This window comes from Canis lupus, chromosome 31 (assembly GCF_003254725.2).
Source record: "Canis lupus dingo isolate Sandy chromosome 31, ASM325472v2, whole genome shotgun sequence".
NCBI classification, from domain to species: Eukaryota; Metazoa; Chordata; class Mammalia; order Carnivora; family Canidae; genus Canis; species Canis lupus.
In genome coordinates this window covers 15,716,377-15,788,465 of record NC_064273.1, presented here as the reverse complement: position 1 = coordinate 15,788,465, position 72,089 = coordinate 15,716,377, and the positions used below count along the sequence as shown (strand labels likewise).

Sequence of the window (72,089 nt, the reverse complement as noted above, 5' to 3'; positions counted from 1 at the left end):
TGTACATATATAAATATATATATATGCACATATATACAACACAAGATGGGATATCAATTATGTTTGAACTTTCTTGAAACTAATTTAAGTATAAAATACTTTTTTTCCCTTAGTATAAACTAATTAACATCTTATGAACATTTTTTTTAAATCTGTTTTAAAAACATTGCTTTGTGTTAAATAATGATCATTGAGGGGTGTAAATGTTATTTGGACATAAGAAACAGCACTTATAACCTTGCAGTTGGAAAACTTAGGTTCTTTATAGAACTATTAGATCAAGTTTATAAATTGCATTATTCAATAGATATTTGCTATTATTTTTTCTTATATGATCTAAGTATTAAAAAGGTTTTTTGAGCTCTTTCTTTAATTCTACTAGCTGTTTTCAATGCATTTATATGCTATTGTGATTCATACAAATATATTTATAAATGCAAAATCTATGTGTCTACTGCATTTTATTAATACATGATGCATCTATCATTTTTATTGGTTTATATACTTGAATGTAACCTTGTCAGTATTTTTACTCCACCTGACTTTATGTGCTTTTCTTGTTGTTGCTGTTTTGGTTTTCTTGTTGTTGTTGTTTGTTTGTTTTTTAATTTTAGAGAGAGAGAATGTGCAAGTGGGGGGAAGGTGCAGAGGGGGTGAGAGAGGGAAAATCTCAAGCAGACTCCTCTGAGTGCAGAGCCTGACTTGATCTGACAACCCTGAGATCATGATCAGAGCCAAAACTGAGTTGGATGATTGACTGAGCCACCCAGAAGCCCCTAAATGTGCTTCTAATTTCTTTGATGATTCCTTTCCATCCAACTTTTTAAAAATCAGTTCATTTTGAGGGTGTTTTTTTCTGAGTATGACTTACCTAGGTGTTGGATCTTAATCCAACATGACAGTTTTTGTCTTCTGATGGATCTATTGCTTCCTTCCTCCTATCTTTTTTCTTTCTTTATCATATTTTTCTTTCATAGTTTAGTTTCATTTTATGCTACAAAACTTTATTTACATAATTTTCCTCAATTCTTCAAAGTTTATTCCAATGTGAAATAACATTAAATACATTAGATTCACAGTAAGGTATAAAGCATTGAAAACCAGTTCTAGAATTTAATATTTGTGAAATATATCGTTTCCTATTTTTTAAAGCTTTTTTTATGGAGATTACCTATTGAAACTTAACATTTCAGAGGGAAGTTGACCTCAAGTCTAATTTCTGAAGAGAATCAAGAGTATGATAGTCCAATAATTCTATAGGTGTTATTTGATAGACTATGAGTGAGTACACACCATTTATTTATTTTTTTCAAAAGGTTTGGATGATGAAGGCAAATCATGACTTTTACCACTACTATACTAACATAAATTTCTAACAGCTTTCAAAGTGGAGCTAGGATTATTGGGACCAACAAATTGGTCCAGAATATATTATATTTCTTTAGTTGTTCCCTTATCTATCTCATTAGCTGGTAAATTTGAAATTGAGCATACACTATACAAGGAGTTTAAAAATGGATAAACTATGTTTGGAGTGCCTTATTAAATCATATTTCAACATTTCTTTAAGAAAATTGACTAACATATCAAGAAATTTGACTTTATAATAAGAACGAATTGTGGCATGTGGGTGAGAAATTTAATTGTTTATGCTAATACACATATATCATAAATATTTATGTTACAAATGCTATTTGTATTTATGTTGTAAATTATATGTATATACATTTTACCATAGGTTATTAATAGAGAATGCATCCTAAAAGGCAAACATAATTTGGGGGCTTACCTTTGATTTTGATTCCATTTTTTCTTGAGAAAGATATGTTTTCTATTACCTCTGGTATCCTATAATTAACTGTGCCAACTTTAGAATCTTTAATGATACTTGTATCTAATTGCTTGCATATGTTTTGCAATAAAAAATAATCAGTTCACTTTAGCATTCAATCACTTATCTGAAAGTGGATAGGTTTCAGATCACTATAAACAATGCCATGTTGATGATTTGTGTGAAGTAACCCAACATATATTTTTAGTAACTCTAGCATTCTGATGATTACTGGATTTTTTTTTTTTAAGACAACTTTTAAGATCACAATTTCCACACTCTGTTACCATACAGACATACTGGTCTCTGATTTTATAATCTTAAAGCCAGGTGATATTATCACTGTATTGTTCTAATTTATTCAAATAAGCTACAGCATATCCATAACTCTTACTTATGTGCTCATCTGCTTCTTGTAGATACACATATTTTATGGCATGTATCTATTTCTTTTCACTAAATACCAAAATACCTTACTGGAATCATCACGTCTTACCTGCTTTAATGTGGAATTATTTTTCTTTTAACTGAAATGTATTTATTTATTTAAGAGGATGTTGAAGCCATCATAAATAAAGCTTATCAATTTTATAATTCTGCTTTTTGATTTTAGTTTAGGTATTGATATACTTGATTTTCTTCAAGTGTGTTATTTCTTATTTGAGTCTGGAGCTTCCTTTATCTGTCCTTTCTCAGTTCCTAAACATTCCATTTTCAACTTGTTGTTAATTTAGACTTCTTTTACTATATTTCTTTCTCATAAAACTAGTGTTTACATTACTCTTTCTTTATCGGTTGATTTTACCTTTATTTGTTAAAAGATAACAGTTGTTTCACTGAGAGGCAATGTACCACCCCATGCTCTAATTCTCTCCCACACATTTTCCCTAGAAGATGATACATTTACAGTGCAGGTCTAACCCAACTTACAATGGAGTTATATCTCAATAAACCCCCTGTGATTTGAAAATATAATAAATCGAAAATGCATGTAGTACACTAACCTATCAAACGTCATAGCCTAGCCCAGTCTAGCTTAAATATGGTCAGAATGCTTACATAGCACAAAACCTGTTTTGTATAGGCTATTTTGTAATAGTGATTTATTTAAAATAAAGTACATAATAAAGAGTGCCTTGTGAAATTTATTGAACATTATACTGAAAGTGAAAAACAGAATGGTTGTGATTACAGAGTGAATGCCAGCATATTGATTGTTGACCCTTGTGATCTCATGGCTGTTTGCAGGCTGCACATTAGTGCAACTGCCCAGTGTCAGAGGAGTAGTTTATGTCACTTGTTGCTAGTCCAGGAAGAGATCTAAATTCAAATTTCAAAGTATGATTCTACTGAATGCATATCAGTTTTGCATGATCAAAAAACTGAAAAATCACAAGCCAACCCATTATAAACCAAGAACCATCTGTACTTTAAAGCTCTTCTTTTTTGCTCTTTCACACAATAAGACCTATGGAAAAACTCAAACTTCTCTTCTCTCATGCTTCATGTTCATCTTGGATTTTGGTTGAAATAATGTAATTCTTATTAGAACCATCCTTTCATGAATCTAAGTTGTTACTAAATACCAGAAAGTATCCATTTACCCATTAAGAGATAAATTTATATTTATTTACATATAATTATAGTATATATAATTTAAAAGTAAAATATAAGTAAATGTAAATAATATATATAATTCTATATTTTACATATTTATTTATACAGACACAAGATATATGTGCCTACATCTATCATTTATTTGTATCAGTGTTCATACACAATACTATTCTATTATTCCATCTTCTCTTCATTTATATAATTTGAGGACTCAATTTTGGTTATTTTCTATTTGATGCAGTCTTTTTATTTTCAAATATTTTCTTTAGGTATGATACTTGAAGAATACACTTGAATTCTTGCATGTATTCAAACACCTTTCTGCATGTGAGAAACAAATAGCATCTTGAGGAAATTTAGAATTTCTGGGCTGAAATCCTTTCCTTTCTGTAATTTGTAAGTGGTATTCTGTGTTTAATGATGATAATGCAAAGATGTCAGTCAGATTTTTTTTCCTCTTCTAGTAACTTATCTTTACATATGGAGAATTGTAAAGCTGTGGTTTTATCATTAGAGATCATGCATTTTATCTGGGTAGGTGCTGTTTCTCAACAGTATAGCCTGGAACTCAGTGAGCTCTCTTAATATAAAGACACAGTTCTTCATTCAGCTCAGAGAATTTTCTTCTATCAATTGTTTTGTTATTCCTGATCTTCCATCTGTCCCTTTTCCTCCCTTTGAGACTCCTATTCCTTCCCTGCTCATTTTCCTGAACCTGTTATAGCACTAATTTCAGTCTCAATTTCTTCTCATTTAATCCAGTTTCTGAATGTGTCTTCCTAAGTGGTTAAAACAAATAAGGTGTCCATCTGTCTCTTCCACCAGTTCTTTTTCTCTTGCCATGTGTTTCAAATTTTCCATTTTATCCTTCCCCTTGCCCCCTGAGGCCTATCAGATAAGTTGCAATTCTACTCTGCCAATGAGTGAGATTTAGATTTTTATGTTTGAATATCTTCTACATGCAGAATCCTCAAGTCTCAGAGGAAGTGAGATTCCTTGTCTGGGGATCTGGGAGTTAAAAACAGATTGTTATCACTCTACGGAGATACATGGAAAAGTCCTTTCCGCCCTCTGGTTCTCTGGTATCAGTTTACTTCAGCCCTGCCCAGTAATGAAGAATTAGTTCATCTATTGAAAGAGAAAGAATCTGGATGGGTCAGGAGATGCCCAGTCATGTGTAAATTTCTTAGGAAATTTGAGAATTAACCACCCTACATAGTGAGGAGTTACAAAATATTTATAGAATTTTTTTCATGACAGCAACGTGGTCACTTTTTTTTTAAGATAGTTAACTCTCTCAGATATGGTATAAATTAATTCAAGGGGAATAAGCCTGGAAGCAATGAAGATTTGGGAGATTATTGCATTTGCTTAAGAAAGAGATCATAATATTGAAATTTTGTCATTTTAGTAGGAATAAAGTCAGGTTTTAGGTAACTTGATTTTACGTGCTTCAATTTTGGCATGTGGTAAAGATTACCAGTTGATTCCCAGTTGACAGGTGGATAATCACATGTAAGGCTAGAAAGAGATAGCTGGGTTGGAAATATAGATTCCAAATCATACAATCATACATACATATAGGTGGAGCCATGAAAATGGAGAACATTTCTGAGGAAAAGTTTGCAGAGTGAAGTTGTAGAGATCTGTGCTAAGAATAATGGTGGTAAGCAAACATAAAGGGTGGACAAAGAAAATTATTATCGTGAAGAAAATAGTTTTTAAGAATATATAGAAATATCTAATAATGCTGGAACTTGATTATGATATCCCTAATTTCCAATTCCCTCTTCTGCTGAGCATACAGTGGACTGTACTCCTTGTTCCCAATGAACCAAGGACAGTCAACAAACTTGGTTTGATCAGTGAAATGTGAATAATAAAGACATTTACTTCCAAGTTAAAGCCAGTAACTGTCCAACTTACCTCATCCCTCAACTTTGGTATGCTATTTACAGAAGTATTTCTTGAGATAAAGCCTCAAAAGCTTGCGATATTGTCTATTATGTATAGCCAATGAGTATTATTGTTTCAAGGGAATTTTTAATACTATAGCAAATCTTAGCTCATTAAGGAACTGTCAGTATTTATTAGAAAATTCATCATGATTCTGGCAGGACAGTTTTGGAAACTAGTAAGAGAAGTCAAACTTGAGTGCATCTAGGAGCTTAATAGGTATGATACAGTCAACATAATATGTGTAATTTGCTATTTTATGAACTTTGGAAGGGCAAGAGAGAAACTGGAAGGTATATCTAGGGAACTATAAGGACAGGATCCAGTTTGGCATGGATGAATGAATTGAAGAAATTCAGGCAATGTAGACACTGAGGGAAGGGAACCAGTTAAAATAGGAAAAACAAAACAAAACACACACACACAAGGGAGCATTCAATGAAGCCTATTTTCTACAAGAGCCAGGAGATGATGGGGAAAAACAAAAACAAAAAAACAAAGAGGGAGAACGACTTAGGATGTTAAAGTGCACAGAAAGGTTTTAAACAGAAAGATAGTCTAGACAAGGAGCTATAGGAGATAGAAAGAAAGGAATTAAGGAAAGATGGAAAGATGCCACATTTAGTTACAGTAAACAAACAAAACAACACATAGGTGCTATGCCTCTGTGTTATGTGAGATATTGAGTGGTTGGTTGGTATGAAATTATGTTTTCAGAGGATACAGTATAAATTTTGGAGATGGGGCAATAAGAAAAAAGATAGGAGAATACAGCTTAAGATCAGTTAGAGAATAATTAGAGGAAAACTGGCAGAAATGGATTCTTTCATTTACAAATTGATGATAGACATAAGGAACTTTTCACATCTTTTACTTTTGTCTAAAACTACTCAGTATCCTAAGTAATAGCTGCTCTGGTGTTAGTGAATCTGCCATATGTTTTAAACATTATTATTTGACCAAAACATGTTGACTATGTGAGTTTTCTGAAGCCTTATAGTACCGTAATTATTCAACTGTAGAATAAACTAAAGCAATAACTCTATTAAACAAATGCATGTGCAGTATCTTAGGTTAATTTTCTTTGCCTAGTATCATAGTTTATACCTTAACAAATTGCATTCTCTCTATTGGTATGTATCAAATAACCACAACCTAAGGGGCTTAAAACAATCCAAATATATTATCTCACAGTTTTTATTGGTCAGGAGCCTGGCATGATCTGGCTAAGTGAGTTCTTTGCTCTTGTTCTGAAACAGAAGTGTTGGGTGGGGCTGCTAACTCATCTGAAGCTTAAAGTCCTCTTCCAAGCTCATTCTTATAAATAAATAATCAGTTTCTTTGGATCATTGGACTGATGTTCCGATTTTCTTACTGGCTGTTGGTTAGAGACCATTCTCAGCATTGAGAGGCTGCCTGCTGTTTCCTAAATCCTCTCTATAATATGGTAGTTGCTCCTTTAAAGCTTTGACTCTCATTTCTCTCACTCTTTCAGACCCAAATTTAAAAAGCTCATGTAAAGGGTGCCTGGGTGGCTCAGTTGGTTAGGTGTCTGCCTTTGACTCAGGTCATGATCCCAGGGTCCTGAGATTGAGCCCTGCATTGGGCTCCGTGCTTAGTGGAGTGTCTGCTTCTTCCTCTTCCTCCCCCAACTGTGCTCTCTATCCCAAATAAATAAATAAAATCTTTAATAAACAAAAAAATAAATAAAAATTTCATGTAAGTAGGTCCACTCATATAATTTCCCATTTGATCCACTCAAGGTAACTGACTGATAACCTTAATTATATTTACATCTGTAAAATCTCCTTTGTCATCTAACATAACAAATCATGAGAGTGATATTCCATCAAATTCACAGGTTCTGAACATACTAAAGATGAGGGGAAAACAGAGGCTTGCAAACCAAATAATGGCAATCTTGGGAGCCATCTTGGAGTTGTAATTATGTGAAAAATACTGATATCAATCAATATACTTAATGTATGAATTATTGAATATAGTTCAAAAATATTAAAATATGGTATCTCTAGCCCACCTTGTTGTATTATCTAATACTATCATCTCTCTGGTAACTTTTCTTTCATGTTTTCTCCAACAATGAATCCAATGCATACTGTAGCTTGAAATCCATAAAAATCATTTTGAAAACTGATTTGGAAGAAATAGCATGAGAGCACAAAGACATGCATGGGAGAACATATTTTTTACATAAATGAAATTAATGATTCTGTGTGCGCCTATAAGAGACCTGAAGACTATTTTTTAATCTCTTGTAGCCGTGGGGCTGATACAAAGAAAAAGCAGAAAAAATTTTGATTTTGCAAATAAAAGATTACAATGCAAATGAAATATACAGAAGAACTCTCTACAGCTCTTAAGTAGAGTGAGAAGGATGATTAGGAAAATGTATAATCCTAAAAATTAGAATGGCAGAATGTATATGGATTATTATAGATATTATAATTTATACCACCACTTCCAATCCTCTTTAATTATGCTTTTAAAAGAAAAAAAAACAACTCTTATTCCAACTGAACTTGTTAGTGTTCCTTTGGTTGAAGACCCTTTAATAACCTCATTTGATACAGATGCCTTTCAAAGGTATGCTGATTATACCTAAGATTCACAAGTACCATCTCTCATGTCTTCTCAACCTAGAATTAAATGACCAGCATGCCCTCAGAATAATTAAGATGAATTATGACCTGAGAGATTGAGAAAAATCTGGCAAATCATTTGTGTGTGTTTTTTTAAAACAAAACCTGGGAGTTCACTTAAGAAAGAATTAAAAGAATTATGTATGTGTTATTTTAGGAAGCAAAAATGGTAACATTAGATGAAGTAAAGTTATTTATATGAATCATAGCTTGAGCAGCAATAAGTGTCTCTAAAAAGTTACTTGGTGGATAACTAAAATCTAGACCCAGTATTGGCTTATATTAAATGAGGTTGAGATATTGAAACTCAATTGGTATATAATGCAGGGGGAAATGATAGTGCTTAGAGAGAAAGGCTATCTAAAGAGGATTCCTCATGGGTTATTCACTCATCCAAATTAATCATATTCCCAAGAGGGGCCCTTTAATTGCTTTCCCTTCTCCTTCAATCCTCTTTTATTTTCTCTGACTCTGAGCTATATGCATGGTATGTATGTTCAACACCATGACAAAGGGCCCTTGTTTCTGTAGAATGCAAGGCCAGAAGCAACAAGAAAAGGTATGATTTTCATTCTGTTCTGTGGTTCCAGCCTTCTTGTTGTGTTCTCTTCCTGCCTATAGACTTCAGCCTCTAGCATTAGAAGCAGAAACACTCTTGAAAAAAAATAGTCAACTGTCTCATACTTACATAAACCATTTCCTATAATAAATACACCACTGATGCTGCTCCTCTGATTGAACCCTGACTAAAACAAAGGGAAATATAGTGGATTTTTCTTTAATATATAAAATAGAAAGATAAATTCTGACAAATCTAAGGGGAAGACACCTGAGGTGAGCCATCAAGTTGGAGAATCCAATGGGCTCTAACCTAATTTCCAGACTAAATATAACCAATATGCAGACTCTAGAGCTCCTGGAATAAAGCAGAAACTACAATCCTTTAAAGATGGATCCTGGCAACAAAAAATGAAAATATGCAATGGAATTAGTCTTTCCAGTTTTCCCAAGAGGGACCTGTGAACACTTTCAGGGTAACTTGCTTTGGACAAAGAGAAATATCCAGACCTTTTTAGTATTTCTCAGTGCAGAGCTCTGAACTGACATGAATTTTTGATCATCCAAAAAGCCACTGCACTCTTCTACTCAGAGTGCTTATGAAGGTCAGTTGAGAAATAAAACATTGGCCTGAATCCATTTCTTAGTGGGCTTGGTAAATCTTCAAAAATACTCTGTAGTTATCTCTCCAAATTCCAATGCATAGTTGAGATATCTGTACTCCAGAGGTGACCGAATCCCCACATTTGTTACCTGGCCCATGGGGTAAAGGCTTCTATGGTACAAAGGAAAAGTCAAGATCTCTGATCTCATTATATCTATAAAGGAAAAAAAAAAGTACATCACCTGTGATGCAATCTCAAAGAATTATGCCACTACCAAAGGCTTTAGAAAGACAAGAAGTCTACTATATCCCCATTTAAGAAGCCACTTTTGTGAAGAAATGTCAGTGTTGGAGAATGAAAGGAAATTATTGTAAGTGCAATTAGGAATTACTTCCAAAAGTAGCTGTGATTTTAGATGTGCTCTACAGATTGGCACAAATAGCATGAAGGTTGGTTTAAAGCTATTACTATGGCAAATACTTGCACTTATGTATCAATTAGGAAGGACCCCCAGAGAATTTACTTTGACATGGCATGGAAGGCAGCACATTTTCACAGTATTAACTTAGAAATATCTAAGCTTTCTTGTGTCGTTACATAGTACACAGGAACCTTGATTGTTTCACCATCTGAACATAGTACCCTCTGAATATAGTACCAGTCTACCATACTGATAACATTTTAGGACTTGGATATAGTGGTCAAGATCTAGCAAATAACCTCTGGGAATATTTGTAAGTGGTATGTGCCTAATGGTGGGAGATAAGTCCTATGAAAATTCAGAAAAGATAAATATTCATGAAACCAATAAGAAGGATTTCTCTTAAAGTAGGGCCTGTCTAGCTGAGTGACCAATCTCCAAATGCAAAGACAAATCCCAAATTCCTAATAGGATATCATTTTCCAAGAGGACCACTCTGATACCTGTTAAATTATGTTCAATCTCTTTCATCACATTAGGGAGGAGGATAGAGACAATAACTCATCTTCCTTAAAATGGCACTCTGGTTCTAAATATTTTTGCCTGTCCCAAATTCATTCAGCACCACCCACAATCGGACTTACTGAATACGTCACTCAAAATCATGGAATTCATACAACAGTGTTTCTGAACAAGGAAATCATTTTACATCCAAAGAAACAAGAGAATCGGCTTACTATCATAATATTCATTGCTCTTGATATTGATTCCCATTTCTAGAAGCAGCTGGACTAACACAAATTGAGATGACCTACCAAAAACTTAGTTAAAATGTTAGTTGGATAATAACTTGCTATGCTAACATGACTACTGTATCAGTGGAAAAGGGTTGCCCCCAAGAAGAACCCAGAGTTTAAAAGGTTACAATAAATATTTTAAATTTAATTAGTTTTACATAGAATGCTATTTAAAAAAAGGCATCCAGGGGATCCCTGGGTGGCGCGGCGGTTTGGCGCCTGCCTTTGGCCCAGGGTGCGATCCTGGAGACCCGGGATCGAATCCCACGTCGGGCTCCCGGTGCATGGAGCCTGCTTCTCCCTCTGCCTATGTCTCTGCCTCTCTCACTCTCTGTGTGTGCCTATCATAAATAAATAAAATTAAAAAAATAAAATAAATAAATAAATAAATAAATAAATAAATAAATAAACAAATAAAGGCATCCGGGAAAAAAAAAAAAAAGCATCTGAGAAACTTGTGAATATTAGGTGATTATGTATAGTTATTAGTGACTATCAGCATAACTGTGATTTCACCTATCAATTACTTTATTTCTTATGTGAACATGTTTTACATTTTTACATGTTGACCTTTTAACCATTAAATCACTTTAATGTGTTTCATATATATATATATATATATATATATATATATATATAAAGTGTTTCTGTTTTTATATATATAAACTTTTTGCTTATAATGGTCAAAGTTAGTAAAATTATTAATGGTTTGGGACAAATTTCATGTTTTGCAAAAGTTTTGAATAATTTTGAATTTACTAAACTTTAAAAGAACTTGATGATTGAAAAATGATTAATATACAGTAAGATCCATGGTTCTAGTGAGTAATGAAAAATGAACTCTTCTTTCATTTACGGTTGATTAAGGTCTCAAAGTAATCCTCTATTTTTGGCATGCAGGTGAAAATCAGAGTTGAATAATTATGATGGCAAAAGAAACAGCAGCTAAACATTCCAAAGTGAGCATTACAAACCTAATAAAATATCAAGCTTTGGAAGTTAATGCTGGTACAGGATTTTTACATTATTAGGAAAAACTACTAAATAAAATTACAGAATATAAAAAAAATGTATTCATAATGATTCTGGACAAAGGATAACTATAAGACAACCAAAAGCACCTGCTCTGAACATTATAAATCATACATTATTGGATTTTAATCATGACTGCCTTTGACAAGACTAAGTAAATGCTGATAAGTTCTCAAAAACAGATCAACCTTAACAATGTGGGTGAGACAATCATACATTTCATTTATCTTCTGCTCATAGATTAATCTCAATGGAATTGATATTTTTTGAAAATTGGCTCTCTGCCAAAATGTTTGTCATTCACTGGAATTTTGTTGTCACATCTAGAATACTAAGTATAGTATAAAAGTATAAAGTAAAAGTATAGTATTAACATATATAGATATAATTTCTTCCTTCCTAAAATTTAGATACTTCTAAAGAGACCTGCTATATTGAGAATTACAGTCTTTTAAAGAGAAATAATCCTGCTATCTGCTTGGTGAAAATTTTATGTGAACAATTTCCACATTTAAGAAATGAATACATATATAGAGGTGGTCACCGAGGTCATCAGACTAGCAGTTGGTTGTTTCACTTAAGAAAGTGAGTTTTGGGGTCAGTAAGGTAGTGATTTGCTAATTTCTTTATTTGAAGTGTTCTTTCTGGTGTTCTTCAAATTGCGATAGAAACAGAAATTCAAAGTTACTATGGCTGGAATTTGAATGGGAGCTCTGTAGCCTTCTGTAGTAAGTCCAATTCCCAACAGGTTCTTGACCACACGTAAGAAACTCCAAGGGCTTGACAGAGTAGCATGAGGAGCTTAAAGAATTTTTTAGTGCTAAGCAGTAAGCAGTCCTGTCTCTTGCTCCAAAGAGAGGTGCTTTATCCCCCAAGGCTCTAAACAAACCTGCTTCTGCTTTACTGGTCAAAGGGAGAGTCACTTCTTTATCATCCAGGCTGTTTGCTGTACAGACTTCCTTGAAAAGATAGATTAGAACAAAAGCAGTTGTGCCTTGGCTTACAAGACATTCACAAACACAAGAGACCCATGAACAATTGCCTCCCAGTGACAACATCACCATTTTTTTTAAATGTTCTGAAGATATTATCAGAGAAAAGCAAAATTATAAGAGTAACTTAAAAAAAAAAAAAACACCACAACTAAATATCAACTGATGATAGCAAACCATTATATTGTAACACTATAGTGGAAACATTCAGAAGTGAGCCCAAGAGAAACATATTCTACATACACATGTGAACACATTTAATAAATTAAAAATCAAAATGTGTAATGTCTCTATTATATGTTGCTATTACAGTCTTTACTTCTCTTATCATTTCGTGCAGCACTTACCATTGTGATAGTGTCACCAACTAGACCCCACGGCCTCGCCTTTACTCTCCACCTGCTTATACTCACCGAACTTTATCCCACATTTTTCCTTAAGCCCTCCTTTCCAGCTCATCTCCTGCCTCAGGCAAAAGACCCAAGAGGCATAGCATCCCATGATGGAAACCGACACTACCCCTCATGTAATAAAAACTGCCAGGACAGAGATCCAACTGGCCCAGACCACCCAGGCCAGTTTGAATTTAACTCCCAACTCATACCTGTGCAGATGGGCCATGGAGTGACCCATGAGTGACTGACAGCTACCTTTACCTCATTATAATAATAAGATCTCCATGCAAGGAGGAGCACAAGCCTCACTTATATAATATATATATATATTTATATAATGTATATGTATAGGCATGTTTCCCTAAAGTGCTTGTGTCACCTTATGCCACCTTTACATACAATGACAATCTTCCCTAATCTAAATATTCATCCTAATCCTAAATAAAAGAAATCCATTCACCATTCCTCTGGGAATCATGGCTTTGGAAGTTATTTCTCATAATATCCTCATTTGTTGCGAATAAAGTTTCCTTTGTGGGACAACTCCATCAGGTATAGTTTCTGTCTGTGACTCACCAAGGCACAAACTCACCTTAGTTTGGTTACAATAAGGCTCATAATTGTCTCTTTCCATCAGAATGGGAAGCTTCATGAGATGAAGCAGCATGTTGATGTTCATGATGATTGGATCCCAAGCACTGTGCACAGTGCCTGATGAGGGTTCAATTAATATCAATGTAAAACATAAATATGTCACATGCAGTAGTTTATAAAACAATTATGATATTTGTAGAGTTCTAAAATTACTGAATTGACATTTCTAAGAGATGTCTGGGACTATAAAAATTTTAAGTACCTGAGTCTATAAAATATTAAGTTCTTTGAGAACTACTCAGTCAGCTGCCCACAGTGCAGACCACAATACAGGACCTGACACACAGTAGTTACTCAATGACACTTTTATAGGCCCCAATTAGCTGTATGCAACCTCTTGAGGAAACTGAAAACAAAAAAACCCCACAAAATTTGGATTGCAATGTGTTACAGAATCAGAGAGCTAGTTAGTGGCTAAATCATAGATTCCACATTTCACACTTTGATTTATAGAGCCATTATATCTTTTCTTTTTTTAACTTCAAGGCAGTTGTGCCTTCTCAGTCAACATTATTCTGAGTGTTATAATAAATGTTAATAGGACTCTCATGCTAACCTTTCCACAGTTTGCTTGAAATATTTTTAAAAGTAATTTTGAAGTAAAATATGTGTAATACAAAATAAGAATAATGAAACAGTAATTAAAATAAAACCTACTAAAAGATAAAATAGTATCTTTACACAAAAGAGAGAAAACTTCAGAAGGATCATGTAGGAAGAATTCCAACATCACAGATGATGGTCAAGCATGACAAGACTACAAAAATAATAATTAGGTACACAAGGTTGGCTTGACTCTATGATCCGGTTACTTCAAGAAAAGGAGACAATGAGACTTAATGGATTGTAGCCAGATAATTTATTACTCAAAGCTCAACCAACATCAGGGGCCTCAGCATAGTTGTACTTACTCCTTAGCCCCCGATTCCCAGGGAAATCAACAGGCCCAGATGGATGCTATGTACATAGTTCATGCAGGATGAGGAATGCAGGACCAAGATTTCAGTACTTTTTGATCACACAGCAAATATTGTAGCAAGCAACAAATAAACCCAGGGAAGGAGCAATTACAAGTCCCACTGTGGTCACTTTGAACTACTTTGCTGCCTTTCTGACTACGGAAACCGCTCAGCATCAGGAGATAAACCTTGCCCTGTGACACACTCTGGGAGACAATGCCAGGGATGCTCAGAGATCCTGGAGGACTGTCTCTCTCAACAAGGGATTTAACTATCACCCCTTTAAACAATGCAATGTTAACACTAAATATATTTCTATAACTGTTTGCCACAAAAGATTCATCTTCTGAATTATTTTAAAAGTAAGGCTTTGCTTTATTATAACAATCATCCTGATATTCTCAATTCACTTTGACAACTTAATCTCTTTATTTCACAATCCAGTAATGTTTTATTGGGTAAAATCATACAGCAATAAGCCATTGTAATCAATAGCCCCAATATTAGAAATATTAAGAAACATTAACATATATTTTTCAATACCTGCCTTTGCATTCCAGTCAATACTTGTATATATATAACAGAATCAAATATTTTATATATATTACTAAGTATATCCTCGCAATCTGAGGCAAGGATCACATTACTAAGCCAGCAAGTCTCAGCATCATTTTTTGTAGCAAATATTACAGAGCATCATAATGGCTGTAGATAATTTTCTTTTATAATTTTGGGGAATTCTCTCTAGCTTTGACTTTCAAGGTTAAGTAAAATATGTAAAAATCTGCAAATATATTTTTAAATGGAGTTCATAATTGATTTAGGCTAACATTAAAATCACCTAATTGTTAGCTTTATAACTGATTCTTAATTGCTCATATAAGTACCTTAATTGCTAATCATCATAATGATACCACATTATTAACAAATTACATATTATTACATTTTAAATTTCTCATAATACCATGATCTGTGTCTCATTTTACTTTTTATACAACACTTGTAGGATACGTAGGACTTTGTCATACCATTTTGGAAATGGTGGAGACTAGCATAGATCATAGTTTTGCCTATCATGTTGGCAGTTAATTGAAGACTTAATGGATATGAATCTAACAAAACAAATCAGCTGATTCAAACCTGGTGTTTATATGCTTCTGCCATTTCCAATAGACCTTATTCACCAGAGCCTAGGAAACATGCTAGTACTGAGTTAGCAGTGCAGTTCTCACTGGCAGGGAAATATGCAATAGTTAATTATTTTTTTAAGAGCTGGAAAATTTTAGGATTCAGGAAAATAAACCTTCAGGCTGAATGAAGGTTGTCATGTTCCATAGAGGGCTTATTACATTTAAGAAAATACCATCCTGGGGCACCTGGATAGTTCAGTCAGTTGGGCATTCAACTCTTAGTTTTGGCTCTGTATGATCTCAGGGTCATGGGATCAAACCTTTGTGAGGTTCTCCACTTAGCCAGTAGTCTGCTGGAGATTCTCTCTCTCCTCATCTCCCTCTACCTCTGCTCCCCAGCGCCCTATGCTTGCTCTCTCTCTCTCTCTCAAATAAATAAATAAATAAATAAATAAATAAATAAATAAAATCTTTAAAAACCCAAAACCAAAACAAAGCAAAACAAATAAAAAAATACCCTTCTTCCAAATAGCTAGAGACCAGGGGCCTATGGGGCTGTTAGGTACTATGAAGCAGATGATCTAAGCCCTCAACACAAGACCTGTTATTTTTAAACTTGCAAAACCAACACAGATTTATTTACTTCATAATGCTGACAGAAATTTGGCTCATTTCAGGAATTTGATTAAGCACCTGATTCAATTCTAATCAGAAATATATCCAATATAAAAATATTTAACTCAGATATTGTCTTAATTGTTGAAAAGACAAAGGAAAATACCTAGTTCTGATCTCCAGAACCTTATAGTATGGGGCAAAAATAGCAAGTAACTGGAAAACATTAAAATTGTCTATTATGTGGGCAAATTATCTTTCTTATATAAACTCACCGGTTTTGGGGATCCCTGGGTGGCGCAGCAGTTTGGCGCCTGCCTTTGGCCCAGGGCGCGATCCTGGAGACCCGGGATCGAATCCCACATCGGGCTCCCGGTGCATGGAGCCTGCTTCTTCCTCTGCCTGTGTCTCTGCGCCTCTCTCTCTCTCTCTGTGACTATCATAAATAAATAAAAAAAAAAAATTAAAAAAAAAATAAATAAAATAAAATAAACTCACCGGTTTTGCCCACTTTAATTACTTGTAGAATGTCACCAAATTTTTATTTCTTTATTTCCAAACAATTTTTCAAGTTTTAAGATTAATGGTATTTTTCTAAAAGAATATGGACTTTTTACCGTGAAAGCATCAACTAGGAAAAATTATATGCTGTCAGAAAAACAAAAGTTGTTGCAACTAAGTTTACTCTATTTTATAAATTGACGGAACAACAAGACATTCTAAAGAAATTTACTGATTGACAACTTGACTTCAACTTTTGCTTGCCCTCTCTCTCTGTTAGGACAACCTTGACATCCTGGTCAGAATACTATTATTTTCCCAGTTGACTTTGTTTCATTTATGATTGAGTCAGTCATAAGAGATTGAATAAATAGCAATGCTAAAATTAAATTAGTAAACTGCATGTTGGAGAAATCAGAATATAAGAGACTTCTGTGTAAGAAGTAAGCCATTGTAAAAGATTTATCCATTGATAGGATATTTCAGCTTCCAATATCATTAATAACAGAAAACGTATCCTAATTTATTAATTAGTGAGACAGATTTTATTATCTGTAGCCAAATAAGCCAAATAAATATACTTTTATTCTTGGAATAATCTCATTTATTACAAAAAATGAAATATGGTGATGGGGCTCAAAGCAGGCTCCCCCAAATATGCCACTTTGGCATATTGATTGTCTTGAACTGGAGTTACTTAAGAAACACCCAGTGGAAAAAGGACACTCTGAATTTCCTTTGTATCCCTGAAAGCAGGATATAAATCTCCCATGTGAAAGGTATGCTCTCTGTACCAGGAGATAAAGAGAGATCATTATCACCAGAGACAGAATTCAAGGCTAAAAAGACTATGTAAACAAACCCTGTTACTTTCTCACTAACCTATTACTCTAAGCCCAAACTTCTTGGTTTTGCTAATTCTTCACACATTTATTGTTTCTTTGTCTAAAAGATATAAAAGCTTCCTTCTTGGTCACTTGTTTGTGTCTCATATTTCTATGAGCTACCATACATATGAAATTAAAATTTATGGGTTATTTCTCCTGTTCTTGCCTTGTGTCGATTAAATTATTAGATCAACCAAAGAAACTCGAAGGGAAGAGAGGAAAAGTTTTCCTCCCCTAAACTGGTGAAAATAAGCAATTTGATTGGTATCATTGTTTCTCCAGGAACATCATTGATATTAATAAAAGCTTTTAAAGCTGTAGTGAATTCAGGTTAATATTTTTGCTTCTACCACTAGTAAGATGTAATTATTCTCTGAATCTGACCTTTGGTTTATTGCAGTCTAAAATGTAGTTCTCAATGAAATTAAAAGTAAAAGAAATCTATAATGTACTTTTTAATTCAACACCACATAATCATTAGATTCTATCAAATAGTAAAATGAATCCAAATCATTCATTTTACAGTATTTTATTACAACATTATAGATTTCTAGAGAAGCTATTATATTAAAACAAAATCTAACTTTGACTTTTTATATATGCTTTTATTGTCCATAAAATTTTCAATTATTTTTATAGGGCTCTATTAATACAGTTCAAATTATTTTCTGGCTGTAAATGTTCAGATAATTTTGACTAAAAAGTCAACTTATTTAAAGCTCTGTCAAAACTTGAAATAATCAAATCTCACAAAATCACAAAAATAAAATAGAAAATTTATAGGGAAGTTTAAACGATGATATCTGGAAGTGTTAAGAATCAGAACTCATAGATACTAGTGTTTTTTGAAAATGGTAATCATTAACTATCTTTTTACACGAGAAGTTATATTTACCATATGATTCTCACTTCTCTTTTGACCTTCAAGCAAATCAAAAATTGAATGTACATATTCTATAAACATTGATGATAATTCATGAAAATAATTGTTTACTTAATATCCTATACCCAGGTTAGCATTTCATAAGAATCAGCATAACAAATTTGGCACATACATAGGCACACATAAAGGGATGATAATTCTAACCCACTATAACTTAAATATTTAAGACAATTACACACTTGACTTTTTAATTGATGCCACCATAGCTCCTTATGGTAGGGGAATGATCACTGAGCCAGGAATAAAAAGGCTTGAACTCCCATCTATGCTGTATTATTTACTGACATGTGACTGTGAGATAAATTCTTAATAGGATTGATACAAAATAAAAGCTCACTGAGTATCTGTTGATTCAAAATGCGACCTGACTGATGGAGATAAATACAACAGAAATAGAAGTATTAGTGTATTAGTTTTCTATACTGCATAGCAAATTACCTCAAATTCTGTAACTTAAAGTAGCATACTTTTTTTCCTCACAGTTTTGAAAGGTAGAAGTTGGGGCACAGCATCACTAGGTTCTCTGTTTCAGAGTCTCTCTCCTCAGTTTGAAACTCATGTGTTGATTGAGGCTGTGGTCTCATCAGAGGCTGAACTAGAGAAGAATCTACTTGCGAAGTCCTCACACTGTTGGCAGAACTAATACCTTTGTGGCTGGCATGATGTCCCTCTTTTCCTACTGACTGTTGGCCAGGGGCTCTCAGCTCACAGAGATCACCCACAGGTCTCTCACATGGCTCTCTCCATACGAACTCTCACAAGAGAAGCTTACTTCTTCAAAACCAGTAACACAGATTTTGTTTTTGAGACTCTTGCCTCAGAGATGGCCCATTTTTTTCTTTTAAGGTCCTTCCCCTCATGAAACCACTTAGATAATCTTCTGATTAATTCAAACTCGACTTATTTGAGACTTTAATTTTATCTGCAAAAATATTTTTATTTTTGCCATATCTTATTTGCTAGAACCAAGTCACATTCAATAGAGAGGATTTTTACAGGGTGCAAACACAAGGAGGGGGCAATTATTTTTTTATTTTTATTTTTATTTTTTTTTTAGATTTTTATTTATTTATTCATAGAGACAAAGAGAAGGAGAGGCAGAGACACAGGCAGAGGAAGAAGCAGGCATCATGCAGAGAGCCTGATGTGGGACTCGATCCAGGGTCTCCAGGATCACGCCCCGGGCTGCAGGCGGCGCCAAACCACTGCGCCACTGGCGCTGCCCAGGAGGGGGCAATTATTGAGATCCACTTCAAGACCATATGCCCAAGTTGGAATTGTGATGACCAAGTCCAGAAGACATCCAACTCATCATTGTTTACATATGAAAAAAATGAAGAAGAAATTCAATGAGGTCACAGGGTCCTAAAATAGAATGTAGAAAGTGCTGGGATAAAAGTAAGTCAAAATGGTTAAGACAACAATAGCAAGAATGGTGTTCATTAGTGTTCTCTAAACTTCATGAGATAGCTGCTAACATCCACCATCTATCACTTATTATAGAATATAAAATGGGAAATAGGAAGAGATGGAGGCTGCTCTAAGCAAATTCATATTGGTAAACCCTGCTTGGAATTTTTCTTTGAATCTCTTTCTTTCTTTTCCTAAGATGTTGGGCTCAGCTGGACCATAATGGCTTTTAGCATTCTTCTACAAGTGACATTTTCACCCCTATGGAATCAATTCAGGACAAATGAAAAAAAATTTTTTTTTGCATCAACCCATCCCCCAACTCTAAGTGAAAATAACACTATGAAGGCCCGCAAAGGAAAAAGTTCTTATAAATTAGATTTCCAACATTATTCAATTTATTTTTAGAAAGTCAACATAGTCTGGTGTTTTTCCTTACTACAATATAAAGATCTGAGAACACTGGAAAAGTAGCAAAGAGCTTTCAACTTTTTTAACCTGAAATGTGATCTCATGCCGTATTTCCAAAACAGTGGGTTAACACATTTGAACCAAAGGTTGTTTACGACTCATCTTCCAGAGGGACAAGATAACCCAGTGGTCAGCAGCTAATTTTGCCTTTCCAGAGTTAGGGCCTATAGCAGGGCTGTATCTGTACTTGAAATCCTAACCTCTAAGATATAAGAGTAGGAAAGAAAATGATCTAATTGTATAATTCCCTTTATCTGCAATAATTTCTGTGATATTAATAAAAAATTATCAGGAAGTCAGATGAAAATTCATTATCTGTTTGAATCGTTAATTATAACAATGATCAATTAAATGAAAAGTCATTCCATTAAAATTTGTCTATTAAAGATTCAGCACCTGTTATGTACTAACAATATTCTAAATTTTGGGGAGAAATGGATAGAGTAGCCTACCCTAAATATTTAGCAATCAGGGATTGTTAGGCATATTATGGAATCTCCATATTATTAAATGTTGATCATTGCTATGATCTTTCTAAAGAATATCTAATAAGATTCCAAATAGGGATGCCTGGGTGATTCAGCAGTTGAGTGTCTGCCTTTGGCTCAAGGCATGATCCTGGAGTCCCTGGATTGAGTCCCATGTCAGGCTCCCTGCATGGAGCCTGCCTGTGTCTCCCTCTCCTGCCTGTGTCTCTTCCTCTCTCTTCGTGTGTCTCTCACGAATAAATAAATAAAATCTTTTTAAAAATGATTCTAAATAAATAAAATTTTAAAAGAATTAAAAATTCACAGAAGCATGGAAAAATTGTAGTATATTTACCTAATAGAATGTTATATAACAGTGGAAATGAGTGACCTAGAATGACATGTATCAACATAGATCAATCTCAAGTATAATGTTAAATAAAAAAAAAAAAAAACCTGACAGAGGAATACTTACAGCATAATCACATAACACTATGTGGTAAAAGTACAGAGCAATATATGGAAACAATAAATACCAAATTCTGTCTAGTGTTTAACTATGTGGGAGAAAGAATGAAAAATAGTCTAGATAAGAACAAAAGGGGCTTCAATCATTCATGTGATGTTTTATTTCTTAAGCCTCAATCATTTGGGGCATGGTAATATTTTTCTTGAAACATGCTTGCATTCTGAATATTCTGCAACTATTTCAAAAAATAAACAGAAGTAAAACTAACAATAGAAAAAAAAAGCCAACATGTAATATATAATTCCATTTGTTGAATGTATGGTTTTCTATTTTTTTCATTTTTTGAATTTTGTGTTTCTCTCTTTCGATTCAATGTTCATGTATTAGTGTTAAAATTAGAAAAAAAAATCTGTCACTCAAAATAGTTTATATAAGTCACTGTTCTACTTTTAAAGTTTATTCACTTATTACTGTATATTATTTTCTAGATTTTTATTTATTTTGTGAGTTATTTCTATGAGTGATTTATGTTTACATGGTAAATGTAAGTTTTGAGACTCAAATTAATATGAATTGAAAACATATTTTATATTTCTACAATTTGAAAATACTCTCACAATTTGTATCATCTAAAATTCTATAGCTTAGGTTTATTTTTTTAAAGTATTATGGAGACAATATACTAACTTCTATCCTCTGAAGATAGGACTCTCTCCAACAGATACACAATACGTTATTTTGAACAGGGATTATATATCTGTGTGCAACATATCTAACCCCTCATATTTCCTTCTTTATCAAGAGATGTAATGCTAGAACTTGAAACTATAAATTATGCTTTTAGAATAATTTCTAAAATATGTCCTCATCTGGAATAATACTAAATTTTGTACACACTTATTTTTGACAGTGTCAAAACTAATTCAAAGTTCAGGTAGATTAAGTTTAGGTAGGTAGAGATTCAGAAATTTGTATTAAATCCTCATTGAAAGAAAGAGTGTTACTTGATTTTGTCTTTTCTTCTTACTGAACTTGATGAACAAGCGGGCTTCTGAAACTGACTCAGTTCTTCAAAGCTCTGAGAACAGAATGATTGAACGATTGTGGTTGCTTCAACCAACTTTAGTACTACTGCCAGACATGGCACCAAAGTTGGGCCTTAGATGCCCAAGAAGCACCTGAGATTTGCACTTGATCATGTGGACAAAATCCAATCTTTTTTTTTTTTCTTTTAAAGATTATTTATTCAGAGAGAGACAGAGAGAGTATGGTGGGGGGGGGGAAGTACTGAGAGAGAGGGAGAGAGAGTCTTAAGCAGACTCCTCATTGAAAGTGGAGCCTAACCTGGGGCTTGATCCCATAACTCTGAGATCATGTCCTGAGCCCAAACCAAAAGTTGGATGCTTAACCAACTGAGCCACCTAGGCGACCCTCAGTTTTCTTGCTTCTGGTCGAGTTGAGTCATTTCAGTGATAGATCTCACTAGAAGGAGACCATGGTATTTTTCTTACTTTTTGAAGGGATTCTAATCTTCAAATCTCTGCTTCTCATAAATTCTAAAAAATTACAAAAGCCTCCAAAAGCCAAATGTAATCCATGTAGATTTTTGAATTGTATTGTTATGTCAATAATATATTTCTATTTCTGCCTTTAGTGATACCAGCCCAAGTAATATCATTGGAAGTAGCTACCAGTAATTGAATATTTAATATGTATCAAGGATTTATATATATTATATTATTATAATAATTCTAATTCAACATTATTGATCATACTTTCTAGATGAAGAAATTGAAGTTCAATTTTATATAAAACATAGCCAATTCCATAAGTGAATATCCATTTTATCACAAATCTTCACTATTTACATTAAGATACAACATCTTCTATAAAAACCAAAATAACAGATATGGCCCCTACAGTGCTGTTTCTTTCTCATTTTTTTCCTTTTGACATTTTAGAGAGAGATAGAATGAATAGTGTAAGGCAAAAATAAGTCTAAAGAAGAGCAGAGAAAATAAAAATGATAAAAAATATTGAAAAGAACGTTAAAGAAATATCAGTGTTTTGGAGAGTACTTTTTAGAGGCCACAGATGTATGAAAATATATGTAATATATAATATCTATGCACATAATTTTTAAGAAATAGTCAACTGCATTCCTCAATTCCTTAGTAAATAATCCCCCAATTATTCTAAATTTGAGTATCACTATAAGCCTGAAATATGCCACATTTCTTAAAAGTATAATGGAGATTATATTCTGATAGCTGGCATTCCTAAGCAAAATCTTTGCTATAATTTTTATTTTCTGAACTATTTTCCATGCTTCTCCACAAAGAATTGAGAAATCATGAATTATATCCAGTTCCTACATGTTGACTAGCTTTAACTAAAAAACTCATGTGTGTCAGATTTCAAATAACAGAACTAGCAAAGTACATATCATTACTGTGTATAAAAGTCTTTTAAGATAAAACTATAAAAATACTCAGTAATTAAATCTCAACTATCACAGGATCCTTTCTACACAGGATTGGAATTAATCCTTTGGAGATGTATTTCTTATTTGAAACACATGAAATATTATTGGATACATTAGTACTTTTACCTGACTCTAGGAGAGACATGCCTGTGTCAATTAAATAAACCATTTAGTCGCTATTGCTTTTTTTTCTCTCATTTAAGCAACACACACAACTGATTATATAATTACTAGAATTGTAAGAGTGACGAATATTTAACCTGTATAAACCATTAGTCAATGGGACACCTGGGTGGCTCAGTGGTTGAGGGTCTGTCTTTGTCTCGGAGTGTGATCCCAGAGTCCTGGGATAGAGTACCACATCGGGCTTCCTGTATGTAGCCTGCTTCTCCTTCTGCCTATGTCTCTGCCCCTCTCTCTCTCCCTCTGTGTGTGTCTTCATGAATAAATAAATAAAATCTTTAAAAAAATTAGTCCATAAGCATTACCCATAAACCATTAAATCACAAGTGAAAGAATTTTAAATTTAACTGCTGGTTAACTAATAACCTTTACAAAGACATGAAATTGACCAAAGCAAAGTCACTAACCAAAAATAGCATTCAACATCATCTTTATACATGACAAGTGACTTAAAACCTAGAATGAAGTTCAAAAGTATTAAATTCCTCAATTTTTTTTTACCTTACAAGAATAGTGTTTGATGATGGGACACCTGGGTGGCTCAGTAGTTGAACATCAGCCTTTGACTCCTGGCATGATCCCAGTGTCCTGGGATGGAGTCTCTCATTGGGCTCCCATGGGGAGCCTGCTTTTCCCAGTGCCTATGTTTCTGCCTCTCTTATGAGTAAAAAAATAAAGATCTAAAAAAAAAAAAAAAAATGGTGTTTGATGATTTCTTTCTTTTTTCTTTTTCTTTTTCTTTCTTTTTTTTTTTTTTTTTTGATGATTTCATATACCACACAATTTCCTAATCTAATACGACTGGTATTTTCATTGTAAGAGAGAGGCAGAAGGGATGCACATGCAGAGACAAAAGATCATGCAAGGACACAGCAAGGAAGTGATCATATATAAGCCAAGAGAGTCCTCAAGAAAAACTAACCATACCAACACCTTGATCTAGGACTTCTAACCTCCAAAACTGTGAGTAATAAATTTCTTTTGCTTAAGCCACCCAGTCTGTGATATTTTGTTATGGCAGCTCTAGAAAATCAATACATTCACTTTTGTTTGTATTCCAGTGATGAACATGGCTATACCTAATTACAGTGAAGGCTGGGATACATATTCTCTGACTGAGCACCTACGGTTATCAAAATATGGACATTGTACTGCATTTCTATTTTATATGGTATATGAATCACCAGCTCTACAAAATAATGCCCATTTTTTACTCAAAGCAATTGTTCTATTTTGTACTCTGGTAAGTGTGTGAGAGAATCCACTGATTGTATCAACTGCAACATTTGAAATTTTCTGATATTTTATTTGTCAATTGAATGGGTATTGAAACATCTTATTGTAGGCTTTATTTTGACTTCCCTCAGGATCACTGAGTTTTGGTTTCTCTTTATATATATTAGACATATGTATTGACTATTCTGTGAAGAATATACTCATGTTTACTAATGCATATTCAATTAATGTTGTTTTTCTCATTGAATTGATAAAGTCTTTATAAAATTTATATTAATCCTCTAAGTTGGGGATCCTGGGGTGGCTCAGCAGTTTAGCATCTGCCTTCTGTCCAAGGCATGATCCTGGAGTCCCGGGATTGAGTCCTATCAGGCTCCCTGCATTGGGGCCTGCTTCTCCCTCTCTCTCTGCCTGTGTCTCTGCCCCTCTCTCTCTGTGTCACTCATGAATAAATAAATAAAACCTTTAAAAGAATCCTCTAAGTTATTGTAACACAAATAATTTCTGCTAATTTTCACTTTCATAAGGTGTCTTTGATAAACAGATGTCTTTTATTTTTAATATACTTTATCACTTTCATTTTTTGTAGTTATGTTGTACTGTAAGTTCAATTTTCAAAAAATATTTATCCATTTTTTTCAGTTCTATATTTGTAAATTGGTCATTAAATTCATAATCTGTCAGTGGGTTGAAAAGAGAATGAGTGAAAACTCATGTGAGTAGTATAAGACAGACACTTCACAAAGGAAGGGCCCTAAAACTAGGCCCTAAAACCAAATGCCTCGTGAGATCTTAATGTACAGAAAAGAGTCCCAAGCAATGCTCACCATGCTTTTATCCTTTCTTAACTGAAGGTCCTTGAGCTATTGGAAATATCAATTAGGTTTGAAAGTGTGTCAAAGGGGGGCACCGAGATCCCTGGGTGGCGCAGCGGTTTGGCGCCTGCCTTTGGCCCAGGGCATGATCCTGGAGACCCCGGATTGAATCCCACATCGGGCTCCCGGTGCATGGAGCCTGCTTCTCCCTCTGCCTGTGTCTCTGCCTTTCTCTCTCTCTCTCTCTGTGTGACTATCATAAAGAAAAAAAAAAAAAAAAGAAAAAAAATCTTAAAAAAAAAAACAAAAACAAAAACAAAGGGGGGCACCTGGGTAGCTCAGTTAGGTAAGCGCCTGAGAAAAATTCATGATCTTGGGATCCTGGCATCACTGCCCCTGCTGGGCTCCCGGTTCAGCGGGGAGTTTGCTTTTCCCTCTCCCTCTGCCCCTCCCCTGTGCTTGTGCTTCTTTCTCTCTGTCTCAAATAAATAAATAAAATCTTAAAAAAAAAATAGGTGTCAAAAAGAATCCACTTGCCCTGCAGTTTTAAAAAAAAGAACCTGTAGAAGGCCATTTACGCTACCTATGATTATGAAGTGTCACAAAATATAAGTAAATCTATCACATAAAAGAGCAGTAACAATAACAAAACAAACAGCTAAAAAAGGGATACAGAAACTTCCTTAGAAGCACTGAGTTATTAAAAAATTCAATTCAGTTACATCAGTAAAATGAAAACAGTAAACAGATACCTAAAAGATAGGATATTATATAGAGGTAAATGACAGAATTAAATAAATAAACTAAATGCAGAACAATATTGGATTTATTAAATAAATTAGAAACTGAGGGAAGCAAAATAAATACAGTTGAAAACTAAATTGCTGTTATGGGAAAAAGGCTTCAGAAGTTGTAGTGAACATAGAAGAAAAGTCAAAGACATTAAATCAATACAAAGAAACTTATTTATATAAAGACACAGATGATGTAACATAAAATAATTGGTATCCCTTAAGTAAACAATACAAATAATATTCATAAGGGATACAATAGGAAAAAAATAAATTATATAGGAAATAAATTCACAGAAAAATTAGATGGAATAATACAAATAAAAAGCTATCAGAGTATACTATTTGGAAGAAAAGATGACACCAAAAGTAAAAATTGAGATTCATGGTGAATACACCAATACCTCTGAATTTCAAAGGTAATTTCTCATTCCATGAGTAGTAAGAAAAGTTACCTGTAAGAGTAAAATCACTTGCCTTATATTTTTCCACAGAAATGCTATTCATCAGAGGATAAGTAAAGCAGCCATTGTCAAGTCCTGAAGGAAAGTTAAGTATGATCTAAGAATGAGACTCATCTTAATAGTCATAAAAGAATTAAAGCAGCTGGCTGATTCTATGGTATAAAAGACTCAGGAAATAGAAAATGAGTACTTCTGAAGACATAACATTGGTAATTAAATTAAACAATGTAAAAGATAACATGACAACAAGGATGATCTCAGTGATTTATTGGTGATGACCATTGAATACATTTAGTCAGAACCAAGAATAAACCCTGGAGGGAATGTCACTGGAAAGCCAACAAAAACAGTGTAGGCAACAAAATTCTCAGTTGAGAAGATGTTGAAGAAATATAGTAAAATGGGATGCCTGGGTAACTCGGTTAAATGTCCAATTCAAACACACACATATATATAAATTAATATATAAAAAGAGCTGTATATTTAAATGTTCTTTCTAAATAGTATAATCATCAACCTTGATTTTAAGTTTTGTTTTTTCTGTTTTTCTAAAGTCACTAAATAATACTTTTAGTTGAAACAGTTTAAATATAATGTAAAGGTTATGGTAAAAATATCAAATAAAATATAAATAAAATCTTAAATAAAAGTTAATTAAATCATAGAACATTAATCATTTTTTCCTGACTTAAAGGACCATAGAAATGCTGTACGGCTGTATATTTTATGATACAACATATGAATATTCTAGGCTGATAGAAACACTTTTGCCATGGTATTAATCGTTACATAATGAAAGTCAAGGGCATTGCATTGTGCTGGTACTAGCAATAGAAATGTCTCATTAATGTGTACCAGTGCTCCACACAAAAAACATCTCTTTGTCTGGTAAAGCTTCTTGGGGGCTGTTTGAAGCCTCAGTGGACAGGAACTACATTTGTTATTCAATCATAGTTCTGTAGTATTAAAGTAAGATCTGGTCTCTTAATACCTTCATTGTCTTTGATAAGCTAATGTACACAGGAAATTGTTCACTTTAGGGAAAGGATTAACTAATTTGAGCCACAAAATTCAATTTAATAAGGCAAAGGTCCTTTGTAAACCTTATTCTGATCATCTGATTGAAAAAACCTGAGTCAGGTACCAACTAATCAAGACTAATCAAGAAACAGTTTTTATTATTATTACTTTTTAAAATAATAAATAGTTTTGGTGAGATATGCTATACATTATTTTCTTTTTGCATTTAACTACAGATATTCAAAGTTGCTTACCTAAGCTTTTGTTTATTCATGACACTAATGGATATGACACTCCATTTCTCTTGAATATTTATACTTCCTTTTGATTTTTTAAACCAAGCCAAAAAAATCTACAAATAAAGCAAAAGATGTTCCATAATTGTTACCACCTAAAAATGTCTTGTAAGCTCATATATACCAAGAATAATTTAATTTCCTTTCATTTTCAAAATCTCTCCCTTCTGCTAGTATCACAATATTCAAGGCAGTTGTGTGCCAACTTTTCCCCAGAACACCTGGTCAATCCTTTACTGCCAGATGGATCTGCTGATGTAGAACAAAACAGGGAATGGTTGTAATAAATATGTCTGTGGGGGATATTGTTGGTAACATTATTGGTTGAGACTGCCTTGACTGAAAATTGTAGCAATCCATAGCCTCCATTTATCTGTCTACAACTAGCAAATTATTCAGAGGTGTCAGAGACAGGATGATATAATGAAAGAGCACTGATCTGTAAATTGGTAGATTGTAAAATCTGTGCTACTCACTTTACTTTTTGAGGCATACTTTCCTATCTCTAAAATGAGTGAATTAAACACTGAGAGAATTGAGTGAGATGTTTCTTGTACTTTATTCAGGTTTGCAGTTCAAAGTCACAATGTGAACACTTAAATTGTGGCATCAGAAAAATAATAGACTTTTAATCACATATTTTTAAGTAAAAGTGTACTTTTTCACATCATTTGGATTTTTAATTTTTTAAATACTCCTGTTTTAACAAACTTATATTAATAAACTCTGATGAATAGCCACTGATTTTTTTTCCCATTTTATTGCTCTTAAACATCAACTCATACCATATGCCAGATACCATGGCATGAGTCGAGATCCTATTAAGTGCCACTAACTGGGACTGCTAAATGTAGGGTGAAAGAAATAGCAGAGGGACACCTGTACAATGGGTGAAGAAGAGAAGAAAGATAAATGGTTGGATGTGGAAGCAACTGGAAGCCTTCTAACAAGTTAAGCTGAGCAGGCTCTCACTTGGCAAAAGGGGAGGAGTAACATGAGAATGTAATGGAAAAGATGTTTCAAATGCCAGTAAATAGATACAGACAAGAATTATATTTCAAGAGCTTTTGTCAAATTCACCACAAAGTTAATAGCAGAAAGAGGAAATGCCACATAAAAAATTAAGTGCACAGTAGCACAAACAAATTTTAAGAATAAAGCTAATACTTTATCAGTGAGTATTAATAGATTTCCAATTTCAGCTCCAATAGCTAAAGAGCTTGTAAGTCATTACTACCATCATAATAAGAAATGGTTGTACAAACTGAAAATCAATGATGTTTCTTGCACCTGTAAGAAAACCAACATTGCAAAGCAAACTGCTACCTCAAAATCTAGAGACATAAGCACATACAGAGAATCAGAGGTGATGTCTCTTGGCTTTCCAGGAGAAGCAGGAGACATAAACTGGTAAGAACATCAACATAGTAATATTAACAAATTGCTAGAAGCTGACTGTGAGTTAGTTTGAGAATAATAAACCACCAGAGGGTGGGGAAGGCTTTTGCAGTCTTGCGTGTGGGGTGGTGCACATTTTTATGGGTTTTCTTTCTAGGCACCCAATAAAGATCTAAGAAAGATCTCCTAGTGGTTCTGGCAGGGGTTAGAAAAGACAAATAGTTCTGAAATACACCCAGAGCTTTCTCCATAGCAAAGGACTCTAAGGAAAATACTTAAGAGTCTATCCTATCATGGAAAATGTCATTTACCCCACTCCGAAACCCTCTAGACTTGCTGTCTCATCTAAGGGTGGAAGAAAAGCTAAGAAGCACTTGTGAAAGTCACAGCACAGTGAAATAGACCCATTAAAATAATGAGATGCAATCATAATATTATAGAGTGCTTTCTCTGCCTTACTATTTATCTTTACATCAACAGAGTTCCAGTAGATTATAGCTAAACTAGCCACAAGACACAGAATCCCTAAGAACAGTACTTAGGGGAGCCCCAAATAAAAGGGGAGACAAAAATAAGGTCACTAGAGAGATCTGGAATCTGAAGACCCGAATCAGAGAATTTAAAACAACTATTATTAATATGAAAAAGGCACTAATGAAAAAGTAGACAACATGTAAGAGCAGATGGGTAATGCAAACAGAGAGGTGAAAATTCTAAGAATCAAAAGTAAATAATAAAAATTAAAATAAAGCATAGCAGAAAGAAAAAAAATGCCCTCAATAGTCTCATCAGTAGACAGGATATGGTCAAGGGAAGAATCAGTGAGCTTGAAGACAGGTCAGTTGAAACTTCCCAAGCTGAAAACAAAAGAAAAAAAAGGAAAAATACTATCCAAAAGCTGATGGAGATTTTTTAAAGGTGTAATATATATATATATATATATATATATATATATATATATATATGATATCAGAAGGAGAAAAAAAGATTGAAGTAAAAATATTTGAAATAATAATGGTCAAGGATTTTCCAAAATTAATGACAGAAACTGTACCATGGATCTAGGAAGCTCAGATAACACCAATGAATATAAATACCAAGAAAATTATATGTAGGTATATCATATTTAAACTGTAATAAATGAAGCACAGAAGAAATCTTGAGAAAAGCCAGAGTAAGAAATTCTTATCTATATAGTAACAAGGGTAAAAATTAGACATACTTCTCAACAGAAACCACTCAAGCAAGAAACAAATAGAATGAAATGTAAAATTCTATATCAAATAAAATTATCCTTCAAAAGTGAAGAAGAAATAAAGAATGTCACACATGAAAAAAGGAATTCTCTGGCCAGCAGATCTGCTGTGTGAGAAATGCTTAAATAAGTTCTCCAAAGAGAAGGAAAATTTTATAGTGAGAAAATTGGATTTGCATAAAGAAAGAAAAAAAAAAACTGGGAAAGGAATAAATAAGTGTAAAACAAAAATCTTATTTTTTATTCTTAATTGATCTAAAAGATCCCGGGGTTTTTAATGTACTAATAGTAGCAATGCTTTTGGATAGGTAAATTAATTATGACAATAATACAAGGGGCTGAAAGGAAGAATTGGTGATACTTTATTAGTAGCTACCTACATTATATGTAGCATAATGTTACTTGAAGATGGACTTAAGGTTAGTTAATTGTAAATCTAGGGCAGCCACTATTTGTTTGGAGGAAATATAATTGATGTAGTAAGTGTGGAAAGAAAATACCATTTTTTAAAAACAGGATTGAGCTGTAAATGTCTTCAATGTATTTAGATAGAAGTCCTTTAACAAATACATGACTTATAAATATTTTCTCTCATTCTGTGGTTTGTGTTTTCACTTTCTTTTTTTTTTTAAGATTTGTATCTATTTATTCATGAGAGAGAGAGAGAGAGAGAGAGAGAGGCAGAGGGAGAAGCAGGCTCCATGCAGGGAGCCTGACGTGGGACTTGATCCCGGGTCTTAGGGATTCCATACTGGGCCAAAGGCAGTGCTAAACTGCTGAGCCACTGGGGCTGCCCAATGTTTCCATTTTCTTAATATCTTTTGAAGCATAAAGGCTTAAGTTTTTATGAATTCCAATTCAACTTTTTATTTATTCTGTCATTTGTGCTTTGGTTATATATATATTATATATATATAAATATATATATAATATATATATTAAAAAAACAACTATTTCCTAATCCAACATCACAAAATTTACTCCTATGCTTATTTCTAATTTATTTATAATTTTAATATTATACTTAAGTATATTTCCAACTTGAATTAATTTTTCTCTATGATGTGATATAAGGTCCCGACTTCATTGTTCTGAATATGGAAAAGACTAGCCCATTGGATTGTCTTGATATTCTTGTCAAAATCAATTGACTATAGTGTAAGGGTTTATTTCTAGATTCTTGATTACGTTCCATTGATCTTGATGTGTATATCTAGGGTTATGTAAATATGACAGTGTCTTGATTAGTGTGGCTTTATAGTAATATTCAAAATAGAGAAAAGTATTTGGTCCTCAAAATTTTTTTTTTTTCTTGAGCGTTTTGTCTATTCTGGGTATCTTTCATTTCCGTATGAAATCTAGAACCAACTTGTCAATGTCTGCCTAAAGATAGCAAGAATTTAGGCAAAGATTGACTCTATGGATCATTTTCACTAGTATTGCCATCCTAAGAATAGTAAGTCTTCCAAACCATTAATATAGGATCCCTTCTCTTTTATCTAGGTGCTTTGTAAATGCCAAAAATGTAGATTCTTATACCTCTTTCGATATTTTTTCTAAATATTTATTCTTTATAATGCTATTATAAATAAATATAATTCTTTAATTTTATTGGAATTTTTGTTTTCAGAAAATGCAATTAATTTGTGTGTATTTTTTTATCCTAAAACCATGCTGAAATCCTTCATTAGTTGTCCTAGGAGTTTTTGTGTTTTTTATACAATTTTGTATTTATACTATCATATCATCTGCTCATAGGGGCAATTTTATCTCTTCTTTCTACTCTGGATGCTTTTTATTTCTTTTTTTCTTATCTAATTTTCCAGGATAGGATCTCTAGGACAATGTCTAATAGAAGCAGTGAGAGCAAGTGTACTTATCTTGGTCCTCAACTTGAGGGGATAACCTTTAGTCTTTCACTGTAAGAATGTTTTTAGTTGTGAAATTTTTAATAGATGTTTTTATTAGGTTTAGAGAGTGCCATTCTGTTCCTATTTTTGGGGTGTTTTTATGATAAGAATATGTTGGGGTTTTTTTTCAAATTTTTTGTGCATCTATTGAGATCATATGTTGTTATTTCTTTTGTCTTGTGGTGTAGTATATTGATTGACTTTAAATGTTAAATTCATCTTGCATTCCTGAGATAAATCCCATTGGGTTGTGATCTAAAATATTTTTATATGATGCCAATTTTGTCTTGCTAATATTTTATGGAAAATATTAGCATATAACTTCATAAAGGATATTTTCTATAACTCTTCAGGTGATTTCTTTCACTGATTTGGGTCTAACAAATAATAACAGAATAACAATGGTTAATATTATAGAATTATAATATTATAATTATAAAATTATATAATATTTTATATGTAATATTATAATTCTATAATATATAATATTGATATATATAATTTTATATTGTATAAGAATTATATAATAATTATATTGTTACAGAATAAGTTGGGAAGTATTCCCTCCTCTTTTTAATTTTCTTGGAAGATTTTGTGTAGAATTGATATTTATTCTTCTTTATATCTTTGGTAGAAGTAATTACTGAAAACATCTAACAATGAGTTTTTGTGTATGTGTTAAGTTTTAAATTACTAATTAAATTTCTTTCTTTATTATAGGTCTATTCAGATTTCCTTTTCCTTCTTGAGCTGATTTTGGTAGTTTGTGTCTTTCTAGAAATTTGCCCGTTATATGTAGATTATTTAATTTGTTGGCACCCATGTTTTTCATAGTCTGCTGTTATAATTTCTTTGCTTCTTTTAAAAGCATCATGTTTTCTCTTTCATCTCTGATTTTTAGTAATACAAATCTCTCTTTTGTTTTTCTGGGTAGGTAAAGGTTGGCCAACTTTGTGGATCCTTTGAAAGGACCAATTTTAACTTTGGTTGATTTTTTTCTATTGTCTCCTCTTTTCATTATAAAAGATTTTTTTTTGGTCTTTAGTAATAATGTTTATTCTATTTTGTCTGGTATTAGCATGCAAGTTTATATTGGTTTTTGTACTTTAAATCAATTTGTGTCTTAAATCCTAAATAGGGCTTTTGTAGGCAACATGTAGTTGGACTTTTCTTTTTCATCCACTATTTCAATACCCACCTTTTGATTGGAGTGTTAAATCAATTTACATTATTGTAATTACTGTAATTAGGCCTCGTGTCAAACATTTGGGATTTCTTTTGCACATTATATGTCTTTTTTGTTCCATTTTCTGCATCACTGTTTTCTTTTTGGGTTAAATATTTTCTAGCATATTATTGTAATTTTCTTGTTTTTTTTTTTAATTTACTATATTATTAAATTGAATTTAGTGGTTTCCTTGGAATTCCCTTATATCCTTTCTTTTTCTCCTTTTTTTTTTTTTTCAATTGACACCTTAATTGAAACAATCTTATTTGGATTACTACCAACCTAATTTCAACATCATACAAAAATTTTGCTCCAATACAATTTTATCCCCCTCTCCTTCTGTTCTATTAAAATCATAAAAATTATGTCTTTATATCTTACAAGCTCATCAGCACAGTTCTATAATTATTGTTTCATGCAGTTTTGTTTTGTTTTGTTTTCAGTCAGGTAAGAAAAGAAAAGAGTAACAAAAAGATACATGTATACTATGGTTTATATTCATGTATGTAATGTCCCTTTCTGATGATCTTTATGTGCATATGTATTTGAGTTACTATGTAGTGTCATTTCTTTTTAGCTTGAAGGATATTCTTCAATATTTCTTAAAAAGCAAGTCTTCTAATGACATATTATCCTGGTTTTTGGTAGTCAGGGGCTATCTTCATTTCTTTTTCATTTTTGAAGAATTTGCTTTGCTAGATATAGAATTCTTGTTGAATTCTTTTTCTTTCAGCACTTTAACTGTATCATTCCACTGGCATCTTGTTTTTGTAGTTTCTGATTAGAAGTCAATTGTTAATCTTCTTGATGATCTCTTTTTAAAAAATATTTTATTTATTTGAGAAAGAGAGAAAGGGAGAGCACATCAGGGGAGGGGAGGGGCAGAAGGAGAGGAAGATGTAGACTTCTGCTAAGCAGGAAGATTGATGTGGGGCTCCAGCCCAAGACCCTGGGATCACGACCTGAGCTGAAGGCATATGGGTGGTACTCTGATGATCCCTTTTATATGATAGTGTCTCAGGTTTTTAAATTTCTCTTTCTTGGCTTTTGATAGTTTGACTACAATGTGTCTAGGTTATGGATTTCTTTGAGTTTATCTTTCAGTTTGTTGAATTGTGGGATGAATGGATCCATTTTTCATCAACTTTGGAAGGTTATCTTTGCTGTTTTTACAAATATTTTTTTCTGCTCCTTTTCTTTTGGGAGTGTTATGCATATGTTGGTATGCTTGATATTGTTCGGAAGTCTCTGAGGTCATTTTATTTCATTTTTTTTCCTTTTTGTTCCTCAGGCTGTATAATCACAGTTGACTTCTATCAGGTCTCCTGCCTTTTTTTCTGCCAGCAGAAATCTGCCATTGAGTAACTTTTTCGAATTTTTCATTTCAATTACTGTACTTTCTCAATTCCAGAATTTTTATTTGGCTCTGGTTCTTTTTTGAAAAAAATATTTTGATCTCTTTATTGATATTCTGATTTTGAGAAATCCTTTTTATACTTCTGTTATAATTTTGACATGATATTGTTTAGGTTTTGAACATATTTCTAGTAACTGATTGAAAGTTGGAGTCCAATATGTCCAATGTCAGAGCTTCCCTAGCAAAAGTATTTATTAACCTCTTTCTTTTTTTAACTTTTATATTGATGAACCCATTCCTTTCTGGTTCTTCAGTGTCATAATTCTTTGTTGAATACTAGACTTAAATAATATAATGTGATGAGTCTTGTATGCAAATCTGCCATCTCCCACCCCCAGCCAGTATCTATGTCTAGTATTTGTTGCTGCTTTTGCTGGTGGCTTCTTTAATGACTTTCTTAGAAAATTTTCTGAAATCAATGTTCTTTGTCCAGTGCTATTTTCTTGGCTTAGCTAAAGATTTCTTAACAGTTCTGAATCCCTAAGCCTCCCACACTTTACTAAGGAGCTCTGTGTTTAATCAGGGCTTGTGTTTAATCCTCTGGCTGTTCACAACAGAGACTTAGATGGAAGTTTCTCTTTGTCCAGAGTCCTAATATTGGCCTGAACAATAGGTAAAAACTGAGGTGAGGTGAGACAATAAGGTCTTGGTAGAACTTCTCTGGGCATGCTAAAAATACTGTATATGTACCTGTCTTTCCCTAGATCACTAGGAATATATCCTGACTTATAAGCCCCTATTTTCATCTCACCACTCTGATTTTTCTGTAAGCTTTTGATTAGATTTTTATTGCCCCAAATGACATCACTGCCTCAGGCAGCTATGATGTTAAACAATTGCAACAGATTTTTTTTTTCTTTTGAAAAATGCCACAAGGAAAAGTTTGTTCTGAACAAGCATAAAGTTAGTTCAAATAAAGACAAAGCTTTGCGAATGGAAATTTCAGGGTTCTGCCATTATATGCTAGATAGGTCATGTAGTAATAATTCTCTGGGAATAGGACTTTTGGGGGCATTCCATTATCATTCTGTGCCCCCCTTTCAGTGGCTACAATTTTGCTAATATTCACAATGGTGTTGTGTAGATATCAGTTTTCAAGGCCATAAACAAGTTGAGGAGAAAATATTTAAGATATTATTCATTTATTGAAAAAGAGAGAGAGAGCACAAGCTAAGGATGGGGCAGGGAGTTGGGGAGGAGAGAATATTTAAGCATACTTCCCACTGAGTGCAGAGCTGGATTTGGGGATTGATCCCAAGACCCATGAGATCATGACTAAGAGTCAGATGCTCAACTGACTGAGCCATCCAGGTGCCAAAAGGAGAAAAATATTTAAATACAGAAAACAGAAATTCCCCCAAATCATTATTCTTACAAAGATTTAAACACTTTTCTTGCATAAACAGGATAGCTTTTGGTAAGAAAGCTTTTAGTTTTTGAAATCAAGTACTCTGAAAGAATGATTTTTAAAAGTTTTGCCAGGGTTCTCATTGCTTTTATGGAGAAATGGACTTTTAGATGCTTTTTTTTTTTTTTTTCCTGCCATCCTGGAAATTCTACAATACAATAACAGGTTAATAACCATTCTGAGAAATTGGTTCAGAGACATTCTTGCCTACTCAAGTCTGGCACTGAAAGTAGTAAGGTGCTTTTGTTTAAAAATTTTTTGAGTTATACAAAAACCAAACATTTTTTTTTCCCCGTTTGAGCTCTAGAAATGGGTTTTGTTAAGCATTACCTCATGACGCTTGGGTGGTTCAGTGGTTGATCATCTTCTTTTGGCTCAGGACATGATCCCAGGATCGATTCCTGCATCTGGTTCCTTACAGGGAGCCTGCTTCTCCCTCTGTCTGTGTCTCAGCCTGTGTCTCTCATGAATAAATAAATAAATATTTTTAAAAAATAAAGCATTATCTCTATGATCTCCTTTTTGGTTCTCTATTGACAAATGGCCAGATACCCATTGACATAGAATATCTTATTCTGTTCGATGCTAATCTTTAGATTAATATTGTGTCTTCTTCCTTCATCCATTTCTGTAAGAAGAAACTGAATTATGTTGAATCTGGATGTCTTGAAAATGATTTAATGTTGAAATTATCTCAAAAGTAATTAGCAATTTTAGAAGATGCTAGTCATGGGCAGATAAAAAAATAGCCATTTTATTGAATTTCGCAGCCTTGACCTTTGAATCATAAACACACTGGGAAGAGAAAACCTCTCATTTATCTCTTCCTAGTGGTACTCTGCAAGAACAACTTCTAAAGAATTCTCAGGCTTTGTTTAATCATTTATTATTTTATTTATTTCACTTGTTGTTTAAAAAGATAAGTATCTTTTCTTCTCAAGGACAGAACTAGGTACCATTTTGCATTGCTAATATCTTTCCGAACATAGTAGTAAAATATAATGCACAAGTACACATATTCACTGATGATTTAATTTCACAGAACAAATACTCTTACAAATATGAAGATTCTTATGGACATTTTAAATTCTAAGGAAAAATTGCAAGCAAAATTACCCATGTTTCCAACTCTATCAATAAATGTTAAAATTTTAAAAGGAGGGATGCTTGGGTGGCTCAGTCAGTGATTGAGTGTCTGCCTTCAGCCCAGGGTGAGATCCCAGGATCCTGGGATCGAGTCCCACTTCAGGCTCCCTGCATGGAGCCTGCTTCTCCTTCTGCCTCTCTCTCTCTCTCTCTCTCTCTGTCTCTCAAGAACAAATGGATAAAATCTTAAAAAAATAATAATAATAAAATAAAATTTTAAAAGGATCAGGTTGCTCCCAGTTGTCTGATCTTCATAGTTAACTAGAACATGTTCCTACAAAGAAATAAAGGACAAATATTTGTTTGTTTGCAAAGCAGTTAGGAAAAGATAAATGAAAGATAAACTAAACACAAATATCACTCATCTCATTTTTTCCAAAAAATTCTTGATTTTTCACATAGCGCAAAATGAACACACACCCAGAAATAGAAACAATTTTGTAAAGCATTAATAACATAACCAATGAAATATCACAAATGGCTAAAGTTCTGCTTAGTTTCCCAAGGCTTAATAACCAAATATCTGATATCAATAATCAAATACTTGGTATGTAAACTTTCTTTTTTAGAATGTAAATCACTTTCCTATTCACTACATTTTTTTAACTTTCATAGTCTGGATGAACTGTGTCATGTTGGCGAAGGAGACAAATATATGTATTTAAATAAATACATATATTTAACTAAATGCATATATAAATATATATATACTTATATAAACACACACATATATTTAACTAAATACCTTGTCATTGAGAAGAAAATAAACTAAAATATATCTTCCAATTTTAAAGGCCAATATTTTTTCCATTCTACTGTTTTACATTTCTTTCATTTATTTATTTCTTTAAAATATTTTTAAAGAGTTTATTTATTTACTTGACAGAGAGAGAGAGAGAGAGAGAGCACAAGCAGGGGGAGTGGCAGGCAGAGAAAGAGGGAGAAGCAGGAAGCTCAGCAGAGAGCTTGACATGGAGCTGAATCTCAGGACCCCAGGATCATGACCTGAGCTGAAGGCAGATGCCTAACCAACTGAGCCACCCAGGTACCCCTACATTTCTTTCGTTTAAATTTCAATAATATGAAGGCCAAAAAAAGACTATTACTTGAAATTTAGGCAAAACTTGCATGAGAAATTAAAATTTATGAGACACACTTCCTTCCATATATTTCCAAAATATAATAAATGCATTTAGGAGAAAAAAGGATGTTTTTCAAGAAATAAAATCTCCAAAAGTCATAACTTAATAGAAATATTTTGAATAAAATTTCTGAGCTTTATTTTTACTGATTTTTCTGTTATGAAGCTTAATGTTAAAAGCCGATACTGATTATGAGTGCATCTGAAGAAGAGCTCAAGTTACATTTAATAAGCTAAATGATAGTGTTATTTTTCCTAAAAAGAGAAGCTGTCTTCATAATAATGCAACATTTTTATTAGCATCATCAAGATTATATCAACAAAGCCTTGAATAAAAGGCCTTGCATTATTATGCATTGTTATTTTCTAATGTCATCTGCACAGAATAAATGGTGTTATATGTTATTGTGACAATTTCTGGTTAAAGCAAACAAAATATGTAATTTCAATTAATATGGCTCTCAACAATGTGTTAAATTCCCATTTTGTGGACATCACTGCTAGATGTGAGAGATACTAAAGAGAAGAAGCTTCAATTTCTGCCGAACTTCAGAGCTTTAATTCGGGTGTGAAAGATGGCCTAGAAACATTGCTGTAAGAGACAAAGCAAGGGAAGGATAGATATTTAAGGTCTAAGTGTCTTGAAAATTCAGAGAAGGAAGAAATTCCAATCAGTTAGCAAATTTGTCTCACCCTGAGGGTGTTCTGATGTAAACAGTAGGCTTTAGTAGCTCACCAAGTGTACACCAGCAAAAATTAGCTACCTATAACCAAAGCACAGTGTCCTGGGCCCTCTTCTGTTATGAATTATTTAATGCACAAGCTCCAGCTAATGATCAAAGTCACAACAGAACAGTAGTATTAATGTAGTTACTTTCTAAGTGGCTCCTGTTTTGCCCTAGGCGGTGGAGCAGTATTACACCGTATTATATATACTCTTCTACCTTTTCCCCTTATGAGTGTACTCAGCTGTTGCTGGCTTTTGAAACTGATTTATTATTTTTATTAAAAAATTGAAAGAACTAATATGGAAGAAACTTCTTCTAATAGAGAAACCATAGTCTGTTGAATTAATCAAGACTGTTGAATCCTAATTCTAAAAAAGTTGAGCTAATAACATTCACTTATCTCATTCAACCTTGATTTCATCATGTCCAAAATGGAAATAATATCTATGTGATTATTACTGGTGCCTGTTTGTATGAAATGAGAAAAGAATAAATTAAGTGTCTGGTAAGTAATACTTGCCTCTCAGTATATACTTACCTCATTTGCTCCTTACTTCTAGTGAAATTCTCAGCTGATGTCTAGATACTTTTCCTCTTATAGGATGGAGTATAAAAGAGCACATTATTGGACCATGGCTCTGTTTTCTCCTAGGTCAACATTACTGACATTTCTGCCTTTATCTCCTCCCTGCCCTAGAACTGTGTTATCGAGTTGTTTTGGTGAAAAGAATATATATGCCAATATCATTAGTGTGTTTAAAATAAAGCAAAACAAAACAAAATAAAACCTTGAAGGATGATTAATTAACAAAATTTAAAGCATAGCTCTTAAATTGTATTTCATGACTACACTTTTAAACTATTGATTTAAAAAAACTATCAGATTTATTTATTCTATTAAAATAAATCATTTTGGTGAAAAACTTTGGCCAAATTAAAGTTTTATTTTCATTTTATTTATTTATATAAGGTCTATGGTATTAATAATACATACAATTAATGCAATCCAATGATATCTTTATTTGAAATGTTATAATTTTACTTATAATATTGTATGAAATAATTAAAAGTTATAATGATCTTTATTATTACATTATTTTCAATTTTTGAATTTAGTAATTATTCTTAATAGGATTTATTTATCTTTTCATTTAATTGTTTTTTTTCATTTTTATTACTATCATTCATTTATGTTAATTAAATTTAATTGTATATTTTTTTCATTTGTATGTTAAATACCAATGTTTGGGAAATCAGCAATGTTTGGGAAATCTACTTTTCTTACAAATGGCAAAATATTAAGTTTCTAAATGTCTAATCATTTGATTTAAAAAAGCTTTGAAATATAATTTCATGTTTCAAGTATATTTCAAAACTTTAGAAACTGTCATTAACGTCAGTGGTTGACATATTAGAGTTTAGAGTTTATTACTTCAATTACTGCTTGAGAATACCTATTTTAAAAAGGACTTATTTTGTGGTTGAAAAACACAATAAAGTATTGTTCTGTGATTGAATAACTAAATGGGCACTTGTCACCATAGAAACAGAAAGTTGAAAACAAGGAATTGCTAAAGAAATTTAAAAAGCTTTATAAAGAATTTGATTGATTAGTTTACTAATTTAAAGGAAACAAAATTGTGAATTTTCATAAGAATTATAGTGTTTTTTTAATCTAAATCTACTATATGTGTTAATACTATAAACTTACCTAATTTTTATTACTTGAAATATTTAAGTTTTTTTCCTCATGTTTCTTTCTCAATCAAAATATTTCAGTTAAAAGATAATATAAATCTAGTACAATTATTTAGTACCTTACCGTTGCATAATAAATTAATGATATTGTGATAAAACTATTATTATTTTCATTTTATTCATGACAAACCAGAGGCTCAAAGAAGCTAAATGATATAACCAGGATTATTCGGCTACTAAGTGGACAAGCAACAAATTGAACTTGAGTCTATGTATTCTTGCTAGTTAGATCTCATTGGAAGGAGGCTCTGAAATGGAGATTACTTAGCAGAAATTGTATTAGGGTTTAATCTTGCAATCATGTCCTGTTGGGGAAGAGGATAAAGTAAGGTGGGCATATAGAGAGGCTTGGTTCAACAAAGGTGTGGCGCCAATCACACAGGAAGTTCTGAAGTAAGTTCAGCCTTTCAGAATTGTTCTGAGTTAGAGAACATGAGGTCTTCTAAAAGTCATATTTCTTAGTTTGTGGGAAGTGTGAGACAGAATAAAAATTATCTCTTACTTTAGTGCAGAGCTTCTCAACTTTGGCATTATTGACTTCAGGCAAGTTAACTTTTGTTTTAGAGGTCTGCCCTATATATTGGTAGGTGCTTAGAAGCTTCCCTGGATTGTACCTATTAGATTCTAATATTTTACTTCCCCATTTATAGCATCTAAAAATGTTTCCAGATATCACCAAATGTCTGCTGAGGAACAAAAATCTCCCTTTCTCCCAGTTGAGAAATGTAGCTTCACAGGGCATGTGCTAACATAGTCTAGCTCATTAGCCTTTCGAAAATTTCATTGATATTGCAGTCCCTGAGGCTTCATAGGATTTATCCCTCACTCCCTGGAACAGTGAATGCATTAACCTTCAAGAACAGTGAATTCTGACTGCCTTTCTGATGTGAGTGCAAAGAATGCTTTTGTTAGACAAACATTCCCCAGTGTAAGAGTCTTACCCCACTGACTAAGGAGCTACAGGGCATTATACAAATCCCCAAGTATACCCATTACAATTATACACTTAGTGACAAAAAAAAAAAAAAAAAATCACCATGTGAGTCCATCAAACAAGTAGATCTATGGTAATGCAGACCTAGGTGAGGAGTCCATTTATTACTTGGCCACCATTCTAATGAAGGATCCACGTTAATGCTTTTCATGCAAGGCATAAAGGTTAGCTTGGATCCTATGTTCAATGGTCCCCAGATTTGAAGACATTTTTTTTTCCCTCACTATGAAATTAGCTAAATAAATGGTTATAGATTCCCTGAGGGAAGGACTGGGGAGTTATTATCTTGTATAATAGCCATGGTGTTGTAGGCTCCTTCCTTCTGGAGACCTAGCCTCTTCTCTCTCAGTGGGATCTAGATTGGAAAGCTGGCTCAGATCTGAAAGTAGTATTATGAATATTACCCTGGCTCTTCTCACATTCCTCATTACTATATTCAATTTCTTTTGTTTGTAGAGAATAAACAGTATCAGTACTGGCTGCCCATCCATCTTACCCTTAAGGAATCTTTGTTCTAGGCATTCCCAAAGCTGTCTGGGTTAGGCTCCCTGGCTGTCACTCTGACCTTGACTCACATTATAGTAATTGTTACCACCTTGCTTTAAACAGTAAGGTACTGCCAGCTGGCCTCTACAGTTTTGGCATCCTATCATTGTCCCAGTTAGAATCTATGAGTTTAGAATTACAACAGCATTTTCTAAAGTCAGTTCCGGTCTACAGAGGAGAGCTAACACTGAGTTTCTTAGGGATATTTATGCTACTGCTTTGAGCACATTGCTTATTATTTTGGTAAATTCAGGCTATCTAAGGGAGCATAATCATTTGCTGGGTTTTCTGGTCCTACATTGTAGATTTACTCGCCCATTTCTCTAAACCTTTTAATTTCTTCTAGTGTCATCTGAGGTGGAAATTTTGCCAATTCTTTTGGTACGTTCTCACTCTTTCCAAAGCTTTAAAAGCCAGACTAGTCACTTGTAGGTACCACATCCTGGCTACATACCATAATGTCCCATCACATATGTACACGATGATTTCCTACCAGAATATACTGGCTAGGTTCTGACACTCCTTTGTGGTGCCTGGTCTTCCTTAGCAGTGCGGCTTCCCTTGACAAGTTATGTTGTGAATCAACCCTAGTTTTTGGCCTAGTGGATAGGGAAGAAGATAATGGCGGATCCTGAGAGGTGTACATTATCTTGTCATTTACACTTTTTTTTTTTTTTTTTTTTTTAAGTAGGGAAGAGTTCTGGCTGCTAACAGAATTTGGCTATTTCTGAAGGTACAGGAGAATCTGGGATGTCAAGATTTTCTTTTTTCCCTTCTTTTAAAAGATTTTATTCATTTATTCATGAGAGACACAGAAAGAGAGAGTCAGGCTCCATGCAGGGAGCCCAATGTGGGACTCCGTCCCAGAACTCCAAGATCACACCCTGACCCAAAGACAGACACTCAACTGCTGAGCCACCCAGGCATCCCAAATGTCAAGATTTTCAAATGTATGACTAGGGCACTAATCTTGGAATAGCAGATACCCCATATTGAGAAATAAACCTTTTCTCTAGCTCTCTTGTTATGTAAGTCCTGAGCCTGTTCCTCAGCTTTATTTGCCCTCTGCATGAAGTGGGAGTCTCTTTGTGTACTGCCAAAAAAGCCTCCTAATTGTCTCACCTAGTCTTCAGATGATAATTAGCCACTGTCATGCTTTCACTAACTTTTCCCAAAATATCAATTGCCTTGCAACAGCTACTCAATTCTATTATCCTTATAATTATGACTCCTTACATATATAATAAAGGCATGATAATCTAAAGCATGTATACCATGCAAGACCTTCACCTGTGTAAATTTAAACAAATGCACTACTACTGTTTGTGGGCTTCCTATTGTTATCTGGCCAATGAGTAACCAGCTGGAAAATTCCAATTTATGTATTACTTCTTTTCTCCCACTTCTTCTACCAAGTGGTACAAGAGTTTACCAGGAAGCAAACACTAAGAAGATTAACACTAGGAATGCTCACCTGTGGAATAAGAAAAAGGAGTAATATTAGGCCAACAGATAATTTGAAATGTGTTACAACATCAGAAAGGTGTCAGCCAAACTGAAATAGCCCTTCAGCGACGTTCTGAAACGAGGCAACGATGCAATCACTTGCGTTAAGTAATATTTAAACACACGCTATCCTTGGTAAAGAAGCAAGATGCAGCCAAAGTATCTCCTTATGGCCAAGGCAATCTTCTTAGAGGGCTGCCAGCTGAGGGTTATCAACCAGATATATTCTGGAAACTAAAAAAAAAATAAATTATTCACACTTGAAAGGATATATGTATATCCAGTACATCACAAAATCCGCTACATCGCGCTCCCAACTATTCAATTCCTGTAGTGCCACACAGTCAACTAGACTATCAGTTTCATCACATATGACTGCTGCAATTGTTAAGAATAGATTTTCTATTTGCAGGAGAGTTATCCTTTCATTATTGGTCATCTACAGCCCAATCCATCTACCAAATTAGTGTGAAAAATAAAAGAGATTTTTTAAAGTTTAGCAGCATAAAACGGTTTTCAAGCCTAAATCTACAGAACATCTTCCAGATGAATTTGTCTAAAAACATATAAATACTTTTATTCTTTTAAAATTTTATTTTAAAGTTATAATTTCAATTTTATTACAGATTGAATTGCATAATGTGGAAAAGATCCACCAAATTCTTTTTTCCTCTGACATCATTGTTAAACTATGTTTTACAGATTGACCTACAGTTGGATTGGCCATGTGAGGGAGTTCTGGAATGTGTTCCTAACTGATGTATACTACTTCTAGACATGACTCATAATAAAAAGCCATGCACATTATTTCTCCATGGTTTTTCTTCCTGCATTGAAAATGATGTAGTACAAGATAGACACAGTTTGGGTTTTTAAAATACTTTGTGTAATAAAGCTCTTCTCAGATCAAGAGGAGCTGTTTTGGACTTTTCATGAGTAGGATATCAACCTCTATTTTCTTAAAACACTAAACTTTTATCTGTTAAGCTACTAGTGTAATCTTGATTGACACAAATAACATTTAAAATTTGTTTTATGTCAGCCAAGTATTTTTAACTTTCTATTATTCTTCTTAAATATATTTAAATTTTTATAATGTGATATTTAGCTTCTACTTTGAATTTCATTTATTAATATTCTTTTAAGAAAAACAACACCAAAATCTTATATTCATTTTACTTAATATTAGCTATACATTTTTTTTTTTACTTCTGTGTTTTTTAAGTAGGTTCTATGTCACATAGGGCTTGAACTCATGACATTGAGATCGAGAGTTGTATGCTCTACATACTGAACCAGCCAGACACTCCCAATTTTACTTTTTAAAAAGTATTTTATTCTTCCTATTTTATTTATGAAACATATTTTCATCATATCATTTTATTGGCTAATTAATTACATACTTTCTATTAATAAATTTCTTTAAGCAATCTTCAGTTTTGTAATGAATCATGATGAGTGTTTCTTTGAAAGTTAATTTCTTTGAAAGCTAATTAATGTACAGGAGAGAGGAGGATTAATTACATATTTTGGGGAAGCTGGGGTGGCTCAGCAGTTTAGGGCCACCTTCAGCCCAGGGCCTGATCCTGAAGACCTGGGATTGAGTCCCACGTCGGGCTCCCTGCATGGAGCCTGCTTCTCCCTCTGCCTGTGTCTCTCTCTCTCTCTCTGTCTCTCTCTCCGTCTCTCTCTCTGTGTGTGTCTCTCATGAATGAATAAATAAAATCTTTTAAAAAATTACACGTTTTGTTTTACTTGAAAATGATTTTTGTGTGGTCATTTTCCCTAAAATATCATAAAGCATTAAGTTCCCTATTTCAGTACCCTTTATCCATTAAGGGTCTCTCTAAGTCAATAAACAGCATTTCAGATCCTGATCTCTCCCATTTTTCTATCTCCCACTCCAGGGAGGACATGGGATGCTTCCAATACAGCTCATATTAAGCTATGTGGGCTGTTTGCAAGATTAAATCTACGTTTGTATTTTAGGGAACTAACATTTGAGATACTCTTTGAAGAGGGAAAAATAAACCAGATAGATAAATAAGTTAGTGTGTTTATGGCAGTGAGAGTGCCATGAGATAAGTCAATGGTATCCATCCCTCCAAAAGCATAGAGTTGAGATGTTACACAATTTGTTTAGAGAATTAAGAATAGAATATGGTGGTCAGGATGGACAGCATGCTAGAGTAAGAGATGGGTGAGGGAATTTGTGAGAGACTCTCACTTTCCACCGTTAAAATTTGGATGTTATATATCAATTTAAATGATTTGTTTCAGTAGTTCTCTCTTCCTCTTGCCCTCTCTCTTGTCTTTCCTTTCTAATAAGAAAAAATCGATGAAATCATATTCATATTATTGAATATAATAGATGAATTGGTGGTGGTACTAAAGAAATTCTGTTTATTTAACCCTGATAAAAGATCTGAATGATTTAATAAGGGTAAAAATAAACAAGAATACTTTGAATTAACTTAAAAATACTTTCGCATGGTGAATTTCTTTTTATCCTTAAATTTTTCAGTGTTTTCCTATAGTCATCAGTAAAAGAAAATCTATATATTTTTCAAAGAATATGCTGGAGAAATTATCCATAGCTACGTGGCCTTCTGTTTGTTTAGGATGACCACATAATTTATTGTTCTTTTGCTATTTTGAGAGGAGCTATTTATAATTAAACTAGGACAATAGAGATAAACAACTCTCCTGAGAAAATAGGATACATATGAGAATAGAATGAAAATAAAAAAATGGGATTATGAACACAAAGACACAGATCAATGACTCCTAAAATACTAGTGTCAAAGATTTTTCCCTTTGAAGTTTTATAGGTTTTTAAACTAAAGATAAATACAATAAAGTCCATTATATTTTTCCTTCTTTTCTTACTCCTTCATTCTTTCTTTTCTAATTGCCTTTCCATTTTTTTAAAGATTTTATTTATTCATTCATGAGAGACACAAAGAGAGAGAGAGAGAGAGAAAGAGAGAGAGGCAGAGACACAGGCAGAGGGAGAAGCAGGCTCCATCCAGCAAGCCCGATGCGGGATTCGATCCCTGGTCTCCAGGATCACACCCTGGCCAAAGGCGGTGCCAAACCGCTGAGCCACCTGGACTGCCCCGTCTTCCGTTTTTACTTTCTTTTTCTTCTTTCTTGATTGGTCAGAATGCTTATAGATAGGTTAAGTGCTCAATTTTGAATGTGTATTTTCATTTCCCAGTCTTGTGACAATTAACTCTTTTACTGAGAAATAAATTTTAATATTCTTTTTTATTCTTAACAATACAGTGCTAGTGTATGTGTGATTGTGTTATGCTGTCTCAGTTGTTTTTGAAGAGGTCATAAATTATGCATAATAAAGGTGTTCATATGTATGTTGATTTGTATCAACAAATATATGTTAATTTATACATATGTATAAATTATGTATGTTATTGCATGTATGTTAATTTATACATAATATTAATTATGAGACAGTATATATGCTAAAGCTTGGAAGTTCACATTGCAAGATTTTTCTCACTTTGAAAATGTTCTGGAGTTACTATAACTTCAAATCTCACTATTTTTAAAAATCTGATCTAATCTCAGAGTATTAAAAAAATTTCATAAAGCAAAGTTGTGATATATAGAATGTGCACAAATATGAGGTAGAAGCTTTTGTTAAATCAGTGCTAACATGACCAGAATATTTAGCTAACACATTAAATCATTGGCCCTCTAATAGATCTATATTTAAGCACAATACAGATGGCTATCCATTTACTACCAGATTAAGATATGAAATGAGTGATTTATTCCATCACTGGAAATAACTGAATATTATTTAGATATTTAGATATTACTTACCTTACTTAGAAATAGCATACATCTGTTATTAGGTTGATTTTGTATAAGCTAGATGGAAGAATTATAAAGTCACCTCTCTTTGATAATTTAAATAAGAGCAGTAAAATGCAGGCATTGACTTCCTGAGGTAAATTCTATTAACATGGTACAAACTGGCATCAGGTAACAATAGTCAAAATACAAAGGGATAAAATATCAAGTCACAGAAAGAAGTGGTGTCAAAAGAATTATATAACAAAATTCTAGGGTATTAGTTACTTTAATATCTTTTGACATTTTTCTTGCATAGTTATTCTTTTCATTTTAAAATAAATAATCACAGAGATTTTTATTTTCAAGTAGATGCCTTCTGGAGCTCAGAACCTAGGCAATCACGTTTGCCCATTTATTTTTAAAAGATTAAATCTAATTCTTTATGAAATTTCTATTGGAGATAAATATAAGAAATTTCTAGAGTAATAGAAGAATGAATTGTGTCAGCATGATAACTATTCACAATATATAATTCCCTAGTCTATATATTAAGATAAATCTTAAAGTTCATACTTAATATTCTTACTATTTCAGTTGACATACAAATAATGGACTATTTCTATTTAACATAAATTTTTGTGCACTATTTTCTTTTGCCTTGCACCAAAAAATAAAGCTTGTATTTCATCTTTACTTAAATTGTTACCACATCACTTTGGGTTTAATAGAATTATATAAGAGAATACATCACTTTTAGACTTAATTGTAAGATGAATCCATTGGGTCTCATGATATTTTTATATTCATCTTCATTCAAAATGTTGTGTAGATTCAAGATTGTAGAGAACCTATAAAAATCCAATACTTAACTGGGAAGGCCAGGTGCAAACCCTTGCAAGATATCCAACTATGGTGATAAAATAATCTTTCTGTGCATTCTCCTTTGATATCTATTACATTTAATTTATAAATTTATACCAAGACAATAATACTCTAATTTGTAATTTTCTTGATTAAATGTCTATGATTCTGAGATAATTGAAGAAGCCAGTAAACTAGGCTTAAAAAAAGAAATATCTTCAAGAATGTCATTTTTAAGTAGTATTTGGCATGTCTATAAAAAAATTGTAAAAATGGAATGATAGGTTTTCTTTTTTTAAAAAGATATTTTAAAAATTTTAAATAATCTCTATACCCAACATGAGGCTTGAATTCACAATCTCAAGATCAAGAGTTGCATACTACACCAACTGAGTCAGCCAAGCACCCCTTTAATACAAAATACAAAGAGTCTAAGAGGGGAAAAAGTAACCGGACCTATGTATTATAACAGACCGATGGCAACATAATGTGGGATTCCATGATACGTATTAGTGTCTAATTTCTTGTTACCACAGGGAAATAACAGAAGTAAATAATATGATTACATGATATTCTCATATTTTAAACATCTTGAAAAACATATCCCATAATAGCACTTCTTATCTGAAAGGGGAGAAGACTATTATCACTCAGAAAATGAATGAGTAAACTGAAAATGCAATAGAGTAATGCTTTTTGAGATGTTTGGAGTGGAAATATCTCATAATGCTCAACAAAATTTGGAGAATATTAAAAATTTGTAGTGTATGTCATAACTGTGGTATATTCAATCATAGATGTCAAATAAAAGGCAGTAAGATTCTCTTTATTTTTTTAAAGACTGATGCAATTTTATTATTTTTTAAAGATTTTATTCATTTATTCATGATAGACATAGAGAGAGAGAGAGAGAGAGAGAGAGAGAGAGAGAGAGGCAGAGACACAGGCAGAGGGAGAAGCAGGCTCCATGCAGGGAGCCCGATATGGGACTCAATCCCAGGACTCCAGGATCACGCCCTGGGCCAAAGGCAGGCGCCGAACCGCTGAGCCACCAGGGATCCCCAAGATTCTCTTTATTGGTTTTTACTGCCTCTACTTCCTAGACAATGCATCAACCAACAAGCCATTTATTTTTTAAAAATTTCAGATATTGAAATAAAATCTTGATCAATTTGAAAAAATATTTCATTCTTTTTTTTTTTTGTTTAACATAACTTGAACATTATGAAAGAAGTTCACCACCGTTAAGGAACTTCTCTTTTATAACTGGTCTAAATGTTAAGAATTAGAACTTTACTAGCTTGAAGCTTATTTCAGAGGGAGTTTAAAAAGAGTTTCACAAATCATTTTCTTAGTTTCAACAAAACCTTGAAGGCTTGAATTTAATTGAAAATGTTAAAGTTTCATTTCAGGCTTCAGAGATCAAATCTTCTGAGAAAAGGAGGGCAATTTAAAGACAATTACGTTCTTGGGAATGTAATATGAAATCATCCTTATTTTCAAATTAAGGATTTCCATATTAAGATCACCTCTAGATTGGTGGCTGGTAAATAGTACATTGCTGACATGAGTACCTGAGGGTACCTTTAAAGCAGCTATAAGTTAATCAGTTCCTACCACATGCTGGCTCTCCACTGAAGAACAATGTTTTGTCTAAATTTAAAGGGACTCTACATTCTACTCTTCAAATTAATTGCAGCTATGCTTACACTTCTCTCTACTGCACAGCTGTGGTGATGTGGTAAATGTCTTAGACTCGTAATCAGAAGTCTGAACTTCAAGTCTCAGTTCTACTAATTTACTGGATATTTTATCTTGCACATCTTTTTTAAACCAAGTGAGTCTTATCATCTCTAAAATTTGTAAGGGTATGTCTCCACTACGTATTCCTTAATTCGTCCTATACATTTTTAGTCTTCTTTCTCTTCAGAGTATAGTTTTAAAGATAAAATTTAATTATCTACATAATTAAGCCTTTTTTAAAATATTTTTTTAAATTTATTTATTCATGAGAGACACAGAGACACAGGCAGAGGGAGAAGCAGGCTCCATGCAGGGAGCCTGATGTGGGACTCGACCCTGGGTCTCCAAGGTCAGGCCCTGGGCTGAAGGCAGCGCTAAACTGCAGAGCCACTGGGCTGCCCTACATATTTAATCCTATGTAAGTGTTTAAAGATGGCAATTTTCTGATGTATACATAAACTACAAAATTCAGGGATGATCAATGGTTGTAGACCAATTCTACTATACGATGGTTAATTTTATATGTCAACTTGATGGGCCGCAGTGCCCAGATATATGGTCAAATGTTATTCTGAATATTTCTGTGAGAGTTTTTGGAGATGAGATTAACATTTAAATTGTTGGAATTTGAGTAAAGCAAATTGCCCTCCATAATGTGGTGTGCCTCATGCAAATCAATTGACGATCTGAATAGAACAAGAGACTGATCTCCCCTAAGTAATCAGGAATCCTACAGCAGAAAGCCCTCAGATTTGATCTGTAGCATGGACTCCTCCCTGATCTCCACCCTGTTGGCCCATCCTGCAGATTTTGGACTTTTCCGCCTCTATAATTGTGTGATCCAATTTATTAGAATCTATTTAGATATCTATCTATCTATCTATCTATCTATCTATCATCTATCATCTATCTATCATCATCTATCTATCACCTATCTCCTATTTGTTCTGTTTCTCTCGAGAACCTTGACTAGTACATACTGCAAAATTAAACACTAAAACTGATAGAAATTGCATTATATAATGTTGAAGTGTTATTACTTAAAAATATTGCCTTTCAATTAATTTTTATTTTCTTATTTATGATATATGGTAGATGATACTCACTTCCTCAGATAAGCATCATTCTTATGATATGCTCTTGATTGAAACAGATTCCTAACCCCAATCTTAGGACAGAGGTCTAGATCTTTTTTTTAAGTTTAAGCAGATCATTCACTTAAAGCAATACTCTGTCTACTCTTGAATACCTTGACATATTCCTTGTACTAAAAAGCGGTATGTCTACCGTTTTATTAAGTTTCCTCCATTAGAATAGAACATTCCTGGTAAGAGTATGGATATTGTCACTCATTTGTACCATTCAGCAGGCCAGATATTATTTGAGATCAACTCTGTTCCCACAATGACTTCCATCAGAATTATAATATTTGAATCCAGTCACATTTAAAAATGTCCCCATCCTTTTATTCCTTGGGGAGATATCCCTTCTATCCTCAACAAATTCTTATGCTCTCTTATTTTCTCATCTTCTTGCAGCACTGACTCAGAGGCTTCCCAGTAGTGATTTCCCTTGGCTCTTAGGAACCCTTGCAAAGTTGTAAATAAACTTGCCCAGTCACTCCCCCCCACCCCTCACCCTTCACACAAAGCTCGGCCAACTGCTTGCTCTGATTGAAACATTGATCTCTCCTGAGAACACATTCTCCTATGGTCCTCCACTGTGGAATTACTACCATCAAACATGATCCACACAGCAAGGAGTGGATTTTGAGGTTCGCTCCATCATCATTTCTTCTTCTGTTTTCTGCACATGCTCTTATGAGTTTCCAGCAGTCTGGCTGTAAACCTTTTGTCTTCTCTAATCCAGTAGGTACACTTCATTCCAGGACATCTCTCAGGTAATCAGAAACATTCTCCTGTCATGTCTCTGAATGTCTATGATAGCTTAGGGACAGTTTAACAACCAATTTAGGTCTATCACAAAACTATTTTCAAAACTCATGGAATACATGCACTGCTATGGAAGTTGCTTATATTATCACAGCATCTTCTGACCTTTCCTCCCTCCTACAATCTATTGGGATTATCTAAACTTCCCTGAACCAATGCTATAACTAATTTCTCTGCTACTAGCCCTGGGAGGTTAATCACTATTGGAGGAAAATATATGGTTATGTAGACTCGTGAAAAAACAAATATGTGGACTAACTACAGCCAGAATTTTAGGACCACTAAAATTTATTTTATTGTTTAAGTGCCTCAATCTCTTATTCCCACCAAGACTATATTACAAATATTTACCATGATCCACAATACTTTGATCATTACCTTGCCTCATGCCTTATAGGGAAAATTGGAGCTCTTAGGTGAAATCTATCACAAGAGAAAAACTTCACTAACACTTGAATACATATTTCCTTTCCCTTAGCCTTAGAAGATAAAGTTTACTTGATGGTTCAGGATAATTTATATCTTCAATACACCCATTTGGCCTCACTCCTTTTTGTCTGTGTTGAAGTACGTTTAAGTCTTTATCCTTAGGAAGACAGGAAAACAAAACAAAATTAAATCTTCCCTTTACCCTCAGCCTCCTCCTAGTACTGTTCTGCCTCTTATTATTCTCATGCAGCTGTTCACAATCTATATTTACATTTATTGATCTCAAGTCTTCACTTCCCCCTAATGCTCTAAACCCTCCAATCTAATGCCAACCCTCATCACTTTACTAAAAATGTTGTTAGAGGCACCAATGTTTACCCACTATAAATTTAGGTTACATTTTCAACTTATGATCTGAGACTTTTTTTTATGCTCTTGGGTCTATTCATTTCATCCTCTGTCTCTCTTTACCCGAACAAATATATTTGTTGGCAATATCTTAGTGAAAATTACTGTGCCTGCCAGTAAAGATTAACCCTAGTTGCTGCCCTCAGAAAATTTATTCTCAGTATCTATGTGGCTCAGTCAGTTAAGTGTCTGACTCTTGATTTCATCTCAGGTCATGATCTCAGTCACAAGATCCAGCCTTGCATTGGGCTCTGTGCTCAGCAAGGGATCTACTTGACATTCTCTCCTTCTCTCTCTCCCCCTCTATCCTTCCCTCCGCTCACATGCATGTGCTCTCCCTCTCTCTCTAAAATAAATAAATAAATAAATCTTTTTTAAAAAGAAAATGTATTTCCTAGGAAGGAAAAACTGTAATTGTAGTAATTTTAAAATATAGTATTAGAGAAGGATGTAATTAACTACAGGATTCAGTAGTGCACCTAGAGAAATTTGCATTTAGTTGGTGACCTAAGGAATAGGAGGGCATGGCTTGAAACATTCTTTTTTATATATATTAAGCCCATACATTCTACATTCAAATTCTCTGACGTTCTCAATCTCTTGCAAGATTGTTAGTCTCATCTTCTAATTACTGGTATTCTTTAAATCTCAGTTCACTCCTCATCATTCTGTGCCTGGTTTCTTACTTTTATCCTCCTATGGTTTTACCCGTCACTAATTACAGTAACCAGACTGTTACCCAGACTGCCTATTATCTTTCCAACTGGCCAACTTCCTTTAAAAGAAAGGCCAAGGTGCACTTAACTCTTCTTGTCTAGATAAGTTGCAGATAGTCAATGTTCCACAAAGTCCTATATACAATACATACCTATTTCTACATTTTTTCATAATTACCGATTCATTAAACTATTTGTCATCTCAACTGTGAGTTTCTTGAGGGAAAAGATGTATTTTATTTGATTTTGTAGCTTTAAATTTCTTTAAAAGATTTATTTATTCATGAGAGACAGAGAGAGAGGGGCAGAGACATAGGCAGAGGGAGAAGCAGGTTCCGAGTGGGGAGCCTGATATAGGACTTGATCCCAGGACCCCAGGATCATGCCTTGAGCTGAAGGCAGATGCTCAACCACCGAGCCATCCAGGTGTCCCATAAATATTTTAAGTGATATCTAAATGTTGGGTACTTCATAAATTTTTCTTACATAAAATAAATTAATATGTGGACAAGCAAGGAATTGGAGAATCCTTTTTGCTAGATACACTTGCAGTTAATTTATAGGCTTGTTTACATGAATAATGTCAGTATTGGTGAATATTTAGAATTTTTAATATAGCTGGAGAATGTGATTGTCTGGAAGTAGACATGAAAAAATAGATTTTGAAAAAAGATCCAGTGTATTTTTAATTTGCAGTAATTCTTGCTGCCTTACAATCTGGGACCATATAGATGGAGGCATCTTTTGCAGTATTTTGGGAAAAGAGGTGAAGGAGGTTGCTTTGGCGAAAATTAAGTGTTTGATGTCTAGTTAAGTCTTTTAAAATTGTCTCTGACAGGAATACTTGTGAAAGCCAAAGTTCTTATTTACAAAACTCTGTTGGGGTTGATGGAGGCAAGCAAAGTTTGGTAAACAGAACACAGAGTTCTACCACAAAGCATAGAATAAGAGACAATTTCCTAGCAGGCTGGGAAAGCCTTTCCGGACTTGGGGAGAAGCCTAGAGAGAAAGAATATAAGTGACTGAGAGAGTGGTGAGTGGTTCTTACCCTCCACTGCTCTGGTGATGACACACAGATCATTGGGTAGATATGAATATCCCAGTGTAAAGTGGAATTAGTCCAATTCTCTTGATTGGAATTCTGAGAAGGGAATGTCTTGCAGAGTTTTTCACTGTAACCTGGGAAACGTGAATTAGAGATGGTAACCTTGTGTGGTTTCATGGTAGAGAGTGGAAACTGCTTATGGTCTATAGGAATCATAGCCATTCTTTAGAAAAGAGGTTAAGCCAATATTGTGCTAAAGGACCAGGGTACTGGAATAAATCCATGATTTACTGGAGTTTAGAGCCTTATAACTTCAGTACACAAGGTAACAAGACCAGGACAGTATATGTCTGGACATGCCCATGTATGTAGTGAGAACAGATATTAGTACCCAAAGGAAAATAATACTATAGCAGTGGACTCTGTTGAACTCAAGAAGAGAAGGATATGTTATCCCCTTCACCATAACTCTGGTATTACTTAAATCATGAAATTAGAGTATATTAGCAATGCATCACGATGCTTATAGTTTGTCCATCTATATTATTGCCTGTTTTTTTTCTTCCTATTTTCCTTCCTTTCTTTTTTTCTCTCATAGTATATTACAGTACATTTTAGATGTCATAGCACTGCTTCCTGTTATGGACATTCTGGGAGGCCTCTCATTCAAAATTTGATTCAGATATTGAGACTGAAGACAGCATACACACTCACACACACATCAAAAGCATATGAAAAGTTGGGTGGCTCAGTTGATTAGGTGTCTGACTCCTGGCTTTGGCTCAGGAGGTGATCTCAGGGTCCTGTGTTGGACTCCATGCTCAGCTCAGAGTCTGCTTGTCCCTCTCCCTCCCCTCCTCCCACTGCCTCTACTCTTGTGCTCAATATACATAAATAAATAAATAAATAAATAAATAAATAAATAAATAAATAAAATCTTTTTAAAAAGTGTATGAAAATGTATTAATCACATGATAAGGCATTTGGAAAGAACACATATGTTCTGAGTTGGCCTGGATATGGCTTGAGGGAACAAGGACAAAAGACTAGCTTGTGATTTTTATTGTAACCAGGGATATGGGGGCTGGGGTAGGTTTCCCACCAGTATTCATGGGCTTACATGTTTTGAATCTCCCACCACCACCAAAGAGGAGGTACTTGGGCTTTCTTATCAGTAAACTCAGAAGTGAAACCCAAAAGGAAGAAGTGAGACCCAAAAGGAAGAAGGAGCAGTGAGGCCTAGAAGATATCAGTAGTCAAACATTCCAAAATGGAGATAGGCTTTTTATTACAAAAATTATTATTATTATTTTTATTATTAAAATTATTATTATTATTACTTCACATTTTATACCACAATCAGTCCATGATTAAACCCAACAACAGAAAGAGCTTTAAAAAAATAGCTCTTTCTATCACCCATATTCACTCTATACTCCAATCTTTTCAAGTCTTTCATTTTTTCATGCTTGTTTAAAAAAGTCAGGATCCAAACAAGGTCTACAAGTTGCATTTTTATGTGTCTTAAGCCTATTTTATTCTTGAGTACCCTTTTACCCTTTATATCAATGTCATAGAATTATTACTGATATCAAATGTTTTGTAGAATGCTCCATTAAAAAAAAATCCCTAATTGTTTCATTATGTTGTCATTTAATCTATTCTTTTAATTCCAGTATTTCTGCAAACTGTCAGTTATATCTAGAAGCTTGATTAATTTGGATTCAACTTTGTGGCTAGAATATTATATACTACTTTATTGATAACATCAACTCATGGGAACATGCTACTGTTAGCTCCATTTTCAGTGATGCTAAGATTGACTGATGGGTTCTAGTGGTTAAGTCTGATCTCTCTGTTGCAATTTGAACTATGATCTTCATGTAATCTGTGGGATATAATCTGACATAGTGAAAATATCCAGATTCCCACACTACTCTACCAAGAGTGTTCTTGATAAGATTTCCAGTCATCTGGATGTCCCTAAAACAATTGGCAAGTCTTATCTCAGTCATTGCTTAACCAAACCACAGCTTTTGACACAGTTTTCTTCTCTTCTTGTGGCAAATTCTTCACTTGCCTTTCAGAGGACTGTTCCTAATTGAATCTTCTTTTTCCTTTCTGGTCTCTATGCAGATACTTTGCAGGTTTCTCCAGGTCTCCCTAACTCATAAATATTGGAGGATCCTAAAAATTTTTGGAGTCTTTTGTTTTTTGTTTTGCTTTGTTTTTACCTAGAGCAGTGATTCTAAGTGGGAGACAATGGTGCTTCCAGGGAAATTGGCAATATCTGATAACATTTTGGATTGCCACAACTATGGATTGCTCCTAGAATATTGTGGGTAGAGACCAGGGATGTTGATAAAAACCCATGATGAACAGGACACCCTTCCAAAACAAAGATTTATCCAGTTTGCCATATAAGTATTACCAAAGTTGAGAAATCCTGATCTAGACTCACTCTTTTATGATCTAACCAATCACATGGTTTTAATTATTATTAAATTATTTAATTTAATTATTATTTAAATTATTAAAGGCTGATGGCTCTAAAATTTAAATCTCCCTTGGACTCTGACTCATAAATCCACTGTCCACTCTGTGTCTCAACTTAGATGCCTAATAATAATTCTAAGCCTAATATGTACAAAAGAAATTTGATTCCCTCTAAACACACCCCAAGCCTTCTCAAGTTCAGTAAAAGACAATATACTTTAAAGATAAAAAGAAAAAAAGAAAAAAAAAAACAATTTTTGATTCTCTTTCACTTAAATCCATATGCATTCCTTCAGTGTTTCCTATTTGTTCAACCTTCAGAATCAAACCAGTTTTCATCACCATTTCTAGTCTAAGCCATTGTCATAACTTGTTTAGAATATGGCAGTGGTCACCACCTGAGCTCCATCCTTTTGACCTCAAATATATTATTTGAAATGTATCCTCCTCTAACCCACCCGGTACCTTTTAACTCTTCTCAGCTTCTGAGATTCCTGTCATGCTTTTATGTGTTTCATTTATAATGGAACATAGATATGACTTGCCTTTCATATTCATTTATTGAGGGAAGATTTGTATTAATGTATCTGGATACAACAGAATGTCCAATATATAATATATGATTGATAAGTTAGCATTTTCCTTACAATGATTATGAAGGTAAATTCTGCTTCCTAGGGAAAAAAAAGGTTATAAAACATAAAATTAAAGTTTAAAGTAAAAAAAAAAGACCCTTCTATTTAGAAAGTGATATGTAAAAAATTAAAAATATTAATTTATTATATTGGGTGAAATTATGGCAAGTTGAATTCAGTATTTACATCTAAATTTAGGGGAAAAAATCACCCTATATTTTTTTCTAATTTATTTTAATAGGCTGTTATCAGCAACAAAATATTTTAGAGGCTTTGGATATTTGTAGATGCACTAAACAACATAAAAGTTATAAAGGTTTATTTGTGCTTACCAGTTAAAGCTGATCATGTGTGACTTTAATTAAAAGTGGGAAAATGTGTTTTCTTAATGCTGCAGGGTAATTGGAAAAGATAAGAAGAAAGTTTGATAATGAAATGTGCCCTTTTTCTTACCCAGAGACAAATGCAATATATTATGAATCATATTTTTAATAAGTTTAATTCATTTGAATAGAAAATACAACCTCAGTGCTTCTTTAGTTCCCCAAATACTATTATTTTATGTCCTATTAGATATATTACATTCTGATAATCAGTAATTATTTCTATTACTTGTATAATAGCTGCTCTAATTCACAGTTTATTTTTAAAAATGCAGCTAAAATTCTTCATAATCATTCATTTAAAAGTATACCATTTGACATCTGTGCCTCTAGCAAGCTGCTAAGCTCTAAGCTCTTTTTATACAAATATATTTAGATTTTATAGACTTAATAAAAGAAACACATATTAAAAGATTGATTATAGGTAAAAGCAGTTTAGAGGCAAATAATATTTAAAGACATCACGTTGAATTATTTCCATTTAAAGTAAACAGATCTTTCATCAAAATGGAATAAATTGGCATGCCCCACTTACTGGTATTTTATTATTTAAGTATATTTCTTCACTGAATGTGAAGTCACTAAGAATTTTAATCTTTGTTTTTTTTCACACATTTTGTTCTTCCTGAGATACATGACTTAGAAAGTATAAGAAATTTATTTTAACTTTACTTGTGAAAACATTGGATAATAAATTTACTGTTCATAGTCTCAAATTAAACTAAATTTTATTACATGAGATATTAGTTTTCTAGTGCTGCCATAACAAAATACCTCAAACCAAGTGACTTAAAACAACAGAAATTTCCTCTCTCACATACCAGGCCAGAAGTCTGAAATTAAAGGGTATGTAATGACGGTTCTCTGAAGGTTCAGAGGGTAACTCTGGTCCTTGCCTCTCTTTAAGATTCTGATGGTTGCCAGCAATACTTGGCATTCTGTGGCATTCTGTGACTCCAGTCTCTGCCATTATCTTCATATGGCCATCTTCCCTGTGTATGTTTCCAAAGTTCCCTCCCCATTTAAGGTCATTGGTCAACTGGATTTAGAGCCTACTCTAAACGAATATAAACTTATCTTTAGGAACATGGGTGACTCAGTTGTTGAGTGTTGGACTCTTGTTTCAGCTCAGGACCTAACCTCAGGGTCGTGAGGTTGAGCCCCATGTCTAGCTCTGTGCTCAGTGAGGAGTCAGCTTGGGATTCTCTCTCTTCCTCTCCCTTTTCCTCTACCCCACCTCTCTTTCTCTCAAAACAAGCAAGCAAACAAACAAACAAATTTATGTTAAGTAATTACAACTACAAGAACTCCATTTCCAAAAAAAGGTGACATTCTGGGGTTCTGGGTAAACATGAGTTCTGGAAAACCTTATTAGATATATGGAGATGCTATTTAATTCAGAATAGTTTTCCTTCTGCTCCCTATCTGAAATTCATGTCTGTCCCACATGAAGAGGTCATTTAGCCTATCCCAATATCCCCCCAAATCTTAACCTAATCCAGCACAGCAGTCTACCCACCCCCTAGGTATTTCCCCCAGGACAGACATTCACCTCTTTTGCAATGCAGATAGGCTGAGAGTTTTCCAAATCATTGAGTTCCAGTTCTTTTTTGATTTGCAGTTTCTTCTATTTTTTAAAAGATTTTATTTATTTATTTATTTATTTATTTATTTATTTATTTATTTGACAGAGAGAGAGAGAGAGCAAGAGAGAGAGAGTGCACATAAGCAAGGGAGTAGGAAAAGGAGAAGCAGGCTCCCTGATGAGCAGGGAGCCCAATGCAGGGCTTGATCTCAGGACCCTGCAATCATGAACGAGCCAAAGGCATACATTTAACTGACTGAGCCACCCAGGTACCCCATAATAGTTTCTTCTTAAATTCAACCCTTTCTTTTTGCACTTTACTATAAGCAGCAAGGAGTAACCAAGTCACATCTTCTATACTTTGCTTGGAAAATCTCAGCTAAAAATCAAACTGGTTATAAGTTCTACTTTTCACCCAATACTAGAACACAATTTAGCCTTTTTTTTGCTATTTATTAAAAAGAGTCGTTTTCCTTTAATGTCTATCAACATGCATCTCATTTCTATGTGAGACATCACCAGAAGCACCTTTAATTTTATACTTCTACCAACAGTCTGTCCCTGACGATGTATGTGTTCTTAAAGATGGATGCTTATTTGCAACTCTCCTCACTTCTTTTTCTGAGCTCTCAGCAGGATGGCCTTTAATGTCTACGTTTCTACCAACAGTCTTTTTAAGGTAACCTAGGCAATTTTATCATCTACCTCAAAACTCTTCCAGCCCTTACCCATTATCCAATTCCAAAGTCATAAGGCCTTCAACTGATTGGAGGAAAACTACCCATATTATGGAGGGTAATCTATTTTACTTGAAGTCAAGTGATAGTATAATTTTATGTTTTGGAAAAAACTCAAGTCTTCTTCCTGTGTTTCTCCATTATTCTCACTACTACTACACTCACATCTGACACCAGATGTGTGTGAGGTTTCCTTCAGCAAGCACTTTTCTGCAACACCAGACTAGTGTCCTACAATTTAACTCCATTGTGAGACTATTTACCTGGCGAAGGTGTCAGATCCCACAGGTTTAATGAATTTGACCCACAAGGCTGCTCTCACCCCAGTTGTGCTTCTGACCTACTGGCTATAAATGAAGTTCCCATGTGGTTCCCATGAGCCACCCCTCACTCTCAAGTAATTTGCAAGACTAGCTCACAGAATTTAGGAATACACTTACATTTACCAGTTTATTAAAGCATATGGTAGAGGGTAGAGATGAATAGCCCCATGAAGTAATACATAAGGCAATGTCTAGGAGGGTTCCAAGCTCAGGAACTTCTCTTTCTGTGGAATTCAGGTACATCACTCTGCTGGTATAAGGATGTATTTATCAATCTGGAAAGCACTTTTTAGATTTTTATGGAGGCTTTGTCGTGTAGGCCTAATTGATCATTACCTCCATTTCTAGCCTTTCTCCCTTTCCAAGACAATAGAGGTGAGGCTTAAAATTCCTAGCTCCTAATTATGACTTGGTCTTTCCAGGGACCAGCCCTCATCTAGGAGCCATCCAGGAGCCCACCTATAGTTGCTTCATTAGAACAAAGACACTCCAATCACCCAGGGAATTACAAGGATTATAGGAGCCCTGGATCAAAAACAAAGTAAAAGGGATGCCTGGGTGGCTCAGTGGTTGAGTGTCTGCCTTCAGCTTGGGGTGTGATCCCCAAATCCTGGGATGGAGTCCCACATCAGCCTGCATCTTCCTCTACCTATGTCTCTGCCTTTCTCTCATGAATAAATAAAGTTAAAAAAAAAAAAGGTCAAAGACCAAATATTAGAATAAAAGATATTCCCAGTTCTCTTATCACTTAGGAAATTATAAGAGGCAGGAGCCCTGTGACAGGAACTGGGGGGGCAGAAATCAATAAATACTATTATATCATACCACACCTACAAAATACCTTCATAGCAGCAATCAGATTAGTGATGATTAAATAAATGACTGAATACTGTAGTCTAGCCGTGTGGACACATAAAGTTGGCCATTACACATGATACACAACTTCTGTTATTTATTTTATTTATTTATTAAAGATTTTATTTATACATGGGAGACACACAGAGAGAGAGAGGCAGAGACATAGGCAGAGGGAGAAGCAGGCTCCAGGCAAGGAGCCCAATCCCCAGACTCAATCCCCAGACCCTCGGATCAGACCCTGAGCTGAAGGCAGACACTCAACCGCTGAGCCACCCAGGTGTCCCACAAGTTCTGTTGTTTAAATGTACACATTAAAGCTTTATTGTAAAATGATTCATGTTCAAAATAAGTTTTTGAGAAAAAAACAGAATTTTGTAAGCCACTCATATTGAGGTAAATTTTAAAAATGTTATAAAATTAAAGCTAACGACACAGAATGTATTTACTATTGTGTCTAAAATTGAGGTTATTTGTAACACTACATTCTTTTGTCACCTACACAACTTTGTATCACATTTTAAACTTAATTTACTTTAAACTTAAATTAAATTAAGGCTAAGAATTTTATAAAATGCATTTTGTCCTTAACTTTTATGTTGTTAATGGTCCCAATTTCTGTTTTGCTACTAGAATCATTCCTTTGTTTTAGGATTCGATTCTAGCTAGCTCTAAAGTATTTCAATTATTCTGTTTACAAAATAAACAAAATAAACTCATGAGGGGCTTACATTCCATGACAAACACTGGAAGACTGATGAGTGGTTCTATAATTACTTACTCTACATACATATTCTAACTCTATCCTCTATATCCTATGGGTAAAATAGCATAATATTTTCTGAATCTATAAAATTATAGAAGTTTTAATTTAAAATCAAGCTAGTCAACTAGGAAAACATTTGATAATAGGAAGTTATTCTCTTACTATGGACTCTCATTTCATAGATTTAAAGACACTCATTTTTTACTTAATTCATGTTCATTTGCAAATATAACTTACAAAATAAACAATTTAGCATGACTGAGTTTATGTATGCATTCCAAAGGATAAATATCGTTTGAATCATTTTGTAAGGTGCAAATGAGTGCACAATAAATGGATTTCCTTTTGACCTTGTTACTTTTCTAATTACTGTACCTGAATTGGTCATCCAGGAAGTAAATGATAATCATTTTGCAGGCCAGGTGCCCCCATGCATTACATGAACTGCTTACTGTTTGGCAAGCAAAAGATATGGGATGTGCAGGGAGAGTTTCTAGCAGCATAGCTGGACAGGGACATTAGAGCAGCACTATTGTTGCATTTTAAATGATATAATGAGAAAATAAACGTAAACATAATAAATAAACATAAGGAATCACTAGACCTTGGGATAAATACTCAAGAATTCTCATTATTATTCTGTTCCTTGTGAGTGATTCTGATGATATTATAATGCTTATATCAATATTTTGTTGTTAATAACTTCCATATATTTATGTGGTCTCCTAATCAGAGGAACTAAAACATTCATAAAGAGCAAACATTTATTAAATCCTTTCTAATGTCCTCAAGATGGTGTTAACTCTTATTACAGATATAGAAACAAGGCTTCTGTGTTAAGTGAGAAGGAAATTCATCCTAGTAGTTGTCTAAGTAGTTCCTATGGGAAAAAGAAAACAAAACAAAATGTTTGATTCCTCTGGGAAACCCACTTGACTTAGAATCTTTTTCATTTGGAACAAGTTAACTTACTCCTTTGCCTGTTTCTATACTATAATACGGGAATAATAATAACATCTATTCTTAAGAAATAATAATGAAATAATTAAGATAATATAAATGAAACATTCTTAATATTGTCTGGCATGAAATACTCGGTAGATATTAGCTTCTAAATGTCAACATTCAGAAAATCTGGTGGCAACCCTCTCGGGTCACTTTCCTCTTCAGGAGCTTTGTAGTATCATTCAATAAGCTCTGCTATCACTCAGTCAACCTTGCTGTGCACCACTCTTCATTTGGTCTACCTCCTCATTCTTTGAAGTGCTGTGACCAAGAACCACAGGCAATAAAAGAAAAGAATTCCAGTCACTTGCTGACACTATCCACAATATAAATACATGAATGATTTAAAAACAAATTTGCAAACAGATTGAACCAACCTGTGATATTAACTGATAAATATTAACAAATGGTGTTTCCACTCATGTAGGCATTATAAGCTTCATTTTTGTGACAGGAATATTTCTGCCAATTAATAAAAAATAAGTGTCAGAGTAGAGTGGTGTAGAGAGATGCAAAAGGAATGCATATACCTTTGAACTAATCCTAGCATGAAATTCATGTTAGCCTCAAAGAAGTTGCATGCTCAGATCCACCCTGCAAGATATACAACAAGAGAACAGCTGGTTACCTACAAGGACTAAAACTGACAACCACTGAGCAACACAACTCTGGCAAAAATATAGATAATATGCAAAGGGAACCCTGATTAAAACTCAATTTATAGTTTCAGAATGATTGCAAATACTACTCCATGGAAGGGAAACAAAAGTCTAATTTTCTTAACTAGACTTTCAAAATAATTTCATAATTATGCATTTACTCATTTACTTGATGTATTAATAGGAAGAAAGTGTCATGGATAAAAAAATTAAATATTTATAGATTACCTAACAAATACAAAAATGATTAAAAATAAATCAAATTAGACACATTTTGTCAAAATCTAGAAAGAAATATCACATTTTTGACCCTCAAGATGCTCTGGATTTCCAGATGTTTACCAATTTTTTTGCCTTCTAGCCTTAAAAATAATTGAAATGTCTATAGTTTATCATTCAGTAGATAACTAGCTGCTTTTTTTTATTACTCAAATTGTCAGGGTGAATCATGTGATAAAATATCTTGTTGACTACTTGCTTTTCTTTTCAGCTGATTGTGTTGGTGCTGTCAAGTCTTCAGTTAGCAAACTATGAAGAAGCAAGAGGACCTCTTTGCAAACTCTAATTCCTAAACAAAGGCCTTGTATAAAAAGAAAGCTCAATGCTCTTCTGTTACTGAGAACATTGGTAGTCAAAACTATTTCCATGATGTCAGTTCAGCTCCATGTAAAGCAAAACATTTAATTAATTACATAAAAAAGTTTCTTTTCCCATATAGATATCCCTCATTTCAGGACTGAAGGTGTATGGTGAAACTTCACTTTGTGTTTTGCAATCACCAAAAACTTTTGAGTACCCTTTCTACATTTATGGAAAGAATGATCTGTCCCCATGTGTTCTGAAATACACACCAGAAAGTACTTTTAGCCTTCTCTTGTACTAGATCATAAGCACTGTGGCCTGGCTCCTTTTATCAGGCTGATGGGTAAGATTTTGATTTAGAAGTAAGACGAGTTCATTCCAGCAAGGGTAGGGTCAGAGACCTGTCTTTCAACTCAGCAATGACAGAGGCAGAATTGGTGCTATTTGATCCCAGGCCTGATTGCTGCTCTCAATAGCTGCAGCAAAAATGTCTTTGGGGTTGCAGTGGAGTATTCTTGGATGGTCAGGGGTAAAGCCTAATCTTATGTCTTCCTGGAGATAAGGTAGACTACATAACATCTTTCAATGTTTCTTTTTCCCTTAAACTAGATCAGATCTTATTGCTTGTAACTAAGTACTGGATAGAGTAAATGGACATGGAGTCATCAAATACATCATTCTCATTGTGCCTGGCAAAATGTAATGTTCAGAGACTGGTTTTATTTCTCCAAGTTTCATAGCCAGGTAGGAATACAGCCTATGTTTTTCAAATGTAAACATTGTGCGCACATGATTTTTTTAAAAACCAGATTCTTTTAAATATCTGAAAATATGGGTATTTTAGTAAATACTCCAAAGGAAAACAACTATGTGATTCTATTTTGTCTTATCAACATAGTTAAAATTGATCAAAAAATAAATTCTTTTGTGGGATTAGAGTGACAGAGAAAGAAACCCATCACATCTTATGCCAATGAAAGCTCCTCAGATTTTTAATCATTTGTTACAAAAAGAACTGGCTAGATTTGCTTAACTATCAACTCAATAGACAGATAAGGGGCAAAGCAAGGCAGGGAGTGCTATCTACTTTCCATTACTCTCTGGGCCTTTTAAAAACTATTATAGTAAAGCGATACGAAAAAATGTTTCCTTTGGGTCCACAGTTACTACACTTTAAACCTATTATTTCTTTAAAGAGAAATGATAAACTGCAGGAAATTATTTATAGGCTCAGATCGTCCTTCTCTATAATATGTGACTTGCTCCCCTGACCTGAAGGTCGGTTGTCTTGGGTCTTTTTAAAGCTATGGATGAATGAATTTTTGAGCTAAGAATCATATTATGGTAAGCATCTTTCTCCTTGAATACTTTTCATTCAGCTCTCAGCTCTCTAAATCAGGATGTATTAGATTAGAAATGCTTTAGAAATTCTCAAAGGTTATAACTGCATATGTGAAGAAAAATGATCTTAAAGATAGCTAAGGACTAAGCCACATATCAAAACCAACACTTGCACTGCTCTGAGAAGCAAAATGGCTGCCCCCGCACTCTATAGAGCAAGTAATATAACTCACAGGGGAGACACGATTAAAGAAATCACATATATCATGAGCATAGAAGTCCAAAATGTCCTCTTAGGGTTGCTCAGAAGTATATATTGTAGGAATTTATTCTTGAGATTTAAGTCACAAAAGAAATGTAGATTTTGTCTCTTAAATTTATAAAGCATAGTTCATATTTATACATGTGTAATATTCATGCTTATTTATTTCTTTTTAAAAAGTTATTTCCTTTACAAATATTTATCACGGCATTAATGCTCAAATTGCTATGTCAGCAGCAAGGGCGTCTAGGTGAAATGATACAGACAAAGATCTATCACTTATGGATCTTATATCTTAGTGAGAAGGAGAAAAAAATGGAAAGTAATAATTATTCTACTAAATTTTCAGAAAAAGGTAAGAGAGAAATGCACAAAAGGACGCCTAATATAGGCTATTGTATTTAAGAAGACCTTCAAACCAGATATATTTGAACTAAAGCCTAAGTCATCAGTCAGATTTTGCTAGATGAAGGAATGAGAAAAATGTTTCAGGAAAAAAAGTATATTTAAATTGGACCTGACATTAGCAAATCTTGAAATTCGGTAATCGATTTTGTAACATGCCAAGTCACATGCCTTTTGTCTGCCCTGGTTTATTTCCTATCATTTATTTTATTGTAGTAACTCAATTTACATTTTCCCTTTCAATATTTCTAAAATCCTGTCACTTTTCCCTTCCCATTGCCCTTGCTTATAATTAAGACTTTATGATTTCCTGTTGCGATTACTGCATTAACCTTTCTTTTTTTTGTTTTTTTAATTTATTTATGATAGTCACACAGAAAGAGAGAGAGAGGCAGAGACACAGGTGGAGGGAGGCAGGCTCCATGCACCAGGTGGGATTTGATCTCGGGTCTCCAGGATCACACCCTGGGCCAAAGGCAGGCGCTGAACCGCTGGCCACCCAGGGATCCCTGCATTAACCTTTCTAATTGTTCTCGCTGATCTGGGCTGTCTGTTCCCAGTTCCCCACTCACTTCATCCTAGACTTAGCTCTCACACTGAAGCTAGTGACAATATTTTTAAAATTTATGTAATCAATATCCTCCATTACTTAAAAATCTCTTATTGTCAATCTATTAAAAGTATTTGGTTAGAATTTGAAGACCATAATACAAAGCTCTTGGCCATGTTTTGTGACCACCAAAAAGCTTTGAACACCTTTTCTCCATTTGAGAAATTAGCAAGGCTCTTTATGATGTGGTCTTTCCTGCCTTCTTACCCAGTACCATCTTATAAACTCCCTCTTTGTTCCAACAATAAAAAAACAATTTTAGTAATCCCTTAAAATGCTGTGCTTTGCTTAGAGGGTTTCCTATGGACTACATTTCCTTGTATCCATCCTCATCCCATCTCTTCCTGAAAAAAGTTTATGTGCCTGTTTATATATAGTTGCTATTTACTCCACTAATTATGGATATATTTATTTGCCCTGTCTCTGTACTATACCTTGATCCTGCTCATTTCATCCTTTTTCATAGTATTTATATATGTCTCTGCCAGTTCAAACTGTGTTCATTGAGCACAGAACCATTCTCAATACTTGTATCCTACGTGGAGAATTCTATAGAAGTGTGGGCACTCAATAAATAATGGTAAAATGAATGACTTTAATATTTCACATTGTCTCAATTATTTTCTAAAACTAAGACTATGAATTCTAAAGACAATATTTCAAATTTTCAATGATAATTTTTTCTGTTTTGATTATCATAATTATTTATAATTAAAAAGGATACATATCATAAATATATATATTTTATCCTTATAGTGATTTTTAATGAAGTCACCAAACATATGCACACTTTCCCAATAAGTATGAGTTTCTTTTTAATGTGTGTATTGGACTTTTGAAATATCATTTGAAACAAACTAAAATGCATTGGATACTGTTCACAAATATGATTCAAGCATATCAGTTTATAGACCATGCTCAGCATGTACACAACTAAATTGTTAAATAATTTATACCAGCAGCTAGGTGGTGAAAATAACTGGGAAATGAAGACTGTTTTCCCATTCAGATTGCATCTACTGTGGCAGAGAAAAGAACTGTTGATGCAAGGATCTGGTAATATTTCCTTTTCCACTTATAATTCCTTCCCTCCACCCCCCACATTTTTCTATTCCTTTCTTAGTTCTTGCTTCTAAATGCAAGAAAAATTCATCCTCAAAACAGTAGCTAAGGCTTTTATAATCTTAGAAATGCTTTGTAATATATAAAACAAAGTCCTACATATGTATCTATAAATCTATATTATATATGTATATACATGTACACACGAAAATATATATATTTCATGAAACAAGAAGGTATCTCACTAATAATTTGCTCAAACTCTTTAGTTACAGTACTTTTGTCACAAATCATATCATCGGTATTTGTTCATTGAATTTCCTAGGCTTATAGACACTGTTCCAACTAAATTAGAACTATCTATTTCTAATACCTGTTTGAAGGATTCTGATCCTACTTAGCCGATTCCCAAGCTCTGTTCAGAAAATACTTATCCACTTGATATTCAGAAAACCTTCTCTGGGGAAGTTAGTCTGTCTTCAGTTCGTAGGGTAATGTGAAGGGCACTAAAGAAAATACTCTGGGGAAAAGTAAAAAAATAAATCGTAGATTTCTTTTACCATTTCTTTTACCATTGTGCTTTTAAGCACAACGGAGTAATAGGGTCTAAACTTAAACTCAGTCTACTGAAAAACAAACAAAAGCTTCAGAACAAATATATAAAACAATGCTTTTTTTGTTTTTGTTTTTTTTAAGTTTTCAGACATTGGATAGCAGGTAGTACGGGTCTGTGATCCTCAAGAGAAGGCAAATGAGTTAGAAAGGTCCTATAACCTCATTGGATGTCTGTCTACAGACACATTTTGGATCCCAGGCCAGAGAGGGCAACCCTAAACAAAGCCTAGCAGTCTCTTTAGTTAAAATGTCAGAGATGAAAGTTCAATAAGGCTGAAGTGTCTGAATGTTGAAAGAGAAATTCTGGAAAAAAGGGAACTGCACAGAAAATGAGCTTCAGATATTTGCACATACATCTCCTTGTGTGTTCTTGTTGAGCATTAAGCTCTGTGTCTGTAAGATGAAACTCCATGAGGCCAGACAAAAATGATGGAGAACTCTAAGATGAACAATTTTTCAGATGTCATAGAGAGCATGGAGACATCCAAGATGATCATCCAAGATCCAATATCCAAAACCAACTCAATTTCTGACTTCTCTCCTTTGTCTATCCCTGTTTCTCTCATGGTCTGATAAAACATGGCAAAGTGCTTATTTGACATTTCCACTTGAATATATAACAAACTCAAACTTGGGAATACAACAAAGTCATGATCTATACTTCTGCTCTCAAATTTCTCCTTCTCTTCTCAGTTAAAGGTAATTTTATCTTTCAGTTTTTCAGACCTAGAAACACGATTCTTAGCTCCTTCTTTTCCTTTTTTCTTCCATAGCTCACATGCTCTCTATTAGCAAATCCTCTAGGTTCTAGTTTTAAGATAGTTCCAAACGCCAATTCATTTCCATCATCTCCATTCTTCCTACCCTGGCTCAAGCACAGTAATCCCTTCATTATTCTCATAGACTCCTGAATGGTCTCCCTTCTTCCACTTTTGATCTCATAAAGCCTACTCTCCAGGAAGCAAGTAGTAAGATCCTATTAAATTGTCAGTCAGAACACGTCACTCCTCTGCCCAAAATCAGTCAATAGCTTCCATTTCATTCAGTGTAAAACCTGAATTTCTGACCGTGGCTCACAAAGCCTTTCAGTATTATATTCCCTGTGAAGTCTGTGATCTTATACCCTAATACTCTCCCCTTTGCTCATGCTGTACAAGCCTCACAGGCTCTTGGACCTGTTAGTATTTCTTGAATGTATTAAACATACTCTCACCTCAGAATTTTACTTGTTATTCTCTGTGTCTGGAAATTTTTCCTTCAATATCTGCCTTTTCAATTATTTACCTTTTGAGTTCTCTCCGAAATTTTATCAGTGATGCTTTTTATGACCTTCTATAAAATAATCTCCAATCTCAGATGCTTTCTAATGATCTCATTATTATGTATTTTCTTTATACTTTTTAAAAATATATATAGTCATAATTGTACTAGGATATAATCTTGAAAATAAAGAGTTTGTTTGCTGCTATAAACAGAGTATCTAGGAAAATATCCATCATACATTTGGTGCTTTATAATTAGTGAATGAAGTCTCCACATATGATGTGAACAATATATCTACATTTGTTTATCTAATTGCTTGACTCCAAACTTTATTATTAAATCTACTTAAAATTCCTAACCCTATGGGAGAATATAGGAAGAAAAGATACTAGATACTTTTGATTTCTATTCCTCTCTTACTTTTGTTTCTTCTG

At 33.7% G+C, this 72,089-nt stretch overlaps 2 long non-coding RNA genes across 3 annotated transcripts; one reads left to right on the top strand and one right to left on the bottom strand.

Moving 5' to 3' along the window:
- Window positions 1-27,337: 27,337 nt before the first annotated feature.
- LOC112661866 (uncharacterized) lies at window positions 27,338-56,184 on the bottom strand. Of its 2 annotated transcripts, none has more exons than XR_007407572.1 (6): window positions 56,075-56,184; window positions 53,852-54,059; window positions 45,064-45,329; window positions 37,607-37,736; window positions 28,619-28,716; window positions 27,338-27,419 (listed from the first exon to the last, which is right to left on the bottom strand). It is a non-coding gene; the product is annotated as an uncharacterized LOC112661866 (long non-coding RNA). The 2 variants fall into 2 exon arrangements; XR_003138050.3 differs by having other exon boundaries at window positions 37,607-37,730.
- On the top strand, window positions 55,975-66,803 carry LOC112661867 (uncharacterized). Its single transcript, XR_003138051.2, has 3 exons — window positions 55,975-56,059; window positions 61,725-61,849; window positions 66,006-66,803. It is a non-coding gene; the product is annotated as an uncharacterized LOC112661867 (long non-coding RNA).
- The last annotated feature ends 5,286 nt before the right edge of the window (window positions 66,804-72,089 follow it).